Raw genomic sequence first — 72,089 nt, forward strand, 5'->3', positions numbered from 1 at the left:
ATTCAGGCAAAAGACATGAGGAAACACATGTCTCAATGATTTGGGTTCTTTTCTAGATATAAGATGCAAAAAAAAAAATGGGCTCATAAAATTTTCTCCTGAAAATATCTAACTATCTGAAGGCCTGTTCTGCCAGTTTTTCCCAGAGCACAGAGCGCCTCATTCCTGATCTCCACCCTGAATTCCTTTCAGGGTGTGTTGGAGGTCAGCAGCTGCAGTGGCTAATGACCTAATCCTTGTAGAGCTGAATGGCAAGTGACATTCTTTAGCAGTCACTCTCAACAGTGGGGAATAGGAAAGGGTATTCAGTAGGGAAGTGACATGATCAGATTTGCATCTTAAATTGATCCCTCTGGCATCATTGGAAGATCAGGTGGAGAAAGCACTGGCGAAGTGCATGAGCAGGAGCAAGTAGGCAGGCAGGAAATGCTGTCGATATTCCAAGTGAGAATTGATAAGCTCTGATCTGCAGCAGTGGCAGATGGTGAGAAAGAGGCCAAAACAAAAGGTATTTAGGAGCTGAGAAGGTAACATTTGGTTGCCAACTAAATACAGAGTTGGGGGGAGAACTAGGAAGGTGTGGGCTAAGTGAGGTGGAGGACAAGTAAGTCTGAGAAACAGATCCTAATTCCAGCTTTGTGCCTGTTGAGCTTTACTGCCTGAGGCCCATCCAGGTGGAAGACAATTATGTGCATGGGTCTGGAACTCAGAAGACAGGTATGGGCCAGGGTTGAAGTTTAGGAATTCACCTGCTTATTGGCTGTTGAAGCCACAGGACCACGAAGACAGCTAAGGGAGAGTATGCGGAGTTAGAAGAGAGCCTAGGAAAGGGCCCTGAGGAATGCCCAGTTTCCAGGACAGTCACAGCAGAAGACAAACTAGGAGAGCCCACCTCTGCAGAGCTGAGGGCACAGGGCCTTTCACACAGGGGTGGGCCATCAGAATCAAATATCACATAGAAGAAATCTACAATGTCCACTGCATGTGACAGGAGGATGTCATCAGGAGGTGACCTGTACAGAACATATCAGAACACCAGAGGTACAGGCTAGAATTCTGACTGTGGCTGACATGGGAGGCAATTCTCAAATGAAAACACTGTATTGTGTTTAGGATTCAGGGGGGAAAAATCAGAAATTATAAAGGACTCTACCATGGGAGGAAGAGAGCATTTAGAAGTGTTCCCTTTAACCAGGAGTTTACATGGCCTTTTTAAACCTCTTTTCTGTTAAGAAAGAGGACTAGCAAACATCCTGCTGCTTCATTCTACATCAACTGGTTCAACTGAAAGGCCATCATTTCTTGAGGTCCTACTACATAGCACAGGGAATCATATTCAATCTCTTGGGATAGACCATGATGGAAGACAATACAGGAACTCCCAGATTTTTTTTTTTAAGTGAGAAAGTAGATGGAGTTCCCATCGTGGCTCAGCAGAAATGAATCTGACTAGCATCCATAAGGACACAGGTTCGATCCCTGGTCTCGCTCAGTGGATTAAGGATCCGGCATTGCCTTGAGCTGTGGTGTAGGTTGCAGACGTGGCTTGGATCCAGCGTTGCTGTGGCTGTGGTGTAGGCTGATGGCTACAGCTCCGATTAGACCCCTAGCCTGAAAACCTCCATGTGCCACAGGCGCGGCCCTAAAAGGACCAAAAAACGGAAGAAAGAAAAAGAAAGTAGAATCTCTGATTACAGGCCTTTCCATTGAAAAACTAGGCTATAGAGGTAAAAGTGATGTGGAGCAAATTGGGGAAAGCTGGGGAGGGGTGTGTGTGTGTGTGTGTGTTTGTGTGTGTGTGTGTGTGTGTGTGTGTGTGTGTGTGTTTTAACACTGGAAAGACCTGAGCTCTACTATGGGCTCTGAAGAAGATAAGAATGAGAAGAAAGAAGAGAGAGTAAGTAAATGGTGATACAAGATTCCACAGAAAGGAAGGGGACTGTCTTATATAGAAGGGATGCCTTGTTCAAACTAGAGGAAAAGAGAGGAGAATTGTCATGGCCACACAATGTTATAGGTGCAAACAAAGGCCAAGCCACAGGCTGAGCCAGGGAAGCAGGACTACTTCTCGAGGAGAGTGGGGAAGGTTAGGGGTGGAAGAGAGGCAGGAGAGATAAGTGAAAAGATTGACAAGTGCCCACAAGGCTCCCATCAAGGTGGCCATATTTGTTTGCAATGTGTCCCATTTAGTGGAGAAACACTTTTTAATGCCTCCTGTCTAAACTGAATGAAAACAAAGTGAGAAAATAAAAGAGAATAAGGAATGGACAAGATGATATTTACTGTACATTTAGAAGAGAGGAGGGCAATCCCACTCTTGGGCATCTATCCGGACAAAACTCTACTTAAAAGAGACACATGCACCCGCACGTTCACTGCAGCACTATTCACAATAGCCAGGACATGGAAACAACCCAAATGTCCATCAACAGATGATTGGATTCGGAAGATGTGGTCTATATATGCAATGGAACACTACTCAGCCATAAAAAAGAATGACATAATGCCATTTGCAGCAACATGGATGGAACTAGAGAATCTCATACTGAGTGAAATGAGCCAGAAAGACAAAGACAAATACCATATGATATCACTTATAACTGGAATCTAATATCCAGAACAAATGAACATCTCCTCAGAAAAGAAAATCATGGAGTTGGAGAAGAGACTTGTGGCTGCCTGATGGGAGGGGGAGGGAGGGGGAGGGAGGGGGAGGGAGGGGGAGGGAGGGGGAGGGAGTGGGAGGGAGTGGGAGGGATCGGGAGCTTGGGCTTATCAGACACAACTTAGAATAGATTTATAAGGAGATCCTGCTGAGCAGCATTGAGAACTTTGTCTAGATACTCATGTTGCAACAGAACAAAGGGTGGGGGAAAAAAATGTAATTGTAATATATACATGTAAGGATAACCTGCCCCCCTTGCTGTACAGTGGGAAAATAAAAAACAAAAAAATAATAAAATAAAAAAAATAAAAAAAGGAAGGCAATTCAAAAAAAAAAAAAAAGAAGAGAGGAGGCTTATTTACTCATTCAACAAACATTTACTGTATGGCTCTCTAGAGACAGATGCTGGTCTAGACGCTACTAACAGTCATTGAGAGACAAAAAGTCCTACCTCAGAGAGCACACACATTCCCATCCTCTCCATATATGCCAAGGTAATCCTTGCTCAAGTTCCTAAAACATGTTAAGTTGTTTTTTACCAGCTTCCCCTGCTGTACGGAACATGCCACACAATAGCCCTTCTCTTCCAAATAAAGGGCTGCAGCACAGAGAGCAAGTGTGAATCAGCTGCAGTAGAAGACAGTCTGGTTAATATTCATTCAATCAAAGAGGAAGGACACTTCAGAAAGAGAATGCCATTAGTCCGGGATTTGGCCAGGCCCCCGGATTTAAGAGTCTCTGAACGAATCAGTGTTTTCTAATAATCCATCTGACATCTTATGTGCAGAATATGATTTTCTGCTTAAGGCACCAGGCACGAAACTACTTCTGGAGGAATCAGTAGACAGACACTGTAAAACCCATGCAAGGTCCCCCAGGTGTTTGCTGCGGAAGCTGAAAGCGGCAAGGGATGTGGCCATATCCTTTCTGGTCAGGTTTCAGGATAAACATATTCAAAGGACAGAACTGTAACCCGGATTTGACCACCTTGAAAAGAAGCATGGTGTGTGAACAATATCCTTCCCAGACTGAAAGCCACTCAGACATGGATCATCATTCCAGGCACTTGGCGCACTGGTTTATACTAGCAGCCAAGTGCATAATTGCCAGGAATCGGCCAAATCCACAGAGACACCCGTCACTTCTGAATGCTGAAAAATGTTTGTAATATACCGTAATGAATGTAAGCCTGACTCGCTTAATCAGATCTGAGTCCCACGTGGGGATTTCTGCACGGGAGGGAAATGTTTACTGAAATCCTGCTTTTCTCCACTGCCATCTACCATTCCAGGAAGAACAGAACCATTACCTGGTTGGCCTTGCAAGTTTCTTCTACATATTTTAGGTCATTAATATAGATGGTTATAACATACATGTTTCCAACTCATTCTAAATTCATTCAGAACTAAGCAATGAAAATAACGCTCTTTCTCCTTATTTTAGATTCTGTTGAAAATGAACTAAGTTAATACCGAAAGACAGAAATAGGACTCCTCCATTCCTGGCAAATGCCTCAAATTTGTTTCCCTAAAGCCAGTAAGTAAGTAGGGGTAAGGCACTAGTTACAGTCCCCAGTGAGGAGCTGTCTGATTCAAGCCCTTGATGGGCTTGAAGTAATTGGAACAGGTGAACAGCCCAGCTTCAGGAACTGACCAAACTTTCTTCTAACATGACAATGGAAAATCCAGGCAAAAGTTCCAGGTTCTCTTTCTTTTTTTTTTTATGTAGAGCCTTGATTCGTCAAGTTTAGAAATCTGATTTTCCCAAAGATTATTCCAGCCCCAGGTAACTGATTCATAACCAAACTCACTCAGAAACTCTCTGAGCTCAGAAGTCAATGCATTCATTTCCAAGTATAATTTTCATTCCACATGCTACAAATGAGATTGCAGTTCAGGCTGCGTGATTAGTCCAAGGTCACACGGCTAATTGCAGACCTAGAACTTGAACCGAGGTCTTTTGATTTAAAGGCCATTGCCCTTTCTGCCAGAGCACCCGCCTTCCTGGTGGGAAGCCAGCAGGCAAGGGAAATAAGAGGTTCCGAAGAGCAGAGTACACAGATGGGGACAGGCAGGCAACAAGAGATGACAGGCCATGTGGAGAAAGCGGGCCATAGACTGCAGAACCCATCTGACTGAGGGTCAGAAGCCAGGGTCCAGGTCCAGGGCAGGCCAGGGACAAGGCAAATGGCAAGAGATATTTACAGCCCCATTCAGAACTAAGATATGAACAACACAGAAACTGTCTTGGGAAGATAGCAGAAGCCAGATTAAGAAAAGTGCCAGGAGTTCCCGTCGTGGCTCAGTGGTTAACAAACACAAGTAGTATCCATAAGGACGCAGGTTGGATCCCTGGCCTTGCTCAGAGGGTTAAGGATCCCGCACTGCCGGCACTGCCATGGGCTATGGTGTAGGTCGGTATTAACCTCCACCTGAGTCTCAGAGCATCTGACTCCTGCACTTTCTGTCTCCCTGTGAAAAGAAGAAACCATTCAAGACCAGGGCAGAGACGAGCCTGTAGGTGGAGCCAAGTGGCTGCCAGCGGTGGGGTGGAGAGGAAAAGCAGAGGCTGTGAACCAGGCCAGTGACTGCAATGCCACCCCCAGGCTTCAGAGTTCAAAGCCCTTTTCTACATATTCCATTTTCTGACTATTCAAAAATGTGCAGTTGAGTCTGTCGCCCCTCTGGAAAACTTTCCTAAAGATGGGTAAAGGGAGGGTGTCCGTCTAATGTACTACCCCAACCTGGACACTTTTGAAAGTAAAAGGAAGAGCTGTTAATAAATATGCCAGTGCAACAGCCATGAACCAGGATGAATCCAGGCCAGCCCAGACATGCAGTCACTGCAGCTGAAGACCAAGCGTTGGGGACTCAGACACACCTGGGCGGAGGATGAGACAATCTTGGAAGGATTGTTTACCAGAGAGGCCAGAGGACTCCAGGGAAGAAAGTTACCCTAAAGGAAGAGAAAGTCAAAGTACACAACTTGGGTTCAATGATATAAAAACAGTGTAGTTGGGTGGGGAGGAAATATAATTCTCTGTGCTTCCTGGTGTTGGCCACTCCCAATGTCCTGTGACCCGGGTTCAGTGAAACTAAAAAGAGTTGCTTCATTAAAATTTCCCAGGGGACATTAAAGATGCAAGGGTTAGCAAAATCCTGTACCATCAATTCTAGCAGTGACAGAGAAAGTGCAGTCAGCACTGCAGATGGGTGAGATGACAGTGGTCAGCAGTAGACAGAGCACCTTGGGTGGATGTCAGCATGGCTGCTGCTCCAGGTTTGGGCACTGACCGGACAACAAGTTAGTGAGAGCAGGAAAGCCAAAGACAGTAGGTAGCCTTGCTCTTTCATCTCCAAGTGTACGGGAGGCCATCAGAGATCCCACTGAACTCTTATAGGGAGGGGCTACAGTTTCATACTGTAGATAAAGAACTAAAAAATATTATGTCAAAAAGGATGGTTTTTGTAACTTTAATTTTAGCCCCAAGCCAGTGATGCCTGGGAAACTCAAGATATATTTCTATCACTGTGTGAGGTGCTCACTGATGATATCTTAATAGGAGAAGCTTAGAATTTGGGGCCACTCAGTTCTTATTAGTAGTTTCATGGTATTTTATGCCTAATATAGGCATATACCCCCCAAATACACACATCCCATTGATATGGACATTTATAAACTAATGCAGAAAATATGTACACATGGTAATCAGCATATAATACAGAAATATTTTCCAAAAATTCCTAAAAATGGTGGAAATTTTACTACCTCTTAAAAAAATGGTCTCTACTGATTCTCTCCAATACCTAACTAGTGTTAAGTCTTTCAACAACTTGAAATTAGCACCCATCAAATGGCTAAAACAAAAGATAGGCAATACTAAGTGTTGGCTAAAATGTTGACCTAGAATTCTAACACAGTAGATGGGATTAAGATGGCTGAATAGAAGGACTGGAGCTCAACTTCTCTCCCAAAAACAACAAAATTCACAACTAAAGCCTGAGCAATCTTCACCAAAATGGACCGGACACCTTAAAAAAGATATCCTACTCCAGAAGACAAACAGGAGGCCACATCAAGAGGTAGGAGGGGTGATTACATGATATAAGCAACCCCATACCTCCTGGGTGGGAAGCCCCACAGACTGGAAACTAACTGGTTCACAGAGACTCACTTACAGGGGTGAGAGTTCTGAGACCCACATCAAATTCCCACATGTGGCAATCTGGCACTGGGAGAAAGAGCCCCCAGAGCATCTGGCATTGAAGGCCAGTGGGGCTTGTGCGCAAGAGCTCCACGGGACTGAGGGAAACGGAGACCCCATTCTTGAAAGGCACACACAGACTTTCACATGCACTGGGTCCCAGGGCAAAGCAACAGCTCCAGAGGAATCTGGGTCAGACCTGACCGCAGTTCTTGGAGGACCTCCTGGGAAAACAGGGGTGAATGTGGCTTGTTGTCAGGGAAGGACATTGGAAGCAAAGCTCTTGGAAATATTCATCAGAGAGCCTTTCTTTGGAGGTAGCCAATTCTGGGAAAATCTGGCTGAAACCATCAGGGCTGAGAAGCCCCAGGCCAAACAATAATCCAGGTGGGATCACAGCCCCGCCCCTCAGTAAACAGGCTGTCTAAAGACCCCCCAGGCACAAAGTCACCTCTAACCTCACCCAGAGACAAAGCCCCACCCACCAGAGGGATTAGAATCAGCTCTACCTACCAGTTGGCAGGCATAAGTCCCTCCCATCAGGAAGCCTACAGCAAACCCTCATACCAATTTCAGCCACAAGGGGGGCAGACATCAGAAGTAAGAGAGGCAGGAGTTCCCGTGGTGGCGCAGTGGTTAACGAATCTGACTAGGAACCATGAGGTTGCGGGTTAGATCCCTGCCCTTGCTCGGTGGGTTAATGATCCGGCATTGCTGTGAGCTGTGGTGTAGGTTGCAGACGTGGCTCGGATCCCGCGTTGCTGTGGCTCTGGCGTAGGCTGGCAGCCACAGCTCTGATTAGACCCCTAGCCTGGGAACCTCCCATATGCCACAGGAGCGGCCTAAGAAATGGCAAAAAGACAAAAAAAAAAAAAAAGAAAAAAAGAAAAAAAAAGAAGTAAGAGAGGTTACAACGCTATTGTTTGCAAAAAGGTCACCACACCAAAAACCTATAAAAATGAAAAGACAGAGAACTATAAGTCAGATAAAGGGGAAAGAAAAACCCCCAGAAAAACAGCTAAGTGATCAGGAGATTCCTAGCCTCCAGGAAAAAGACTTGAGACTCTTGATGCTGAGGATGATGCAAGACATTGGAAATAAACTGGAGGCAAAGATGGATAATTTACAGGAAACAATGACCAAAGAGATACAAGATATAAAACTTAAACAAGAAGAGATGCAAAATACAATAACTGAAATTAAAAAATTCATTAGAAGCAGCCAACAGCAGAGTACAGGAGGCAGAAGAATGAATAAGCAAGGTGGAGAACAGATTAGTGGAAATCATGGATGCAAAACAGAAAAGAAAAAAAAGATTGAAAACAAATGAAGAGAGTCTCAGAGAACTCTGGGACAACGTGAAACGCACCAACATCCATATTATAGGGGTGCCAGAAGGAGAAAAGAGAGAGAAGGAGACAGAAAAAATATTCCAAGAGATAATAGCCGAAAACTTCCCTAACATGGGAAAGGAATCACTCACTCAAATCCAGGAAACACAACGAGTACCATATAAAATAAACCCAAGGAGGAACACCCCAAGACACATATTAATCAAACTGACCAAAATTAAAGACAAAGAGAAAATCTTGAAAGCAGCTAGGGAAAAGAAACAAGTAACATACAAGGGAACCCCAATAAGGTTATCAAGGCAGATTTTTCAGGAGAAACTCTGCAGGCCAGAAGGGAGTGGCATGATATACTCAACAGGATGAAAGGAAAACACCTCCAACCAAGATTACTTTACCCAGCAAGGCTCTCGTTCAGATTTGAAGGAGAAATCAAAACCTTCACAGATAAGCAAAAACTGAGAGAATTCAACAACACTAAATCAGCCTTATGACAAATACTAAAGGAACTTCTATAGGCAGAAAAGAACAAGAGAAGAAGGAAAGAAAAAAGAGCAGCAAAAATAAATCCAAATCAATTAATAAAATGGCAATAAGAACATACATATCAATAATCACCTTAAGTGTGAATGGTCTAAACGCCCCAACCAAAAGACACAGACTGGCTGAATGGATACAAAAACAAGACCCATATATGTGCTGTCTTCAAGAGACCCACTTCACTTCTAGGGACACATACACATTGAAAGTGAGAGGATGGAAGGAAATATTTCATGCAAACAGGGATCAAAAGAAAGCTGGAGTAGCAATACTCATATCAGACAAAATAGATTTTAAAATGAAGAATATTTTAAGGGACAAAGAAGGACATTACATTAATGATCAAAGGATCAATTCAAGAAGATGATATAACAATTTTAAATATCTACGCACCCAACACAGGTTCACCACAATATATAAGGCAACTGCTAACAACCTTAAAAGGAGAAATCGACAATAACACAATCATAGTGGGGGACTTTAACACCCCACTTATAGCAAAGGACAGATCAACCAGACAGAAAATCAATAAGGAAACACAGGCCCTGAATGAAACTTTAAACCAGATGGACTTAGTAGATATTTATAGGACATTTCATCCAAAAGCAACAGAATACACATTCTTCTCAAGTGCACATGGAACATTCTCTAAGATTGATCATATCCTGGGCTACAAATCCAATCTTGGTAACTTTAAGAAAATTGAGATCATATCAAGCATCTTTTCCAACCACAATGCTATATGACTGGAAATCAACAAGAAAAAAACTGCAAAAAACACAAACACATGGAGACTCAACAACATGCTACTAAACAACCAATGGATCACTGAAGAAATCAAAGAGGAAATTAAAAAATACCTAGCAGCAAATGACAATGAAGATACAACACTCCAAAACCTATGGGATGCAGCAAAAGCCATTCTAAGAGGAAAGTTTATAGCAATACAAGCCCACCTCAGGAAACAAGAAAAAGCTCAAATAAACAAGCTAACTTTACATCTAAAGCAGCTCGAGAGAGAAAAACAGACAAGACCTAAAGTTAGTAGAAGGAAAGAAATCATAAAGATCAGGGCAGAAATCAATGAAATAGAAACAAAGAAAACCATAGAAAAGATCAATGGTTTAAAAGATACTTCTTTGAAAAGATGAACAAAATTGATAAACCCTTACCCAGACTCATCAAGAAAAAAAGAGAGAGGACTCACATCAATAAAATTAGAAATGAAAAAGGAGATGTTGCAACAGATATCACAGAAATACAAAAGATCCTAAGAGACTACTATATGCAACTATACGCCAATAAAATGGAAAACCTAGAAGAAATGGACAAATTCTTAGAAAAGTACAATCTTCCAAGACTAAACCAAGATGAAATAGAAAAGATGAACGGACCCATCGCAAGTACTGAAATTGAAACTGTGATTAAAAAACTTCCAACAAACAAAAGTCCAGGACCAGACGGCTTCACAGGGGAATTTTATCAAACATTTAGAGAAGAGCTAACACCTCTCCTTCTGAAACTATTTCAAAAAATTTCAGAGGAAGGCATACTCCCAAACTCACTCTATGAAGCCACCATCACCCTGATACCAAAACCAGACAAAGATACCACCAAAAAAAAAATTTTTTTCAGGCCAATTTCACTGATGAACATAGATGCAAAAATCCTCAACAAAATACTAGCAAACCCCATCCAGCAATACACTGAAAGGACTGTACATCATGATCAAGTGGGATTTATCCCAGGAATGCAAGGGTTCTTCAATATCCATAAATCCATCAGTGTGATACACCACATTAACAAACTGAAGAATAAAAACCATATGATCCTATCTATAGACACGGAAAAAGCCTTTGACAAAATCCAACACCCATTTCTGATAAAAACCCTTCAGAAAGTGGACATAGAGGGAACTTACCTCAACATAATAAAGGCCATATATGACAAACCCACAGCTAACATCATTCTCAATGGTAAAAAGCTGAAAGAATTACCTCTGAGATCAGGAACAAGACAAGGATGTCTGCTCTCACCACTACTCTTCAACATAGTTCTGGAAGTCCTAGCCACAGCAATCAGAGAAGTAAGAGAAATACAAGGAATCCAAATTGGAAAGGAAGAAGTAAAACTATCCCTATTTGCAGATGACATGATACTATACCTAGAGAATCCTAAAGACTCTACCAGAGAACTGTTAGAGCTCATCCACGAATTTGGCAAAGTCGCAGGATACAAAATTAATGCACAGAAATCGATGGCATTTCTATACACTAACAATGAAAGAGCAGAAAGAGAAATTAAGGAAGCCATCCCATTTACCATCACATCCAAAAGAACAAAATACCTAGGAGTAAACCTACCTAAAGAGACCAAAGACCTGTACTCTGAAAACTATAAGACACTGATGAAAGAAATCAAAGACGACACAAATAGATGGAAAGATATACCATGCTCGTGGATTGGAAGAGTTAATATTATCAAAACGACTATACTACCTAAGGCAATCTACAAATTCAATGCAATCCCTATCAAACTACCAAGGACATTTTTCACAGAACTTGAACAAAATATTTTAAAGTTTGTTTGGAAGCACAAAAGACCCAGAATAGCCAAAGACATCATGAAAATGAAGAACGGAGCTGGAGGAATCAGGCTCCCAGACTTCAGACTATACTGCAGAGCAACAGTCATCAAAACTGCATGGTACTGGCACAAAGACAGACATATAGATCAGTGGAACAGGATAGAAAGCCCAGAATTAAACCCACGCACCTACAGCCAACTCATCTATGACAAAGGAGGCAAGAATATACAATGGAGTAAAGATGGCTTGTTCAATAAGTGGTGCTGGGAAAACTGGACAGCCACATGGAAAAGAATGAAATGAGAACACTCCCTAACACCATACACAAAAATAAACTCCAAATGGATTAAAGACCTAGATATAAGACCAGACACTAGCAAACTCCTAGAGGAAAACATAGGCCAAACACTCTGACATCAATGAGAGCAACATCTTCTCAGATCCACCTCTCAGAGTATTGACAACTAAAACAAAAATAAAAAAATGGGACCTAATTAAACTTAAAATTTCTGCACAGCAAAGGAAACCCTAAACAACACAAAAAGACAACCCACAGAATGGGAGAAAGTCTTTGCAAGTGTATCAACTGACAAGGGATTAATCTCCAAAATTTATAAACACCTTCTGCAGCTCCATACCAAAAAACAAACAAGCCTATCAAAAAATTGGAGTTCCCGTCGTGGCGCAGTGGTTAACGAATCTGACTAGGAACCATGAGGTTGCGGCTTCGGTCCCTGCCCTTGCTCAGTGGGTTAACGATCCAGCGTTGCCTTGAGCTGTGGTGTAGGTTGCAGACGCGGCTCGGATTCCGCGTTGCTGTGGCTCTGGCGTAGGCTGGTGGCTACAGCTCCGATCGACCCCTAGCCTGGGAACCTCCATATGCCACGGAAGCGGCCCAAGAGATAGCAACAACAACAACAAAAAAGACAAAAGACAAAAAAAAAATGGGCAGAAGATCTCAACAGACAGTTCTTCAAAGAAGACATACAGATGGCCAAAAAACATGAAAAGATGTTCAACATCACTTATTATTAGAGAGATGCAAATCAAAACGACTCTGAGGTACAACCTTACACCAGCCAGAATGGCCAGCATCCAAAAGTCTACAAGGAGTTCCCATCGTGGCTCAGTGGTTAAAAAATCTGACTAGGAATCACGAGGTTGTAGGTTAAATCCCTGGCCTTGCCAATTGGGTTAAGGATCCGGCGTTGCCATGAGCTGTGGTGTAGCTCACAGACGCTGCTCGGATCCTGTGTTGCTGTGGCTCTGGTGTAGGCCGGCAGCTACAGCTCTGATTAGACCCCTAGCCTGGGAACCTCCATATGCCTTGGGAGCACCCCTAGAAAAGGCAAAAAGACAAAAAAAAGTGTATAAACAATAAGGGCTGGAGAGAGTGTGAAGAAAAAGGTACCCTATTATGCTGTTGGTGGGATTGTAAATTGGTGCAACCACTGTGGAAAACAGTATGAATATTCCTCAGAAAACCAAAAATAGGACTACCATTTGATCCAGCAATCCTACTCCTAGGCAACTATCCAGAGAAAACCATACTTGCAAAGACACATGTACTCCAATGTTCATTGCAGCACTATTTGCAATAGCCAAGATATGGAAACGACCTGAATGTCCATCAACAGGAGGAGTGGATCAAGAAGATGTGGTACACATACACAATGGACTATTACTCAGCCATTAAAAAAAATGAAATGCCAGCATTTTTAGCAACATGGATGGACCTGGAAATTATCATGCTAAGTGAAGTCAGCCATACAATGAGACACCAACATCAAATGCTTTCACTGACATGTGGAATCGGAAAAAAGGACAGACTGAACCTCTTTGCAGAACAGATGCTGACTCACAGACATTGAAAAACTTATGGTCTCCAAAAGAGACAGTTGTGGGGTGGGGGGGATGCACTGGGGTTGTGGGATAGAAATCCTGTGAAATTGGCTTGGGATGATCATTGTACAACTACAAATGTAATACATTAATTAATTAAAAAAAAAAAGAATTCTAACACAGAGCCTGTGGGAGTGTGAACTGGTATAGCCTCTCTGAAAAACTTTTTGGCTACACTGAGGAATGATGAACACATGCATTTCCACCCCTAATATATACCCAACAGCAATACGTACATATGTTTACCAAAAGACGTGGACAAGGGTGTTGACAGCAGCACAATTCATAATGTCCTAGTGCTGGAAACTACCCAATGTCTATCAACAATAGACTGGATAATAAATTATAGCACATTCATACAATGGAATACCACCATGAGAATGAACAAGTACAACCCCACATAACTATATGAATGAATCTCACAAACATGAAGCTGAGCAACAGAAGCCAGACACAAAAGATTCTGTTTATATACAATTCACAAGCAAGCAACATTAAGCAATAGTTTCAGAAATCAAAATGGAGGTAACCTTGGGGGTGGCTGGTGGACAGGGACACAAAGGAGACTTCTGAGGGCAGGTAATGTTCCATTACTTGATCTAGGCACTGGATACATGAAGAGGAAATTTTATAGAGATTATCCTTTGTCACAGTCACTAAGGCCCACTCATATATAAGAAGAGGAGTATTATACTTCACCTTGTGACAGAGCATGGCAAAATCAGTGCAGAAGTGTTTGTGGTCTGAATAAAATTGTTATATCCATTCCAATTATAAAATACAATAGCATTTTAAAATTTAAATAATAGTTCAAATATATTGTACAATCTGCTCCAGTTATCCAGTGCAAATTAGAACTCAGCATCATTCTGGGTTAAAACAGAAACCGTCAGAAGGTGAAGAAAATAAGAATACCAGCAACCAAAGCACACAAGACAAGGAAGGATGCTCCAGTTTGGGTCATGTGCCTTCCCTGGACCATTAACTATAACTAGAAGAACAGGGTATATGTGTGGGTCAGTCCCGGTCATGCGCTCAATAAGAACACTTGAAATGAGAAAGGGGAAACTCACCCAAGGGAGAAGCAATGGGAAAACAACATATGCCTACTGCAGATGTGTTATGCTGTATCTCATGGTCATCACAAGAGAAATCCTTAAACTTGGCATGTCAAGAATGGGGAGGTGTGTAGTCTCCAAGTTGCAGTCAACTCTAAGATTCCAGTGTTCTCTCCCTAAAACACATGTCAGACTCATTAGTGTTAATATTAAAATATTTTTAAAATAGGCATCTATTTGTAAAACATACATCCAAGTGCAACCTCTGATGGCAATCATTTCATTACTCTTTGAGCATCTCTCAAAATACTCATCTGTCTATGAACATACGTTAACACTTTTCCTTCTGATGGTTTAGATAAATCTTGCACACGGCTTTGACCACACACATTTCTGTTAACAGCCACGGGTCACACAGCAAAAATTAACTGACGATTACAGGTGTGGCAGGCTGAAGTTCAACCCCCACTCTTCCTCTCCAGGGAGAATCTTAGGGTTTAAAGAGAAACCAGGTTACTATGATTCCATTTAACCAGAAAGCTCAGTCAGAGGCCTTGTCAGTTTCTGTGGGCCCTTCCACAATGAAGGGACCAAGCTAAGCACAGGAGAATGTCTTAGCATAATAAGGCCAGGACTCTTTTGCAAGAAGCAGACTTAAAACCGTGTTACTAGAAGAAACATACATTTCTCTCATAGACTATATAACAGTGCTGGGTAAACATTTTCTGTAAAGGACCAGCAATTAATATTTCAGGTTTTGCAGGCCATGCAGTCCCTGCTGCAACCACTCATCTCTACTACTGGGGTGCAAAAGCAGCCCCAGACAATACTTAAATGAGTATGTCTGTGTTCTAATAAAACCTTATTTACAAAAAGAGGCCTGTGGAATTTGGTCCACGGGCCACAGTTTGCCAAACACTGGACCAGACAAAAAGGAAAATCCTACATCACAGAGGTGAGATGCATTCGTCTATGGCTACTTAGAAATCCTGGCCTGGCCCTGCCAGGGGAGAGAACAAAGAGAAGGTGAAATACTCCCAGTTTACTCCAGCCCTCCCTGTTCTACCCATTTCCTAACCTGAGACTGGAAGCTCATCCTCCCTTCTCTGCAGAATCAGCAGGAGCTAGAACCGATTGACACTGTGTCCCCATCCAGCTGAGGCCAGAGGGGGCAGAATTTGCACCACCCTCGAAGGACCTGGGATTTCATTCATTCCAGAGTGGGAGGTATGCGTAGAGAAAATGGAAGGGAGGCCTGATGCTGAAGATTAAAGATGTCTGTGGAGACACCACTGGGAGATGTGGAAAGGAGATGAGAGTTAGGGAATGAGGGATGATCAAACATCCTGAAGCCCATCCAGAAAGTATTTACCTGGAGCCCAGGTCACAGTCTTTCCTTGGACTCTCTCTGAATGTTTCAGGAAAGAGGCTTGTGGAGTTTCTGTTGTGGCTCAGTGGTAATGAACCTGACGGGTATCTATGAGGACACACATTTGATCTCTGGCTTCGCTCAGTGGGTTAAGGATCCAGCATTGCTGTGAGCTGTGGTCTAGGTCAGAGATGTGGCTTGGATCTGGTTTGCTATGGCTGTGGCTATGTGTAGGCCAGAAGCAGTAGCTCTGATTTGACCCCCGGTTGGGGTACTTCCATATGCTGTGGGTATGGCCCTAAAAAGACCAAAAAAAAAAAAAAAAGTCTTGTAAGCCACTCACAAGGTCCTGCTTCATTTGCTAACTCTCTCGGCCTCACTTAATCAGTTTCTCCTATGCTGGCCTCCTTGCTGTTCCTTGTGCACACATTCCTAACACATTACCATCCCAGGGCCTTTGCACCTCCTTACTCTTAGAATGAAAGCCCTTCCTCTAAATATTCAAATGGTTCACACTCTCTCCTTCACCTGGGTACTTCTCAAATGGCATCTCAAATATGTCTTCCTTGACTTTTGGAGCTAGAATAGCATCCTCATCAGGCTCTGCTTGTTTTAATTTTTCTTAATATCATGTAATCACTTTCCGACTGTCTCTCCCAATAGCATGTGAGCCCCAAAAAGGCAGGGACTTTGTTTAGTTCACTCCAGTATTCCCAATACTTTGAATAGGACACATGTGATGTTCAATAAAATACTTAATAAATGAATGAACCAAGTCCAATATGTCCATTATGGCTAATTTTATGTGTCAAGTTGGCTGGGCTATGATGCCCAGATATTTACTCAAAATGCATTCTACATGTTTCTGGAAGGGTGTTTTTGGATGAGATTAGCATTTAAATTGGTGGTGAGGGAAGCAAACTCCACTCTATAATGTAGATAGTCCTCATTCAATCAGTTGAAGGCCTGAACAGAAAAGGCAAGCAGGCATTTTGCAGCAGGTGGCCTTGGGACTATACCTGCAACATCAGCTCGTCCTGGTTCTACAGAAGATTGCCTTTAAACTACAACTACAATTTTTTCCTGAGTCTCCAGCCCCTCTAGTCTCCCTTATCAGCTTTTGACTTGCTGAGCCTCCACAGTTGTAAGAGTCAATTCCTTAAACTAAATCTCTTTAATGTACATATCTTATTGGTTTTTTTCTCTGGAGAACCCTTATACAATCTCTAAGGCAAACTGTGATATCTTCTTTACTAAAGAATTCTTTCCAATAGCTCTCTACCCCCTCGTTTCTACAACATGAGTCAGGGAGTGAAATTTCTACATATTTTTGTCAGACCTGCAGGTAATATCGCTCCAAGTGACCTTCTTCACTGTGGCCAGCAAAATGGGGACTGGAGAATGGGGGAGTGAATAATAAAATACATTTTTTTATGGCTACACCCCAAGTCATATGGAAATTCCTGGCCAGAGGTTGATTTGAGTGGTAGTAGCTGTGACCTATCCACAGTTGTGGAAACGCTGGATCCTTTAACCCACTGCACCTGGCCGGGGTGAACCTGAGCCACTGCAATGGGATTCTTAACCCACTGCAGCAACTCCTCAAACCCTATTTTTTTTTTTTCTTTTGGCTTTTTAAGGCCGCACCTCCGGACTACACCACAGCAACGCTGGATCCGAGCCTCGTCTGGGACCTACACCACAGCTCACTGTAACACCCAATTTTAACCCACTGAGCGAGGCCAGGGATCAAACCCACAGCCTCATGGTTACTAGTCGTATTGGTTTCAGCTGAGCCACTACTGGAACTCTATTTTTTTTTTTTTTTAAGTTTATAGCCACTCTTACTTAGAAACACTGGCACTGAGAGCCATCTAGAAATTATTATCTCCCCTTTATAACATACTGTTTCATTCATATTTAGTGAGCAGGAAGGTTGAATCTACATCCTAACTTGTCTATGTCCTGGAATGGTAAGGAACATAAAATATCAAACATACAAGGTGTTTATAGTCTTGATTTTTAACGGTTCTCATAGCATTTGAAGACTAGATGTGACCATAATTACAAAGTCCACGGAATGTGTGTGGTGTATTTTCACAAGACGCTTCAGCCCAATGCTCCCTACCATGCCCATAAAAATAATAATAATAATAATTTAGGAAAACAAACAAAATTCCCTACCCTGGTACCACTTCGGAATCCTGCCATGAGGAAGCACCGCTTCCCGGAATCCCCACAGTGCTGGGGCCGTCTTTAGAAGATATCGCTCCGCCCTCACCTCCCCGCCCCCTCCACGCTCCCAACCGGCGGGAAGAGGTCGCCCTCCCAACCAATGAACATTCGGCAGGGCCCTCCTCTCGCGCGTCTTTCAAAGACCCCCTAGGAACCAATGAGCGGTTAGAGGCCGAGCCAGGGGAATCCCCGGCCGGAGTAAGAAACAGGGAGAGGGTCTGATTGGTTCCTCGCCCCACCTCACAGAAGGATGTACCAATAAGCTGAGCCGAGGGGCAGGCTCGGCGAGGGGCGGAGGCTGAGACTCTGGTGCCGCCCGAAGAAGGCTGCGGCGGGTCACGACTTGGGGCGGCCAGCGATGAAGCCGGTGAGTGGGGTTGGGGATTGGAAGAATTGAGCTAATGGGATGGGAACGGTCCCGAGGCCAGTTCCTGGTCCCGGGGACAGCCCGGGCCTGGTCGCGGCACGACTCGCGCAGTAACCGTCCAGGGTAGGGGGAATGGCCCTTCCCGAGACTTGCGGAGAACGATGGCAGCGAAAGAACAGGGTCGGTGGCGGTCGAGGGGAAGACGAACATTCGCTGTGCACCTGTTATGGGCTGTGGGCTGTCGCCTGCGGGGTCTCCTAAGTCTCCTGACAGCCCTGCCAGAGAGCGCTGAGCCCCGCTTTACGGAAAAAACGGCATAGAAGCCTTAAGTGTCTCCGTGTATCATTCAGCCTGATATCCCAGCCTCAAAGCATGTGCTGGGCACCCCTGCGGAGCAGTCCTCCCCGCGGACGATGATTCACAACCCCCACTTGTAGGTGTGTCACCACAGTCACCATCCCACGGGGCACGGGGCCACCTGGCACTACGTCCTTTTGCCTAGAGTTCAGAATCTCTGGGCCTGGGGAAGCAGAAACTTCCAACTGTTAAGATTTATAAACCTGGATAGGAAAGCCTGAATTAATGGGCCACACAAATTGAAAATCTGGAATCATCAAAGAAAGAAAAAATAGGCTTAAGAAGCGGAAGGGTACCCATCTGACTCACATCACCTCCCACCAGGGTTGACAACCCCTTGAAGAGCCTCCATTTGAACTAAGTTTATTAATAATAATAATAACACAGGTGGATCCAAAGCAACTCAAATCCGTGGCCTAAATTGGCTCTGTAATGTGATCTTGTAGTAACGAACAAGACCATTATAGAATGTGGCTTCAGAGCTAGAAAAGACATTGGGCAGTTCCACTTGCTAGTCCCCGTGTTTCCATGTGGAGGGAACATCAGCTGTCCTTCACTTCTAGCCTCTTTCTACACTTGTCCCCAGAAGGGGAAGAGTGAGTGATCCGATGCCTAAGTTTGAGAGGAGCTGAACATGAGAAGGGAACCCTTTCTTCCCTTCTCTTTGCAGAGAGTACTTTCTGGGGTGCTCTTACCACAGGAGAGCCCTGGGTTGTCCATCACCACCTGTGACTGGTGAGAGAAGTCCAATGATAGAGTGAAGAAATGACAAGCCGCCTTGAGCTCAGCTTTAAAACCACATCCTCCCTCTGACAATCAGTAATAAAACTGATGTATTGATCTTCATTTGCCTTTCCAGCACCTCATCTCTCCCTTGGTTCCAGCTAGGGAGTAGAAGAAAGGTGTGTTTTTTTGTTTGTTTTTTTTTTATTACTCCTATAAAACAACACATCTTCCATGTAGAAATGCTTCCCACAGGATTGAGTTTCATCTCCTTCGGTCAGCAAACAAAGTGCATCTCACTCTCTCTAGCCCAGTGATTCACAAAGTTAGGGGTAGGTTATTCCACCTAAACTCCCCACCCAGCCCCCCAACCAAACTACTAGGCTGTATGGGGATTAATTTTTGAGAAATGGGGTAGAGAAAACTACTACTTTGGCTTCCTCTCCCTTACTCTGATACCACAGTTCCTGAATATAGTTGGACCTCAGTATCTGGTTCCATGTCATTGTATATACAGGACTTGAGCGTCTGCAGATTTTGGAACCCATGGTGGGGTGACCCTGGAGCCAACCAATCCTACACACACACCATGGACACTAAGGAACTATAGTGTACACAGACCTTTTCTCTTTTTGCCTTAATTGCCTTAACAACTTCTCTATCTGCCTAAAAACTTCCTGCTTATCCATCAAAACCCAACTCATGGATCTCTCCTCTGTTAAGCTTTCTTCAGCTTCCTAAGCAGTCAGCCACAGCCTTCTCTGCTCTAAAGGGCATAGTTTATGCTTGCATTTCAGTACTTCTAACTTTCTTGAATCTTTGTACACATTGTCTCTCCAACTGTACTTATTTTATGGGTCTTCGCATCTCCAGAGCTTGGCTAATGAAGATGTCCCAGAAATGTTTGTCAATGAATGAATAAATCTCCTCACTTTTTAGTTTGGGAAAACTGAGGTCCAGTGGAGACTAAAGCTGCTTATCTAAGTATATACAGTAAGTGGCAGAGCCAAGACCAGAAGACAGGTTTCTTGGTTCTCAATCCAGCAGTCTTTCTACCATATAGGGCTGTAATGATTAATAGATGGTATAAACAGCAATAGTTTATTATTGATATTGCAGATCTCTCTAATATTCCAGGTTGAATAAATTGCCAGTATGTATCAGTGTGCACTTAAGCAATGATCAGCTATACTAAAACTGTATGTAAATATTCTCTACAGTTATTTAACATAATTGATTTCTTTTGAAGCCTAGCGTGATTCAAACAAGTGAGTTTGACTCATCAGATGAAGAGCCTGTTGAAGATGAACAAACTCCAATTCAGATATCATGGTATGTGGACATTTCTGATCCCTGATGAGCTAAAACATCTGATGTGTACATCACAGTCTTTGTAGGATTTAGTCTACATATTGAAAATTATTCCCTTCTGCTGATTATATAATTCTAATCTTTCTTACCTATGATAGAATAAGACTTTTTTTTGGGGGGGGGGGGTGGAGAGGAGTGGTAGGAGCTCCTTCCTTATATTGAGAAAATCATAGTAGAAACAAGGAGTTAAGATTAGAATGATCTCCCATTTAGTACCAAAACCTTATTCTTTTAAGACAAAAGAATAGTGTATCAAACATAGGATGAGTTATCATTTATCATTTACTCAAATCCTACAACTACTTGCCATAATAATTCATCTATCATTAGACCCTATTTAAGATGAAAGCCACATTATCATGGATACAATAACCAAAACCAAATGTTTTCATATAAAATCAACTGCTAAGTCTTGGCAGTGATTTAGGTTACACAAGATTCTTGCCTACCAGCAGTCAGATGCTTTTTCTTATCCCTGAAAGTGTAATAATCTTCTTTAAGGTAATGTCCCTGATATAGGAAGAGAAAAAGTCTTGTCCCTGAAGTTCTTTTGTTCTGCCATCAAATAGCAATTATCTTTCATTTCCCCTTCTAAATCCCCTTTAAACTCAAAATCTCATCTGATTTTCAGTCAGGTGGTATTTATATGATGCTCCCCCACCTCACCCCAACTGTTTTCCTCTAAATTTATCTTCTTTTTCAAAGACAAGGTGAGCCTCTGCCTTCATTGTCACCAAGCACTGCAAACTGGGAATAGGACTTCTTGAAATTATTTCATTTTAACCAAAACCCATTACAACAAAGAATTGGTGGCCTATGGTTTTTATTCTATGAAATTATATCTGTTTAAGGAAATCCTGCAAAGAAATCTTAAAGTAGTAATGTAGAAAGATGAATGCTGGCAATGAGATTGTCAGATGGTCATTTTCTTTTTTTTCTTTCTTTCTTTTTTTTGTCTTTTTAGTGCTGCACCTGCAGCATATGGAAGTTCCCAGGCTGGAACTCAAGTTCATCAAACTGGAACTTCAGCTGCAAGCCTACACCACAGCCACATCAATGCCAGATCCAAGCTGCTCTGAGACCTACATCTCAGCTCATGGCAACGCTGGATCCTTAACCCACTTATCGAGGCCAGGGATCAAACCCACATCCTCATGGATGCTAGTTGAGTTCATTACCACCGTGCCTAGAGGAAAACTCTCTCAGATGGTTATTTTCCAGTTTATGCCTAAGGTTACTGATACAGAGTATCTCAGGTAACATACCACAAGGGTAACTTAAGTACCCTTTATCCTAGCTGTTGACAATCTAGCCATTACTATCTTTAAGGTAAGTTTAAATAAGCATGTTGCTTTTAAGACTTTAATTGTAACAAAGCAAATGATGTCTCTATTTTAAAACTTCCAGTCTTTCTAAGCCTTTTTGTAACCAATACACTGATATGTAAATATGAATTTTTGTTTTGTGACTATTGTAAATCTCTGAAACACACCTTTGTTCAGTGGTTTGTATAAATGTGCATCTGTAATTTTTTTTTTTAATTGAACCAAATTTGACAAAGTTTTATTCTTCTCAGGCTACCCCTGTCACGAGTGAATTGTTCTCAGTTTCTTGGTTTATGTGCTCTTCCAGGTAGGTCACATCATTGATAGGTTAAAAAAATTTTTTTGTCAGCTAATACATCATTCTTTGTATTGAGCAGTAAGAGAATTTCATAGTTTCTCAGCATGGGAATTCACTTCTGGAAACCCTCTTGGTGGGCCATAGATAAAGGAACATAGATCTACTCTTCAACTCTTCCAAACCCACATTCACAGATGTACATTTCTGATTTATCTAAGTAAAACATAACACTAGTATTCAGTGTGAGGCTGAGGACTATATCCAGGTACTTGCTACAGAAGGGGCACAGAATAAAGAATCCTTGGATTAAGAGTTCCTTCTGCTTGGATCTATCAGTCCTGGAATTATATTCCTAAGAATATAAGAAATTGAAATTCACATTCAAAAATGGAATTGAAGCATATAAATGATGTGTAATGACTTTCTACAGTAGCTACACATGCATTTAAACATTCTCATTATTTGTAACCAAACACTGACTCTTTCACTCACTTTGTTACCACTTACAGGTTGTAAATTTAAAGATGTTAGAAGAAATATCCAAAAAGATACAGGTAGGTGTAATATGAGAAAAACCATCTTAATAGGTCTTTTAAAAAAACACTAAAAATCTCTTTATCGAAAAGAACAAACTGTAGTCTCTTCTGAATTTTCCAAATAAATGTTAGGTATTTCTTTCATAAAGTTTCAGACTAGAGACTTATTCTAATATGTGAAGAGCTATTTGTGAAGGGCAAAGAGAACTCATCATTTACTGAACATAGTGTTGCTTTTCACTGATTGCTATAATGCTTTACATAGAAACTTCATTTGAGGTTAGAATGAAGTTGGAGGGAGAAAAGTTTGCAAGTAGAAAACTGATACTGCACTGCCCAGATCTTTGAACATACTGTTCTTTACAGACTTGACTGTGATGCTGGAAATTCAGCCTGAGCTGGGAACCCAGAGGTAGTATTGAAATTGTCCATCTCAGAAAATTCACAGAACCAATATTTAGGTGGAAAGAGGGAGTAGGATCTGATCTCCACATGTCCAAGGATGTTCAAAGCCTCCAGTCTAATAATCCTACAAATATCTTGATAATCTACCCCAATTTGGAATTTATATATTGCATAATACTAACAAATTTAGATTTTCAAAATATTTATTCTGATTGGCCTGGAACATCTCAAGCCCAGTAGTCCTACCAATGTCCTTATAACAAACCAAAAAAAAAAGTATCAATTGTTTGCTTCTGACCACTATAGATTTTATAAATCTTAAAGTTCTTTCCTGGTCATCCTAGAATATCAATTTGCTAATATACTTTCTTTAACTCACCGACCAAGAAAGACTCAAAAAGACTAGTAGATGAGTTGCCCCTTACAGTACTGGTAAAGATTTTCTGCTCCAGAGATATCCACCACGGTAGGAAGTTTCCATTTGGAAAACATTTAAATCATAAGCAAAATATAATTTAAATCATTGGTTCAAGAACCAGTTTGCACATTTTGGAAAGCCTTATTCACTTAGTCTCATCTGTAAAAGATGGCCAGTCTTTTACCAAACCTTTTTTTCCAATGAAATCTTTGATGTAACCCAGTATACAAACTAGATGACAGTGTTTGCTCAACTCTCCCAGCAGCACTTCCCGGGTCCCACTTCACAGTCCTTTCTAGGAAGGTTGAAATCTACTATATAATAGAAATTATTCAGTGTGTACAAAAGGCAAACAGCAAAAATTACCTACTCTCTTTAAAATGGTTAAGTACTACAAATTAAACTCTTTTACAAGTACAAAAGCATAATAATGTTATCTAGAGCAGCCCCGTCCAATAGAAATATACTGGGAGCCGCAAATAGAAGCCATATATGTAACTTGACATTTTCTCAGAGCCATATTAAAAAAGTAAAGACATGTAAAATTAATTTTAATAATAGACTTTAACCCAAGAGAGCCCAAATAGTATCACTTCAACAAATTTTAAGTGTAAAGAGATTATTAGTGAGATAAATTATTATTTGTACTTTGTCTTTGAAATCAGATATGCATTTTACATTTACAATCCATCTCAATTTGGACTAGCCATAGTTCAAGTACAAGTCTAAGGGTTCATGACAAAAGATACTTTGTGCGTAAATAGCTTTGTGCATAAATAAGGACATTTATGTCCTTGGATTTAGGGGGTGGGGAGAGAGAGTGGGGGCTCAGATCAGCCAGAATTACTCATTATGAACCCAATGCTCTGTAGTGAACATTGCCTTAAGGAGGCCCCAGTAAGTAGAATGGCCTGTAATACTGTCTCTGGGTTCATATCGTTTCACTGAAATTAGCCAAGCCACATAATTTTCATACATACAGTTAATGCTTTATTTCCTAGAAACCTAGCCCATAAAATTAAATACATAATGGCATGGTACAGTACAAATGTAAAGGAGAACATGAGTTCTGGCATCATGGCTATGCTGGAGATTTTCTGTACCAGGCTTAGGATAGAACAAAAAACAGCAGAGTCTTGAACACAGCAAACATGGTTGATTTGGTGAGAAGAACGCAGTGGGGAAATGGTGCTATCATTCCTTCTCAGGAATTTATTTTGAATTATTAAATGCTTTAAAATTGGGAGTTCCCGTCATTGCTCAGTGGTTATCGAACCTGACTAGCATCCATAAGGACTAGGATTTGATCCCTGGCCTTCCTCAGTGGGTTTAGGATTCAATGTTGCCATGAGGTCTGGTGTAGGTTACAGACAGAGCATGGATCCCCAGTTGCTGTGGCTGCGGTGTAGACTGGCGGCTACAGCTCCGATTGGACCCCTAGCCTGGGAACTTCCATATGCTGCAGGTGCAGCCCTAAAATAAAATTTTTTAAAATTTATTTAAAATAGTATTTATAGTAAAAACTTTTTCAAAATCAGTAATATAATTGATGACTTAAAATCTGGCAAAAATTTTGACTTATACAGTCAGGTTTCATTCTAATAACCTTTTGGTTCAGATGTTTCTAATTCCTATTTTGTGCTTAGTGACTTGGTTTTTACCCTAGTTTGAAGACAGATCCATGTTGTTTAGAATATCAGTAAGCACCTCAAAGTTAACAGATTATCATGTTATTTACTTAGATTGTTCAGTTTAAGAAACCGAACTCTATATTTTCCTTCCTGACTGTGTTTCAATTTGTAATGTTCTGTCCACACGTATCCTTGTGTATCTTGGTGTATTGGCAGAAGAACTAAAGAGCTGTGGTATACAAGACGTATTTGTTTTCTGCACCAGAGGGGAACTGTCAAAGTATAGAGTTCCGAACCTTTTGGACCTCTACCATCAGTATGGAATTATCACTCATCATCATCCAATCCCAGATGGAGGGGCTCCTGACATAGCCAGCTGCTGTGAAATAATGGAGGAGCTTGAAATCTGCCTTCAGAATAATCGAAAAACCTTAATACAGTACGTTCTCCTTTTCTTAATACATTGCATAAGAAATGTCCCAGTCAAAATTATTTCTCAAGTTAACTGCATTCTTCAGTCATTACCTTGTAGTTTGGTGCAAGGATTAAAAGGAGCTAATACATGAAAAGCACTAGCACAATGCCTTGCACAGAGCAAGCACTCAAATATTTGTCATTATTCCTTTTGAAAAGTAAGGACAAAAAGTGAGATTTGGAAATTTTTAGAATAGGGTAACAGGCTTTTTCTTTGCTTTCATCATAGATCTTATAGTTTTGGGATCCTCTCCCCAAAAAGGTTGGGGGGCATCATTCTTATTATGTTAAACACCTTCTTTATTGCTTGGCCTTTTAATTACTCAGTTGCTTCCAACAGTAAGAAAGTCAATTTCTTAAAAATTAGCAGTAAAGAAATCATCCTTAAGCAATGAGCAATCCTAAAAACAGGACTTGAAAATTGCATTTGATGATACAAATGTGTTATCTGAATCAAAGAGGGACTTTTCATTGTTTGTCAGTAGCCATACCTTAAGCTGCTAGTATGAAAGTGTAAAACAAAAGAAAATGGGAGTTCCTGTTGTGGCGCAGTGGTTAACGAATCTGACTAGGAACCATGAAGTGGCGGGTTCGATCCCTGGCCTTGCTCAGTGGGTTAAGGATCCGGAGTTGCCGTGAGCTGTGGTGTAGGCCGGCGGCTACAGCTCTGCTTAGACCCCTAGCCTGGGAACCTCCATGTGCTGCAGGAGCGGCCCTAGAAAAGGCAAAAAGACGAAAAAAAAAAAAAAGAAAGAAAGAAAATGGATTAAGGGGGGTAAAAAATGAGAGAAGAAAAAGTAGCTTGGAGAGAGGAAAAAGAGAATGACAATCAGCAGTAGACAGTAGCTTCACAGACTCGAAGTGGTGCTGTGGAAAGAAATAGTTATGCTTAAAGTGAGACCCACAGAGCAGAGGAGAGCCAGCTGCCGGCCACAGGGAGAAAACTAGTCCTTTGTGCTTGTTGGGTTTTTGGTTTTTTGTTTGGTTGGTTTTGGGGGGGGTATCCTAATCTGCTTAATCCTCTCTGGAACAAGATAGAACATTAAATAGTGTGGTACTTCAAAAGCTGTAAGGTCTCTAAGACCACAGCTTTGAGCTAGAAAATATACAAACGATACCAAATGATGGAGTGGTCTCAGGGTACTTAGGCCAAGGACAAGCCTAGCCAACTCCTCTCCTCTCAGAGCAGGAGCTCAGGGGCTTCATGCCAAGAACTCATGTTCTGAAAGCAAACCAACCAGTACAAGGGTCTCTGGGAATACTCATCTGTTTGCGACCAAACTAAACTCTGATGTAGAGAATGATAGCCTGCAGAGTAGGGGAGAAAGAACTAGAAGCCATCCTACCTCTGAGAGTTCCCAAACTTTCTCTATAGAAAAACCTCATCTCTCTTCTAGTACTAATTGTGAAGGCAGAATTTTAGAATAAATATAGTTGCCCATGCTAAATTTTCTGAGAAGTCTAAGTCAAATAGCATTGGATAGCTAGATGGAGCTAGTTTTTTAAAAAATTACAATTTTTGGACCCATTTTTCAAACCAGTTCCGAGTTTTTTGTTTTGTTTTGTTCCAAATGAAATCTTTGAAAGCAGCCTCTACTGAAAGATTACTAGAGATCAAATTGGCTCAGTCTAAAGAAGCTTAACAAATTCTGCTTTAGCAAGTTTTAGCTAACCAAATGCCCCGATGTTTGAATATAAACAGGATGGAAGGGTGGATGGGCACTCTTGTATGTGGTGAATGCTTCAGCCTCGCATAAAATAAAGCATCTCATGGCTGGAAATTTTTATTGTCCTAGAGTTTGCAAAGGTGTCCCTACAGTGACTAATGTTTGCTTGGACAAAGATGATTTTCTATCCATTCTACCATCTTTGAGTCCCCACAGTGCTACACAGCTCTGACATTTATCCCTCAGAAACAGGGTCTGGTAAAAAAAAATTTTTTTCCCTGTACTGTTGTCTCCCAGTGCTGTCTCACTGGTTCTTGCTGGACATTTTTGTTCCTTTATGAAATCAGTGCACACTGCTTGCCTATTAAAACCATTTCCTAGGTCTGTTGTAAGAGAGTACCACAAACTGGGTAGCTTAAAAAACAGAAGAGTATTCCCTCCCAGTTCTGGGATATAGAAGTCCAAAAATCAAGGTATCAGTCAGTAGGGCTGTCCTCCCTGAGATTCTGGGTACTGTCCTTCCTCACTTGGCCATCAGTCCTTGGCATCTTTGGCTTATGGCTGCATCAGTCCATCTCTGCCTCTGTCACCATATGATTCTCCCTATGTGTCTGTTTTCTCTGTCATATTGAATTAGGGCCCACTCTAATGACCTCATTTTAACTCAGTTATATCTGCAGAGACCCTATTTCCATCCTGAGTATGAGGGATTAGGGGCACATTTTGGGGGGGACACAGTTCAACCCATAACACCTACTGTGTACCAAACACTGAATACAAAACACACACTCTGAGGCATAGTCCCCACCCTCAAGGAAGCCACAGCTAACGACACTATCACATAAGAGTTAATAGTATTCCAGCAGGTGCATACAAGGCAGTACACAGGGTGGTAGTGGTTTCTGTGGGGGCTCAAAGGCGTTTCAGATAGGAAATTTGAGCTGGGTTTTATTTTTATTTTTTGTCTTTTTGTCTCTTAGGGCCACACCAGCAGCCTATGGAGGTTCCCAGGCTAGGGGTTGAATTGGAGCTGTGGCCGCCAGCCTACTCCAGAGCCACAGCAATGTGGGATCTGAGCCGCATCTGCGACCTACACCACATGAGCTGGGCTTTATTTTATTTTATTTTATTTTGTCTTTTTGTCTTTTCTAGGGCCGCACCTGAGGCATATGGAGATTCCCAGGCTAGGGGTCTAATCGGAGCTGTAGCCACCGGCCTACACCACAGCAACCTGGGATCCGGGATCCGAGCCACGTCTGCGACCTACACCACAATTCACGGCAACGCCAGATCCTGAACCCACTGAGCAAGGCCAGGGATCAAACCCTCAACTTCATGGTTCCTAGTCAGATTCGTTAACCACTGAGCCACAACGGGAACTCCAAGCTGGGTTTTAAAGGATGAGTAGGAATCGATCAAAGAGAGGAAGAAAGATAAAGGTAGCAAGAGATATAAAAAGTGGTATGTCTTTATCTTGCAGAAAGCCACTAAAATGTTATATCTCTCTACTGTTACAGAGTAGATCCCCACCTCTGAAAAAGGCCCACAGCTTGGTCGCTGTGTAGAAAGCAAGTTCATGAATTATCCATGGGTCAGTACCTGTCTGGTCCTCTGTCTCCCACCCTATCACAAGCTCCAAGTACAACACTCTGCAGTAACTGATGTTCATGAGAAGTCATCGGCACTGAATTAGGATCCTCTAAGAAACTTAGAAAATAATGGAGCTCCCATCGTGGCTCAGAGGTTAACGAACCCAACTAGTATCCATGAGGACGCAGGTTTGATACCTTGCCTCGCTCAGTGGGTTAAGGATACGGTGTTGCCGAGAGCTGTGGTGTAGGCCGAAGATGCAGCTCGGATCTGGCGTTGCTGTGGCTGTGGTATAGGCTGGTGGCTACAGCTCCAATTGGACCCCTAGCCTGGGAACTCCATATGCCACAGGTGTGGCCCTAAAAAAGACAAAAAGAGACCAAAAGAAAAAAGAGAATGTGTAATACACTTTTTTAAAGATTTTTGATTAAAGTGAATGGTTTTACTGCTGTAAGGATTAAGCCTTACTTTTCTAGAAAATCCAGTTCTGTAAACTGCTTGTTTCTTCACAGAGCCACACAGTAGCAGCTAACCTTCATTTACTTCTTACTCTGTGCCATGCTGTGCTACAAGCTTTATAAATGTTACTTCATTCAGCCCTCTCTATAATATAGGTACTATTGCTGTTCTCATATTAAAGATGAAAAGATTGAGGCCCAGAGAGGCTAAATAACTCAGGTTCACACATCTAATAAATGACAGATTCAGGATTCAACCCCAGGCAGTGGGGCTCTAGAGCCCTTGTGCTAAACCTCTAGAATACACTGCCCGTGTCTTTTTTTAGATGAATGAAGAGTTATTATTGTCCCATAACCACTAAGGTTTTGTTTAGAAAAAAATAAGATGGCAGTTGGTCAAAGTAGTCTGATTTCTATCAATTTAGTAACATCTTCCACTCCTCAGATATTTAAAGAGGTCAATAAAAAGGCCCTGCCTACATTGTTCCTTAGCGGTGTTCAGAATACCTTCCAACAAATAAATAAGCACTGTTTGCTCTTAATTAAGTCAAAAACATTTCTTAATTTCTGGGAACAAGGCACTGCTAGGCATTAGAGTAGAAACAGAAAGCAGGGAGAGCAAGTCTTTAGTTTGTAATTGTTGGGATGGAATGAAAATGTAGACTTCAAAACTGTCCTTCCCTTTCAGCTGTTACGGAGGACTTGGGAGATCTTGTCTTGGTAAGAAATATATTTCCATTATTCTGTATTTTTTTTTTAACCTCAAAGTAGGAAAACTGGTATTTCTAAGCCATATGCTCACTTTGAGACAAAATGAGACAAAACAATATATATCTGCTAAGACTTAAATGCTTATTTAAGGCCCTAAATTTAGTGTTCCCTAGAAAGCTTGGGTGGGAGTGGGAATTATTGTCAGCAATGTTTTGGAGGATTCTGCAAATCATAATTTACAGGTCTTAGCTCCTGCATTCTTGTGTTTTGTTTTGTTTTCTAGTAGTCTCCCTATGCAGGTATTACGATATTTACAGTGACTTCTAAATAATACCCATGAGCAACATAAGTATGAAAACTGAAGTTATGTATGTTAACTTTAAACTTTTCAAAAAATGTGTTTAAAAAAAAATGAAATGCCACAGTGGAAATAACAGTTATTCCTTTTAGTGTTGGACATTATCAAAATTACAAATTTTGTGTTTCAATAATACTGTCAAAATGAAAAGACCACCCACAGAATGGGAAAAAAAATATCTGCAAACCGTATATCTATAAGGGACTGACTTGGACTCTATAAAGAACTCTTAAAACTCAATAATAAAGACAACCGAATTTAAAAATAGGTAGGGAATTCCCTTTGTGGTGCAGTGGAAACGAATCTGACTAGGAATCATGAGGTGGTAGGTTCAATCCCTGCCCTTGCTCAGTGGGTTAAGGATCCAGCGGTGTCGTGAGCTGTGGTGTAGGTTGCAGACATGGCTTGGATCTGGTGTTGTTGTGGCTGTGGTGTAGCCCAGCAGGTACAGCTCCTATTAGACCCCTAGCCTGGGAACCTCCATATGCCACAGGTACGGCCCTAAAAAGACAAAAGACAAAATAAAATAAAAAATAGGGGAAGGGTCTGAGTAGATATTTCCCCAAGCTAAATATACAAATGACCAATAAGCCCATGGGAAAATGCTCAACATCTCAGTCATCAGAGAAATGCAAATCAAAACCACCTAACACCCATAAGGATGGCTACTATCCAAAAGATGGAAGATAAGCATTGGCAAGGATGTAGAGAAGACGGAGCCTTAATACATTGCTACTGGGAATGAAAAATGGTGCAGCTACTTTGGAAAATAGCCAAATAGTTACTCATAGAGTTACCATATGACCTAGCAATTTCACTCCTAGGTATATACCCAAAATAAAAGAAAACATGTCCACGCAAAACTTGTACAGGAACATTTATGGCCATATTATTCATAATAGCCACAAAAATGGAAACAACCTTAATGTCCATCAACCGACAAATGGATAAACAAAATGTATAGCCATACAATGGAATATCATTCACCCATAAAATAAAGTATCGAAATGTGCCATATGATGTGTATGAATCTTGAACACATTATGCTGGATGAAAGAAGCCAGTCACAAAAGACCACATCTGGGAGTTCCCGTTGTGGCTCAGTGGTTAACGAATCCGACTAGGAACCATGAGGTTGCAGGTTCGATCCCTGGCCTTGCTCAGCGGGTTAAGGATCTGGCATTGCCATGAGCTGTGGTGTAGGTCGCAGATGCGCCTTGGAACCCGCGTTGCTGTGGCTCTGGTGTAGGCTGGTGGCTACAGCTCCTATTAGACCCCTAGCCTGGGAACCTCCATGTGCCGTGGGAGTGGCCCTAGAAAAGGCAAAAAGACAAGGAAAAAAAAAAAAAAGACCACATCTGATTCCATTTGTATGAAATATCTAGAATAGGCAAATCCCAAGACAGAAAGTAGACTAGTGGTTGCTTAGGGTAGGGTTGATGGGTGGGTGGTGGGTGGTAAAGGGATATTAACAAAAGGGTATAGGGTTCTTTTTGAGGTGATGCAAATGTTCTAAAACTGGTGATGGATTGCGCTTACCTGTGACTACAGTAAAGTCCACTCAGTGGTGCACTTTAAATGAATGAATTGTAGAGTGTATGAATTCTAATTAACTCAATAAAACTGTTACAAAAAGAATGAAGCTAGCACTAAATTTTAATTCAACAACAGCTATTTAAAAATCACAATTTGACTGCCAAAAGTGCATACTCAAAGGCCTCAGAGTCTTTTATTTCAAACTCACAGCAAACTCAGTCTTCTGCACCAACAGCAGTCTGAATTAAGTATGAAATGTTCTACCCTATCATTAGAGTATACTGCAATCGTATAACATATATTATACATAATATACAGTCTTCTCTGGTGTTCCATTAGTAGCTGCTTGTCTCCTCCTGTATCTATCTGACACGGTATCACCACAGCAGGCCATCGACAGCCTGAGAGACCTGAGAGGGTCTGGAGCCATACAGACCATAAAGGTAAGCGGCAGTGACTGTTGCAGTGAGGCTATGCTGGGGGGTGGGCAGACAGTTACAAGACATTCTCTATTCATGTATCCCCTGTTTATATTTTGATTAAGTTTACATTTAAACAGAACCTGGATGTCTTTGGAAAAAGTTGTTTTGCAAAATAATGAAAAAATCTGAACTTTCCAGTTTACTCTCTCATGATCCACTGCTGTTCAGTGTTCGTCCATTCAGTTCTGAGAATGGAACCTCTCACCTGGAAAAATGTGGCGGTTACTATAAATTTGGTGGTTTCCTGGGTAGATCTTTTGACCAAAAAGATCCCATGAAGATCCTATTATTATATCACCAAAATATGTTACAAAGAGAGATGAATGACTATAATAGAAAAAATGTACAGCCACACTAATTATCCTTTGCTGTAGATAACCAAAATGACATCTTTCACATTTACTTTCCCTTTAACACCCAAAACACTGCAGTGGCACTGTCCCCAGGATATTATTTATCTGTAGATTGTAAAGCTAACTTGCCTTCCTTTCCCAATTTCCTGGTCTCAGCTTTAGGACTAAGTCAGTGGAGCAGGTTCGGAAAACAGGGAGGCTCCCTTATTATCTGTTAAAATCAAATAATGCTTCAAATTCAAGATGTTCCCACATCTCTCTTTGAAACAAAATACACAAACATATGTATATGTGTATATATATGCATGTTTTACATCTTTAATCCTAGAGAGAATTAAGCCCACACCAATATGGGCTGTCAATTTGTCACCTCAGCCATTCTGTGGCAAATAAGTTCTTTCCATCTCTGTGCTAATGTAAGTCAGCAGTATGCAATCTCAACTTCTCAGCAGCAATGCAAAATGAAATTATTGGCCGAGTAAGAATATCCTCCAGGAAGCTATTAAAACTCCAGATAAATTATGTAAAGATTTAATTTTGCTTATCTGCTAATATTACAGTAAGATACTCATCTACAATGAAAATTGTTCCAAACAGATTATGTCATCACGAAAAGCAGAAAACTAAGTCTTCTGTAAAGTAAGAAGTAGATTTTCTTGAATATACCACTGTTAGCTGCTGCAGACAGTACCCTCCCCTCTGTACTTACTCCCCAGGGGAATACTTAACAAAAAGAATGCCTTCATGTGTTATTTTTATTTGTTCCTGTCCATAAAGGGAGAAAGGATTTTACACATTTATAAAACTTCCTATTTTATGCTATCTAATTTTTAGAGATTTTCGAAGCGAGTTCTTCACACTCTATGTAACTCTATTGAAAGATAAAAGTTCCCCATGATGTAAATGCCTCCTACCCAAAGGGATGTAGGATTGTTTTTAGAGTTTTGTTGTGTTTTTTTTTTTTTGATTACTGGTTCCTACTTCTGATTTGTGACTACTCTAGTAACTAGCTTTCTACAGTGTACTTCAATATATCTTTACTTTTTTCAGCAATATAATTATCTTCATGAGTTCCGGGACAAATTAGCTGCACATCTATCATCAAGAGAGTCACTATCAAGATCTGTATCTAGATAAAAAAAAAAAAATCAAATAGCATATATATATGACCATGTCTGAAATTTGAATTCTGAAACATAATTTGTATTGAAATCAAACTACTAGCATTATCAAATCAAATGTAAATGTATATGTGCAGATATTCCTAAAGCTTTTGACAAGTTTCATTGTGTCTCATCTCTTTTCTAGGAGATAGAAAAAAATTACCATACAATTTTTCTTTTTAGAAATGCACTAGCTACTCTGGTGTATTTTACCTGGAGGTAATGTGAAAAAAGCATATGGAAAAATACATGACTGCCTATTTTTCTTACCACACTTTTATGTCATATTATTACTGGCACCTACTGTGTGGCATAATGACATAGTAATACATATGAAAACTGGTACAAGTAGCCATGCTGAAATTATCTAAATAACTGTTACCCTCTATTCCTTGAAAATTTCTCCCATTGTTTTCTCCACCTCATAGACATACAGAATTGTGAGGGATCCTAGGAATCATCTCGTCACCTCCCTCCCAAATACCAGATCACCCCCAACAGTGTTTATCATTTATCCAGTATTTGCTGGAACATTTTTCAAGATGAGGAATTCATTTGTTCAGCTGCTCTCTTTTTACAGTATTCATTATTTCACCCTAGGAACTACACGGAATTAATCCCTCTTTCACACTTTTATAAAACACTTATCTACAGATTAGGTCTCCAATTCTCTCACTCCTTTTTTCAATACTATTGAACATGTCTTTTTGTCTTTCAATTCCACATTGAGCTGCCCAAAGCAGTCATTTGTAGACAAGAATCATATAGTGAATCAAGGCCATCTGTTGTAAGAGACATCAGTGGTTTCAGGCCCATGGCTTTCTCAGCTCCTGGAGGTCAAAGATGTGGCCAGTGGTCTAAGGCATTTTCACATGAGGCAAAGTAAAGTTCACATCAACCCTTAGTTTTTAATCATATAATTACCACTAAGTTTTACTTTTCCTCTCACTCTTCTTGCTCTGATGAACTACTTTAATCTCATTAGGGGATACTTTAAAACAATTACTACCACTGCATGGGAACTTAGACCAGAGAGCCAGCATGTACCATAATATAAAATCAATATTTTACTTTTTTGTCTTTGTCTTTTCTACGGCTGCACCCGTGGCATATGAAGGTTCCCAGACTAGGGGTCCAACTGGAGCTGTTGCAGCCGGCCTATGCCACAGCCACAGCCACACCAGATCTGAGCCGCATCTGTGACCTACACCACAGCTCACAGCAATGCCTGATCCTTAACCCACTGAGTGAGGCCAGGGATCAAACCCGCAACCTCATGGTTCCTAGTCGGATTCGTTTCTGCCGCAAGCCACGACAGGAACTCCTAAAATCAGTATTTTAATACTTTTATATAAACAGTGCTTCTAGAACTTAAGATTTTACAAGACTATTAAAGAAGATGGGAGAATCACACATCCCTGGGGTTTCTTATCCAAGATAATAAATGCCAAGAGTTATAACAAGAAAGTTATTTTTTAAGTACAGGCTATAATAAGATTGATATTCCTCATGATTTTGGTATTATAACCAAATGCTATTTATTTATTTATTTATTTTTTGTCTTTTTCCTATTTCTTTGGGCCGCTCCTGCGGCATATGGAGGTTCCCAGGCTAGGGGTCTAATCGGAGCTGTAGCCACTGGCCTACGCCAGAGCCACAGCAACGCGGGATCCAAGCCACGTCTGCAACCTACACCACAGCTCACGGCAATGCTAGATCATTAACCCACTGAGCAAGGGCAGGGACCGAACCCGCAACCTTATGGTTCCTAGTCGGATTCGTTAACCACTGTGCCACGATTGGAACTCCCCAAATGCAATTTAAAATCACATTATTCCATTAAACAATCACTGAAATTGACATTATCAAATCTTATATTAGCTTTCTCCCAATATAAATATAGAGCTTGAATAATTAAGACAGTGGAGGAAAAATATTGGCATGGACCAATTAAATCCTTTAATAACCAACTGAATTTCCAAAGTACAGGTATCTCTTAATTTCCACTGAAAGTGCTCATTAAGCCTTCCATATTGAAAACTACTTTAATACTAAATATAAGGAAAAACCTCAATTATCCCATAACAAAGAAATATGGGATATAACTACTCAAATATAATTATCCAATTAAGTTTAATAACATGAAATTCCAACATTCTCGTTAAAGTATTTTCTCTGGTTAACCTGCAGGACAGCCCTCAAAACAACAGAGGAGGGGAGGCAGTGACCAGCTAGAGTCCTGGTCACACATATTGCTGAAAGAGAATCAACACACAGACTCATCCATTATCCATAAATTACACAAGGAAACATTTGAGACAGTTTTTATTAAATATACAAAAGCAAAATAAAGCAAGCAGTCTCTAAGAAGGGAGGACAACATAAGGGCATTGTCTTTGGACGGTGGTACAGCACCATTAAGGTTAACTTAGATTAACAAAACATGAGCACAGCTAACTATATTCTGTGTCTCCCTTAGTAGTTTTAAGGTCTACCTAGTCATCATTATTCAAGAAATTTTTCCTCCCCAGAATACACAAACAGTAACCAAATGTTTATTATACCTAGGAAAAGCAGTGTACTCTAAAAATTAACTTAGTCTTTTCCATGTCTAGGTGTTCTCTTCATCTCCCACCATGTTCATTAGTAAAACTGAAGTAAGGTAAAACCTTCACTCAAATCCCACACAACACCATACGTGGTTAATACTATTTGCCAAAACCAAGCAGAACAAGCAGCAGAGTTGTTTACTCCTGGTAGACATTTAACTTTAAAACTTAATTTTAATCAAAGTAAAACTGTTCTAAGAAAGCTACTGGACATATCCAGAAACGGAACTCCATTTTCTCCCTTGGCACCACCCCGGAATATTAGTTCAGAACCATCTGCTAAGCTGTAACACTAGTGCCAGACTCATCAGCTGCTGGTCTGACCAGACATCAATGCCTGATTTCAGCAAAAGAGCTTAAATTATTTGAGATTAACAATGTTGATAGCTTCCTCAAAGGATGAATATGGATACTTTCATGAACAATGTTGGACAAGGTACTGATATTTTTATCTTTCCCCTTTGAAAGAGCTGTTTTAAAATATTAAGCTGTCAAATCTTCTTACAATTATACTGTACAACTGAAAGATGCACATTTGGAGTGTTACATGATATAAGTAAATTGGATGTATACTTTTGAATACAGGTTATTTTCATGGGCTTGACATATCACACTGCTAGAATGTAACCACGCCTAAGATGAAAGCCCACTCCCCTGCAAGGTATAAGAAATCCACAGAAGCCATTCTTAGTACTGTGGCAATAATAATTCATGAATACTGTTCATAAATATATAATATGGGGGAAAAGAGAAGTGTTATACCAAGGAAAGTGATTTGCTAGTTTCAAAGTGTATCTACATCTCTATTTCTTTCCTATGCAATTATGTGACGAATTTTCAAAATACACACTGTTGATCTGCAGAGCAAAGCAAAGCTCCATGTTTAAAAAATATTTTAAACATTGGAGTTCCCCTCGTGGCGCAGTGGTTAATGAACCCGACTAGGAACCATGAGGTTTCGGGTTCGATCCCTGGCCTTGCTCAGGGGGTTAGGGATCCGGTGTTGCCGTGAGCTGTGGTGTAGGTCTCAGACGCGGCGCTGTGGCTCTGGCATAGGCTGGCGGCTACAGCTTTGATTGGACCCCTAGCCTGGGAAGCTCCATATGCTGTGGGAGCGGCCCTAGAAAAAGGCAAAAAGACAACAACAACAAAAAAAAATTTTAACATTTTAAGTGTCACAATAAATGAGTGGTCCTCAGCTGAAAAATACTGAAAAGGCTTTTAAAAGACATACTGCCACGCATTCTGTTGCTCTGTGTAAGACCATTATCTGGCTATCTGAACTTGACTGGTAGGTTCTGGCCATTCATGGCATAATCCACTTGGCTTCTCAAATGCTTTAGTAGTAAAACCTGATACATGTCAAAAGTAGATTGTCTGGTCATTTCCTATAACCACCTCCTTCCTATGAAAAGTAATTCAAACTTCAAACAAATTGGCAGTTTATGTGCAGCCTGTGACCTAACTCTCCTTTACTCTGGGATAGGGAGTGGGAAGTATCAGTTAAATATTGCGAAAATCATCAGACGTTATTAATAAAATCCAGATTTGGGCATTCAGGAAAGTTTCTACCCCTATACCTCCTTAGCACTACTGGGATATACTGCCATGATACACTATTATTACTTAATAGAAGAGATACTAAATAGACTACACTTGTTATCAAGACTTTAATGTAGGAGAATCTGTAGTACCAACAGCAACAAGGAGTTGCTAATACAGGTATAAACCACATCGTGCTACACTAATGGTTTCAGAGAGTTGGAAAGCTCTTAAAGATCAACCAAAACACAGTATAGCAAAAGTAATTGTAACAAGGGAAAAAACAATTCCTAAATAAACAACTGTGGCTGCCCAGGGTGCAGTCTGGCTAAATTGGAAAGGATTACAGAGCCAGGCTATGTTTCAGATGGGCATACAGGACTAAGAGAAACAGGGCTAGGACCACCTAAACCAGATTAACAGGAGGAACAAATCAAATTCAGAGCAAGGAAAAGAGCCAGCTGCTTACTGTCAAATACAAATATTATGTTTCTGCTTTCTTTTCTAAGTGACTTAATTTCATAAAACACTGGCAAAGGTAAAGATAAGTAGGTATTAGGACAGCATCCGGGTACGCAATCTTCTAATCACTTACATGCCTAGGAACTAACAACCTACCACTGAGGTGGGTGAACCTCACTGTCAGTCACCTCTGAGGAATCAGCTAACAACTACATATCTAATTTCTGAAGCATGAGAAAGGTGCTTCCACAAATTCCAACCAGTACACCTGGCATTATTAATCCTGGAGAATACTGTGGAATACATTATTAAAAGGATGTTTGTTAAAACTCAGAAGACAGCAGGAGCTCATGAAAATACTTTGACAGGAATGAAGAAACAGCTGCCCCACAAAACCTATCTGAAGCCTAGAAGGCTTAGCCAGGTCTCTCATGATCAAAGTACTTGTGAACAAGAAAAGGGGTGCAACACTAGTACAAGTGGGTGGAAAAGAAACTAAATGTTTGCTTATACTCAGATTGTGAGTCCTCAGTGCTAGCAAGGGCTCAATAAACAATATGCTGCATGAACTGATGAACAGTCAGATCCTTCCAGGTCTCCTCCAGACCACAAAATACAGAGGCTTTCAAGCTTCTCTCATGAAATGTTTGACTACCTACCCTCACTCCTCTGGTTCTACCTCCTCCTTCAACAAGTTCACCTCCATTACCCTATCAGTAACAGCCACTCCTCCAAAGGTGGAAAGCATTTTTTCACTAGTAGAGAATAAAACATCTAATTCAAGGGGTACTTGGTGTAAGACTTCCATTAACACATCCATAAACTCCCTTATGTGAAATTTGTATATATAGTAGTTTTCTTTCTTTGATCTTTTAAGAAAATTTGAACTACTTACACTGTTGTCAATTGCCTCAACTTCCTCATTCTAAATCAAGCACAAGAATGCTTATGAAAACATGCAAGCCATCATGTACCTGCCTTAGCAGCAGCAAAAAAAAAAAAAACAAAAACAAATTTTAAGTCATTTAACCTTAAAACCTGCTGTTTCAAGAAGGAAAAAAAATATTTTAAACATTTTAAGTTTCACAATAATTTTTTAAAGTGGTAAGAAAAATGAAGATGCTGTGTCATTAGTGTTTATGAATTTTGTCAAGTGACAAGAGGGTGGGATGTACTTAACCATTTAAAAAAAAAAATCACCCTTCTCAGATCCAAGCATGGTATTTAAAAACAAAAATAAACCCACAATGTAACACTCTATTATCTTTTTAAAAAACTGACAGTGATGTCTTTATTTGGAATAAGCAAGTTTAAGAAATAGCTATTTGTAATCTTTAAAACAATGCACTGAAAATAAGTCTTAATTTCAGAGTTTTATTGTATTGCACTAAAGGAACAGCAGGACGGTTATACAATGTTCTCTCTCATTCAGTTTTGAAAATCTAAAGTACTTGCAAATTCTTAAGAATACCTTTACCACCAGATTAGAACAATTATGTGTAGTTATTACCAATTTCTTAATAAGTAATGTCTCACAAATTAAAACACATTTAAAAAGCTTTAAATGCATTCTTCACAAGTAAGTCAGCATATATTTTTGTATCTTGTTCAATTATGCTTAAGAATTAAAGCAAGTATATTACTCTGGTGGAAATATGGAAATCTCTCATTCATGCAATATAGGAATAATATTTCAAGTCTAAGGGGAAAAAACCCCCACTCATTTTTTTTTAATTTATCCATATATAATCACCTACATGATAGATGCAGAAACCCGAAGTTTCCCACAGGTCAGATATATATTTTCAGTTCATCAGAAGCACCTGATATCTACAGCTAATTTATAATTAAATGGCATTTCAGTAAAACCAAAATGAGCCCTATAAGTTCCTAAAAACAAAAGCTTCCAATGGACTAAAGACAGTCAATAATTAATGCAATCATTCACGGGATTATGGCTGTTCCTTAAGGAGTGCAAGTTCAAACCTGTCCACACCAGAGGTATCATTTTATATTAATTTATACGTAATTCCATTTAAATTCTTTATCCGAGTATAACATATGAAAACAGTCTTTCCACAAGCAAAAAATGTGGAAACATTTAAAAAATAAGGAGTCATTTTTTAAAGTAACTGATCAGATTCCATAGGCTACTCTTGGAAACAGGATCTTGCTGGATAGAATCCCTTCATTTGGTGGCTTTTTGCATGCACTTAACTGGACCAATTCTTCTGAGTGTTGTTCTAAGAGCTCACCAAAACATAAATCATGCTGAAAAGAAGAAAAACGCTATTATTAATTCAAACATTCCTAATTATAAAAAAGTTGAGTCTGCTCTATACAGCAAACTAGTTCACGGTATCACACCATCACAGAAAATGGAAAAATCAATGACAAGTTCACAAAGCGATTTTAATCTGCATTTATGGACTTTTGCCTAAGGTAGGCTGGCTCAGTGCATGTGCTGTAGCTGTCCCCTATTTCCTTTCCAATTTTAGCAAGTAGAACGGCACAGCTGAAAGCTTAATGGGGGATCAGAGCTTAAAGAAGCAATCCAAAACAGCACACTGCTCCAGAGCTGTGTCTAAGAATAGGAGTGAGCATCTCCAAGGGCTTACTTCATGCCAGACCTTCTGGGGTCCTAAGAGGTAGGGTAGGTACCATCATCATCCCACCTTACAGACAGGAATGACCAATGAAAGGAACTTTCCCACTAGAAAAAAAACTCTAGGCAACAGCAGCAAGGTTAAAAAAAGCTAAGGGGACCAATAACCAAAATAAAAAGCAATAACCATGTGATTTAGGCTTAAGGACTGCTGGGCAAGCCTACATGAAAAGCAATGTAGGACAGCCGTGGTTCAAAAGCATGACTGTCCAAATGGAAATATAAAGCAATGAGATGAGCAAACGTGATAGACAATTTAAAACAGAAATGAGGGAGTTCCCATTGTGGCTCAGTGGTAACGAATCCAACTAGCATCCATAAGGATACCGCTTCGATCCCTGGCCTTGCTCAGCAGATTAAGGATCGGGTGCTGCCATGAGCTGTGGTGTAGGTCACAGAGGCAGCTCAGATTCAACCCCTAGCCTGGGAACCTCCATGTGCCACAGGTGCAGCCCTAAAAAAAAAGACAAAAAAAAAACCAGAAATGAATGATGTAGTGCCACCATCTCCTGGTAAACATTTTCCCACAATTCCACATCTCCAATTTTATCATTTATTCAATCATTCGTTTTCTTTCAACACATATGCTTTAAGTGCATCCTATATGCCAGCACTGTTCCAATTATTATAGGAACTTAAAAAATAAAATTAACAGAAGTTAAAAGGACAACATGGAATTTCACTTTTCAGAACTTTTTCCCTATCTTTGTTTCATGTATGAATGTGTGCAGATACACATAAAGGACATTCATTTTTCACAATCATAACCTCTAAAACCATAAAAATACATTTTTCATAAATTTCAGCCTAGGACTTCATCCTTTCCATAATGGAAATTTCTATGATGTAAACAAGAAATAGGAATATAAGCCTACCAGTTAATACTGATCACGTTTTCAAGTAACGGGAAAAAGGAAAGGGAACAGAAACTTAATTACTACAATAATTTCATCTAGTACAATTAATTTTCTTCATATTTTGACAATCAGGTGGAAAAGTCCTCCCTAGTTGAATATATATATAAACAAAAAATGAGAAAAGTATACATAGTTTAAACAACAATTAAACTTCACATTTGCCAGTGTCTATTTCTCATTTTAATAAGCAGCCGTTTTACTCCACCTACAGTACACCTAGAACAGTGGCTCTCAACTGGGGCTGATTTGGCCCCATAGGGGGCATCCAGCAATGTCTATAGAGACATTTCTGGTTATTATGACTGGAGCAGGGGGATGCTACTGGCACCTAGCGGGTAGAGGCCAGGGATGCTGCTAAACATCCTACAGTGCACAGAACAGCTGCTTACAACAAAGATTTATCCTACCCAACGTTTCAACAGTACCAAGGTCAAGAAACTCTGACCTAAAGGAACAATGACATAAGTCTATCACAGTATAAAGGGAAAGAAATCAATAACTACACCATCCTGTACAACAGAACTGTTTCTTTCATTCATCCCATTTGGATCATGCAACCAGCAAAAGGCAGAGCATACAGTTTATGAAGAATGATAAAGAAAAAATTAAATATAATCTCAAGAGAGACATTGAAGCCAAGCAAAAACTTTTTTGCAAATTCACACAGCCATATCCTCTAAATGCCATGACTCTGCCATAGGGAATAAGGATCATCCTTCAGACTCTGAGAGTATGGAAGCAGCATCTCTGACCCAACTTTCTGCCTCTGACTGCACACCAGTTGGCTGCCTTGACAAGTACCAGTTTATTCAATGAGTATGAATTTGCTGGCATGCACGGTACCATTACCAGTTACCACCATTGAAGACAATGAGTTATTCTTCAAGTGAGTTTTAAGGTGTCCGTACTATAAAGCCTGCAAATGTTTTAGGCAGCAGAAAAGTGAAATCATATATTTTTTTTAACTTACCCATATAGGTAGTAAAAAAATGCTAGAAGATAAAAAGCTAATTTGCACCATCCTTCTTTCTGACAATAAGCTAGAATATCTGCATTCATGATGGTTGTAGGGTCATAGAGTCCTGGTCCACTCATCACTGGTCTACTCATATACCTGTAATAAACACAGCCAATTAGCCACTTAGAAAGGAAGCTAAGCTTCAGGATGGAAAAGAACATTCTTCTCACTATCTGTTACAATGAGAGGTGGTCCACATAGGGAAGCATACTTTTGGTTCTATGTGGAGTTCTTTCCTTTTATCACTTTAAAATATAGGAGCCCTAAAGAGAACAGTGCAGTTAAACAAGTCAGATCTGGTCTCCTCTACACTTTCAGAAATCTATGAAAACAGAGTAACTGTAGAAAGGAAATAAGATTTTTTCTTTCAACTTCTTATTTTAACATAAAGATATTCCAAATGTCCACATTTACCACATGGTTTTGTCCTTTTCTGTCCTCTCTAAATATGTGTACATTTTTTTTCTGTGCCATTTCAGACACAGTTACAGTTGTGAAACCACTTCACTCCTAAGTACTTCTTCCACATGTATTTCCTAAAATCAAGGGCAATGAGACTTTGGCATGCCTATCCAAAACAAAAAACTCTATATAGATCAGATATAACTTTTAGAAATTATAATATGAATCTTTTATAAATAACCAAATTTAAAGTCATAATGTAAACATGGAGAAAGTTAGACATGGACTCTACATTTTGATTTACATGAAGTCCAAAGATGGACAAAACTAAGCTGCAAGAGATCACTGGTTCTCCTGGAGGGTACAGGGCTAACACAATGGCATGGCACATAAGGGACTCCTGGGCAGTGATTTCACAAGTGTCAACGCATGTAAAAATCCACTGAGCTGTACACTTCAGACATGCACACATTACTGTAAATTATACCTCATTTTTTTTCTTTTCAAAAATTTTTAATTTAATTTTTTTATATTAGATATACTTCATTTTTTAAAATAATCTTTAAACCTCATAAGCTCCAAAAGAGGTATTAAAATAGCTATTTCTTCGAGTTTCTATGGTGGCTCAGCATTAACAAACCAGACTAGTATCCGAGAGTCCTCAGGTTCAATCCCTGGCCTTGCTCAGTGGGTTAAGGATCCAGTGTTGCCATGAGCTGTGGTGTAGGTCGAAAACATGGCTCACAGCTAGGATCTGGCATGGCTGTGGCTGTGGTGTAGGTCGAAAACATGGCTCACAGCTAGGATCTGGCATGGCTGTGGCTGTGGTGTAGGCCAGCAGCTGCAACTCCAATTTGACCCCTATAGCCTAAGAACTTCCACATGCCACGGGTGCAGCCCCCCAAAAGACAAACCCACAAAAAACCAACTATTTCTTCATCCATGTGGCTTTAAAAATAAACACCAACTAGTTTTCAGTTTTCTTTTAGGTGACTAGCATGTAAGATAACCATATCAACACAGCATAATTAAAATTTAACTAGGAAAAGTATTAGAAGTGTATCTAAAGATTACCTCCAAATATGATATGCCAAGAGGGGCATATTGAGACCCAAGGTAAGCCACTCTGCAGCACAAAGAAACATGACACAGAAGAAAGCATGGATGAGGTACTCTGGAAGGACAAGCTGGAAGAAAAAATAAGCCAGTTATCAAAATGCCTTGTCATTAAGTCAACTGCTAATTAGGAAAGCAGGTGGCAACTAAGTTTCCATAATGAAAAATCACTGTTTTTTTGAATCAGAAGTGAAAGATGCTATTGAGTTTTATTTCCATATCTAACTTTTGACCAAAAGCAGGACTACAGGCAAACTGACCAGAGAATATAGCTTACACTGAAAGAATAAGATAACTTAAAATTTAAAACCCAAATTCTTATGGCAACAGATTAAAATTGTACAAAGTTACCACCCAGATTGTTCAAACACAGTCATTTGCTCATCATTTCGAATACTTTTTCTTTCCATCACTTAAGAATGATAAAAAATACAAAAATGAAGTATCTGTTCACATGCAACATGGTATTTAAAAATCCACAAAAACAAGCTCCCCTTTAGAAGCTTACACATTTTTAGAGTTTTTAACAGAAACCAGGGATGCTACATATACAATATTTAGCAAACCACATCACATTACCACAAAAGTAATTTTTCAATGGAAAGCCAACAGCCAATAATCTCAGCACAGTCAGGGGGGAAAGAACATTAATATGCACAGATGCAAATAAGGCACTTTCTGCAATGTAGGAGGGAAAAGACTGAGATCTGAACCATGAAATTGGAATTCTCCCAGTTCCCAAGCTCCCCCCACTCTACACGACCTCCCTGTTTCTCTCAGCCTCCTTTCTCTCATAAAGTGCTATGGACACAGCAGACCAGAAGAAGCTCAGAACTCAAAAGACACGATACATCTTTTGATAGCAGGTAGTAGTAAGCGAAGAAAAATTAGTTCAAGCAAAATGCTTTTTTATAAAATGCCCAAGAGTTCATGCTTTCCTTTAAATTGTCTTTCTCATCCTAAAGACTTCAGCCTGACTCTGTTAAGTAAAAGTACCAAAACCTTTCATTTCAAGTTTCAGCCAAAGAGCTCCTTATAAATCACAACTGCAAAGCCGCTTTCTCAAATGTGCCTGCATTGTACAAATTAAAATTATATGAATCCTCAACATCATCAGATCTATTCTGAGGGGAAACTATAGCTGCAGAAATAAATAATACAATTATACTACTATTCAAGCCCATTTTCTAATATTCCCAAATTTTCCCATTCAAAGCTGTAAAGCAAAGTTTTAAATTAATACCATTTTAAATAAAATCCCAGTAAAACCAATTAATCTACACCACTAACCAGATATTTTCTACAAATTTAAGCAATATAATAACAAGACAAATTCACATATATATATATATATAAACATGCAAATAACACAAACTGTTAAGCCAGCATTTAATTAAAATCAAAATTAAACATCTGCAGGAAAACAAGAAAGGGATTTCCTTAGGAAAACCCTTGAAACACAAAGACTACAACCAGGTCCATCAAGAAAAATATACATTGTGTAGGAGTTCCACTAGAGCTGCTATTTATAATACTAGTTTAAATTATGAGACTTCTCTTTAAAATATAATAAACCTATTTTAGCTCTCTAAAGCCAACTGATCTAACAATACAAAACAAATCATCCACGTTTTCATCCTTCACTTCCAGACTAAGGTATGGGGGAGAAAATAATTTCAAAAGCATGATCCCTACTGGTCTTAATATTCTTTAATAAGAGTGATCATCAAGATAATCTGCAATTCTACCAGTTCTAATGTGAAACAAATGCCACACTCCCTCCCTTCTCCTCAAAACTTTAGTCCAGAAAATTTTCCTATGCTTTTCCCATAAAGACCAATCTTCTTCAATCATTCTTTAATGATGAAATTTCCCCATAAGTGGCACAAAATGATTCCATTTCATTCTGTTTGTCTGTTTTGGCCCTGCCTACCTCCTCCTATGGAAGTTCCTGAGCCAGGGATGGAACCTATACCACAGCTGTGACCAGTGCCACAGCTGCGGCAACACCGGATCCTTAACCCACTGAGTCACAAGGGAACTTCCTATTATTCCATTTAGGAACCAACATTTAATCAAAAACTAGTATCCAGAATGGCTGCCTCATGCAAATATGGCTGAAATGATAGTACTTAAACATGCAAATCGTAATATTCTCTAGTTAAGGTTCACATCATTAAAAATAATAGTATTTGTCTTCCCCCATACTTTGGCAGAATTGTCAAAACAAATTTTCAATAGGGAAAACTGTCAGATGCACTGCTATTAAGCCAATTATCGGCACCCTAGCCAAAACACATCTTGTGCTGGTCATGAAACTTCCTTCCATCCACTACAGCATTAGGATTCCCAAGCACAAATGAAAATTTCTTTCCATTAAAAAAAAGCCAAAGATCACATGTTGTATGTTCAGATGAAATTAGTTCCTCTGAAATTTACAGCAAACTAGCAATCTCAGCTTAAAAATTAGGCTGTCTGGGTTCAAATTCTGACTCTACCTTGGCTGTGTGACCTTGGGCAAAGTGATTTAACCTCACCAAGCCTCAGTGTACTCTCCTATTCATGAGTATAATATACCCACCTCAGGACTGTCATGAGAACCCGAATGAAAAAAAACAGGTAAAGATGCGTAGCACAGAGCCTGGCACCCAGGAAAGCCCTCATTTGATTTCAGCTATTGTCATCCTCATCATCATTTGGTTATGTGAAGTAATGAAAAGCCAAAGAAGAAGATAGGCATCAAAAGAAGAAATTTCAGCTTAATTTCTTGGTAACAATTAGTTCAAACAGTAAGTTAAGATGTTTTATAATGAACATTATTACTTTCCAGTGAGAAAGCAGATTCATCTCATATGTTGCTTCACAAGAGCAGAATAACAGTAAGATAATACTTTTAATTGTACCCACATCAAGTCTTACTGTAGCAGTTCTTTAAAGACAAGCTAAGAAACTATTCCATCAGGCCTATTTATCAAAGAAACAAGGATAAAGCAGCAAACTAACTTTAAAGAACCTTTCCAAATAAAATCCCTCTAGCATGCTAGTGCTTTATACCTTTATACAACTAAAGTCTGTACATGTTTTCATCCTCACTAAGTAATTTTTAAAGATGAATTATTATATTCTATTTCTTGAAGACATTCCCACTGCTTTCTTACAAACAATTTTTCAGTTTCTGACCAGTTAGGCAAAATCAAACCTACAGGCTAAAGGAGAATCTTCCTAAATGAGTAAACAAAATGAAGTCAAAAACATATAGAAAACTCCTAAGCACCATGGGGCCACATTATAACTAAGTCGAGCAGAACTCAGAATTTAGGGCTGTTTTAGAAACTTGAGTAGATTATACATTAGAAGTAACTATGTAGACATTTGTATACCAATTGTTAATCCACAAAATTCTAACCGTGAATCCAAAGGTCAGCATTATTGCAAGATTCTAGAGCCTAACAACAGAGCTATCCACCTAATAGGCACTAAATAAACATCACTGAAAGAGTAAATAAATCCCAGCATAGACAAAACCAAAGACAAAAGTAAATAAGGTACTAAAGACTCCACCTACAGATTACCTGAAGGTAAATCACAACAAGAATAATCTCACCTATAAAATCATTTTAGATTAGCCAACTTTCAAACACTGCGCCAAATAATTTAATATCAAAGTGCCTATGGCTATAACATTTTTTGAAATGCATGAGCATTTAACAGCTTTCCCTACTTGACTGGGCCAGCAAGCAAACATTTGCATAAAATGTGAAATTTCATGAAATCATAAACCTCAACAGGCATATGAACAAGCACACCGAACAGAACATTTTACAAATACAAATGCCCTTGCCCTCCCCATGAAATGATAGCATTAAAACATTAAACTAAAAAGCAGTACACACCTTTAATGCAATTTTGACTCTTTTAATCTTTTTGACCTTTTCAACTGTCTTTGGCGACAATGTAAAAAGCAGATTGGAAGAATGTTAGTATGACAGCTGACAAGATCACCAGCAGATTAATAATAGTCAGAATAGTCAAGCAGGATAGGAAAAAAAAAATTTTTTTTTTAAATTCTGCCTACTTCAGAAAGTATAACATATCATGCTACTGAGAATATTGGCCATTTTCAAATTATGTTAAGTTAAAAACCAAAAACAGTTTAAAAATCTAGGGGAAAATCCTATATTATAACTTACAGGATTCAGGGTATTACACTGGTCTATAGGATTCTTGTAATCAGTCTTCAGCTCATCAAATGCTATAATCTAAAATAAAAATAAAATAGTTAGGACCTCTCACTTTAATAAAAAGCCACAATAAACCTACCCCATCAAGCAGTAATTGAATAATGTTAATAGGACAAAAGCAGAAGTGTACCAACTTTATATGTACCAATTTATAGTAAACACAATGTGGTAATTAATAAATAACTAGAATCACATTTACAGAACTGAGAACACTTTTATATAAAGTGTTATCACTAAAATGATCTAATATCACTAAGATAAATACTTCAATTTTCAATTTTTTCAATGCCTCTGCTCAAGTTATTTTCTTTGCTTGAGATGATCTTTCCCCCACCCATAACTATTTATGGAAACTCCTCTTTATCCTAAAAAACACTCTTCCTATGTCAACTCCTCCCTGTAGGTTTCCCTCACTTCCTTGGGCAGAAATAACTGCATGCCTGCCTAATCTCACATAGTACATGGCTTCATAATGGCTACCAGGCTGGCACTTATACTGGAGAAGGGGATTTATGTTCAAGTTAGTGTTTCCCCCACTAGACTATGTGCCTTCAAGGTAAAGTGTTTTTAATCATCTGTGCATGTCCCTCCTTTGTCACACTATTCAGTGGGACTCTAGAAAGGAACTCGAATGCTTCAATTTGTTCCATTTGTGCCCAAACACATACATTTCAAAGTCCTGCGTCATCTAGAAATTCAAGAAATGGCCTCAGAACAGGGGAACACTAAGAGATTATTAAAGTTCAAGGCCAAGACCACTACATAGTAGTGCAATTTCTGCACAGGACAAAAGGCCCAGTGGGAGCCCAAAGCCATCATGTGCTCCTGCTGCCTGGCACCCTGACATAGACTCTGCACCCAGGGGCTGTGTGTATTCAAGAGGGAGGACTTTTCTAATTCTTCTGCCTCAAAAGTCACCTATTCTAATTCCCCTTAAAGCATCACATAGGCAAGAGCAGCCCTGTTCAAGGCCACTGCAAAAGTAATCAATCTGACCTACTTTCGAGTCCTCTGCACATTCCTACCACATATAGGTTCTTTCATTTGATCACTAAACTAAAGACTGAAGACAGGTACGCCCAGGTAAGACCAGCTTCTCATGGGGTGATGACTGAAACAGTTATAAATGTAATAAAGGGAGACAAATCTCATTCACTTAAAATGCATGGCACAAGTAAATCAACTATACTTCAGTATATAAGTAAATAAATACTAAAAATAATACCATTAAAAAAATTGGCAAGAATCAAGAATGTTTTTTGGAGTTCCCTTGTGACTCAGTGGATTGAGGACCCAGCACTGTCACTGCTGCAGCTCAGATCACAGCTGTGGCTCAGGTTCAATTCCTGGCCCAGGAACTTCTGCATGCTGCAGGTGTGGCCAAAAATGAAAAAGAAAGAAAGAAAAAAAATGTTTCTTTCCACACTCTAAGAAAAACTGTGGCTTTAACATTTAGGATCACTGAATACAGAACTTCAAAATCAAAATGCACTAAAAATAAAATAGGGGTAACACTTTGTGGTGTTGAGTGTCAATATAAGAAGCCAAAGGCACCAAGTTTATGGGGAAGCTATTTTAGTTGTGATCATTTGCCACTCAAGGGTCAGAGAATTTATCTGCCCTTCATCTGGTGGGTTAGGACTAAAGTTTTTATACATGAGACATTGCTACTCAATATTACCAATAATCAATGAAGTCATATATTTCTAGCTTTTAATATGTTGCTTTACTTCCCTGTTAAAATTCTTAGCTTCATAAAAAGATGAGGTTTTTTTTAATTTCTAGAATTGTATAAAATTCATCAACCTGACCTAATTAGAAATTCTAATGAAAAAGAAGGAAAATAATTAAACATTAAAATGTAACCTCCATGAAAGCAAAGATTATTGCCATGTTTACCGCTATCTATGTCCCGGTGTAGAATAGTGCCTTGGCATACACCTAGTGTTCATCAGTATTTACTGAATGAAAGGAGTGAATAAAGAAAAAAAGGAAAAAAATAGCTCTATGCTTAAAAAAAAAAGTATGTAACTCACCAAAAAGCTAATTATCCCTAACACATGGAGTTCCCTTTGTGGCTCATCAATTAACAAATTCAACCAGGATCCATGAGGGTGCAGGTTCAATCCCTGGCCTTGCTCAGTGGGTTAAGGATCCAGCACTGCTGTGAGCTGTGGTGTAGGTCACAGACACGGCTCAGACCCCGAGTTGTTGTGGCTCTGGCGTAGGCCGGCGGCCACAGCTCTGATTAGACCCCTAGCCAGGGAACCTCCATACGCCGCGAGAGCAGCCCTAGAAAAGGCAAAAAGAAAAAATATATATATAAATGTGCAATTAGAAGATACTAATTTCTAATTAATTATGGACATTACTAGTCAATTAAGTGACATCAGCTGTTGATGCACTGCCAGTGCATTTGAGTAATAACCTTTAAGACAACGGCCATGATTGCAAATACAATTACTTGCCTATTGTATTTGGCAAGATCCAATTTAATAGCATAGTACAAAACTTGTGCTTTAACTTTTTTTTGACTGGACATTTTCTTTGGGTGATTTCAAAGGATCTTTTAATTTACATGTTGCTGAATGGGGTTCTATTTGAGTGCTATAAGCTAGAGTTTTCAAAACTCTTCTGCAAAAATTCTTTGAAAACTAGTGGTTTTCAAATCTTTTGTGACTATATGTCTGGACAAAGATGTTCACAAAATTTTCCACAAAAGTGCAAAAACAATAAAAATAACTAAATCCCTAAAGATAGCAAACTACATAATTCAAGATACATTTAAATTCAATGAAGAACTTTAGGGAATGATTTCTGCATTTTTAAGCTTTCCAACAAATATATTCTCCCAATTCTATATTTCCAAAAAGCATCAATCACACGAATTAGGCCTAAACCATCAGCATAAAAAAAAAAAAAAAAATCCTCCATACCATGACTAACTTAAAGAGGATTTTTTTGTGTTGGTCTTTTTCTTTCTTCTTCTTCTTTGGCTGCCCTCTGTCATATGCAGTTCCCCCAACAAGGGATCAGATGTGGAGCCACAGTTGCGACCTATGCCAAACATGCAGCAATGCCGGATCCTTTAACCCACTGTGCTGGGCTGGGGATTGAACATGCATCCTGGCACTGCAGAGACACCACCAATCCCAATATGCCACAGTGGGAACTCCTTAAAGGGGATTTTTTTTTAAAATTATACTTGAAATTTCCAAATGAGTCTTCTGACAGATACTTAAACTACCTAAGAAAATAAACTGAAGATTACATAGTTAATAGAAAAATTGAAGCTATATCTTTATTTAGAATTTTCCATTTGTTCCCAAAGGATGCATAATCCTCTGAACTGAGAAATCCCTAAGGATAAAAGCTCTCCACTCATCCCTGAAGTAAAAAATTTTAACTCTATAATAGGGCTTAAAATTACCTACTTCACTCAGACACACATTCACTTCAAAGATGAAACTAAATAACCCTTTTTTAAAAATGCAGTTCAGGAGTTCCTGTTGTGGCACAGTGGTTAACGAATCCGACTAGGAACCATGAGGTTGCGGGTTCGGTCCCTGCCCTTGCTCAGTGCGTTAACGATCCGGCGTTGCCGTGAGCTGTGGTGTAGGTTGCAGACGCGGCTCGGATCCCGCGTTGCTGTGGCTCTGGCGTAGGCCGGTGGCTACAGCTCTGATTCAACCCCTAGCCTGGGAACCTCCATATGCCGTGGGAGCGGCCCAAGAAATAGCAACAACAACAACAAAAGACAAAAAAAAATAAAATAAAAATGCAGTTCAGGTTTTCCTTAAGCCAAACACAACCTACTTCAAAATGTAAGCCATTCATGACTCTAAGAATCCCCATCAGCTCAGAAAAAAAGAGTACCCATCAAGTAAGAAGTATTAAATCCTCATCTACAGACGGCAGGGAACCACACATTTCAGTTTCATCAGAGGCTTATTAAGGCAGAGCTAGTTTGCATCCCCAATTATCTTATTGTCTTTATTCCACCAAAGAAGAGCCTAAAATGCTCAAGTTATTAGTTCCTACTGACAAGCATTTTGAGGGAGCAGTTACTTAACAGCCCACATAAGCATTCCCCACCACACAAACAGTGCAGTTTTAAATAATTATAAATGTAATCATACTCTTTAGCAAAAGGGAATGGATTTGAGTGTTTTTTTGCACAAGATGCTGCTGTCATTTAAATCACTCTGCCTAAGTTCCATTAACAAATCCTTGTTATGGGCATGATGAAACCTGACTTAAAATGTTCATGAACGTGAACATGCTCAATCATTCAAATTAAGACCAATATTCCAGAAGGTAGTAGAATATGGAGGGCAGAACAAATGTAAGATACATTTTTTAATGAATGATTTCCAAAAGGTTACTTCTACCTTTGCGTTAGAGAAACAGGATCCCTTAAAAATTTATTGTAGAACTATTTCACAGGGAATTTACTTGTTCCCAGTAAGGTTGCATTTCTGTCCTGCAACATAACGTGAGTTTAAAAAATAAATAAAACAAAAGTCCTAGAGAAGCTTACGGTTTCTGAACGTTTTCAAAATCAAATTAAAACTACCTCTACTAAATCAAGTTACTCCGAATACAGAAGTGACTAGGAAAAAGGTCTTTCGAGAAACTGTCAAAGTATGATTTAGGGGGAAAAGTTCGGTGATGCAGTGAACAAAGTGATCAATTCAACCTCCATCCAAGTTCACCAGGAAACAAGAATCTGGGGGCGGAGAGAGGGGATGTTTTACTGGAAGAGCACCCAAGTGCTGACAAGGAGAGTTCGAAATTTATCTAAAGTGGGTTGTAAGTATCTCACTTGGGCCATACTCCTGTGAATTCCCGAAAACAAAGGCAACCGGCATTAAATAACAATAATTCAGCAAGCTTCATCCCCTCTAAATACGTAGCACGCCTCTCCGCGCTCTTGACATTCTCCCGAGAGATGTGGGAAAGCAGGGATGCCGAGCCGGCCAGCAAAGCACTGTCCCGCAGGGCCCGTAGGGACCGCGGCTGCCCCACCCGGCGGGGAAGGAGTAACGGCGCGCGAGGCCTGCGCTGGGACACAGCGGGCGCAGGCAGCCAGCCAACTACCAGAGGCCTCGGCTCCTCCTGGACCTGGAGCCCCCGGCCCGCGGACGGAGGGCGCGCAGACCCCTGCGCGCGCGGCCTGTACCGCCCCGGCCTGGCCCCATCCCCAGCCGTGCGGACCTCCGGGGGCCGTGGCCGCCCCGACCACCGGCCCGGAGCGAGAAGAGCCTGCGCCGCCACCCCCACCCCCTTCCCCCGGCACTGGCTACTCACGTGCCAAATGGCGAAGAAGATGAGCGCTGCAGTGAGCAGCAGCGCCAGCATGTAACAGAAGGCCGCGAACGTGAACGCCATGGCCGGGGAGGAGCAGGGAGCAGCGCCGGCGCCAGCGGAGAAAGGCGGCGCAGGGCCCTCTGGGTAAAACCATTCACTTCCCGCGGCCACAGCCCTCTCCGCCGCCGCCGCCGCCACCGCCGCGGCGCCCGCCCTCCTAGTGCGCTTGCGCACCAGCTTCGGAGGAAGGCGCCCTCCGATGGCCGGAGTCGGCCTTGCACAGTGTTAGACAGGGTCCACCTAACCCTAACCCTAACCCCAACCCTAAAAGATTAAAATATAGCGAGTTGATTTCTTTGGACTACTTCGCTCGTTTATTCTTTGAACAAGTATTTCTTCACAAGAGTGCCTAGTATTTCCCAGGTACTGTCCTTCTCTGAGATACAAAGATGAGTAAAATAATACTTGCACTGAAAGAAGTTAGCATAGTGCCAGAAATTAATGCATAAATAATGTCATTACAGAATTATAACCCTGTTAACGGAAGTCGGCAGCATGTTATGAAAGGTCTGAAAAGGCTACCCAGCCCACCCTGGAACGTTCAGGGAAAGATCTATGAAGTAGAAATTTCCTAAGCTGAGCAGAAGTTGTCCAGGCAAAGAGACGGTAGGATCAGCTGTCCAAGAAGAAGGTTTAATATGAGCATATGCACAGAGATGAAGAAGAAAAAAGTTCAGGTCTTAGGTGAAACCACCAAGGCAGTGTGGAGTGTTAGACCCCAGGAGTCATCAAAGGTTTAGATCATAGAGGGCTTTACTTAAATGCCTGGTTAAGGAGCTCAGACTTCATATCCCATAAGCCCATGTTTTTCAATCTGTTTTATTCACCATTCGCAATTAGACTTTTTCATTGCAACACAGCAGAACATGACCTACACATTGAATTATAGAGAGATGGGCATCTGGATATCAAGACAAAGAAATAGATATTTAACAATCAAAAATTTCACAAGACAGGAGTTCCCATTGTGGCTCAGTGTGTTAAGAACCTGACTAGTATCCATGAGGATGCAGGCCGGATCCCTGGCAGGATCCATCGTTACCGTGAGCTGATGTCGCTTGGATCCTGCATTGCCGTGACTGTGGTGTGGGCCGACAGCTGCAGCTCCAATTCGACCCCTAACCTGGGAACTTCTGTATGCCTAGGGTGCGACACTAAAAAGATGAAAAAAAAAAGAATTTTTTTTTCACAAAACAATACTAAGGATCCATGAGTACTTGCCCCCCCATCCTTTTTTGCTGTGTTGTTTTTGATGTTCTTTGTGACCCACAAAATTGACTCACCCCACCTGCTAAATGATTGTAGCTGATGGAAGCGGAAATCAGTGAAGATTTTTAAGAAAGAGAGGGGCATGTTTAGCTTTGCATTAAAGATCTCTCACACCAGCAAATTGTGTAGAAAATGGTTTAGAAACAGAGTCTTTCCAGGACTGTCCAACAGAACTTTCTGCAATAGTGGAAATTTTCCTTTTTTTTTTTTTTTTTTTAGTCTTTCTGCTATTTCCTGGGCTGCTCCTGTGGCATATGGAGGTTCCTAGGCTAGGGGTCGAATCGGAGCTGTAGCCCCCGGGCTACGCCAGAGCCACAGCAACGCAGGATCCGAGCCACGTCTGCAACCTACACCACAGCTCACGGCAACGCAGTATCTTTAACCCACTGAGTAAGGCCGGGGATCGAACCTGCAACCTCATGGTTCCTGGTCAGATTCATTAACCACTGAGCCACGACGGGAACTCCAATAGTGGAAATATTTTTTTATCAGCACTGTTCAGTATAGTAGCCAAAAGCCACATGTGGCTATTGAGCTCTTGTAATGTGGTTAGTATGACTGAGGAACTGAACTCAGTAGTATTAGCTGCTGCATTGCAAGTGCAGCTTTTTTTCTGCCTTTTTTTTTTTGGCTACTCTTTTTTTCAATCAATTAAAATTTATAGAGCTACATGTGGCTAGTGGCTACTGGCTTAGATGGCACAGGTCTATACCTTCAAAATTATGGGCAACTTTATACAAATTACAAAAGTATCTCTCCAGATAAACAGAGCTCTGCACCAGGACACAAGAATGCAGATAATACTTCACTGCCTCCTCCCCACTAACCTCCTTGGCCAGTCAGCCCTTGCAGTGTGCATAAATTGCCCAGTGATACAGAATGACCCTGATTAATGAGGTGTGAAATTGGGAGCAAGGAGCCCATAGCAATAACCCAGGCAAAAGTTGCTGTGGCTCTGACTAAAGCTGTGGAAGCTGGAATATATTTGATAATGTTTAGGAGCTAAGCTCTGCAGGACTTGATTGACTGGAAGCAGTGGCTAGAGAAAGGAAGATGTCAAAGAAGATGTACTGAGTACTGTAGGCCGCAGAGTGTGGCAAATACAGCATTGGGCAATGTTTGTCCAGAAGAACTCATAAACTAATGAAGGCAGATGCAGTTTCCTGGTGTCAGGGAAACAAGAGTTTGCAAGGAATTGTCCCAGCCAACCCATTAGATCCAGTCACCTTCTTATAAATGAATCCCATCTATACTTTGGAGAATGATGTTTCATCATCCTGTACCTCTAAGTCCCACGTTTTGGCAACATGTTATTCTCCAGCTTCACTTGTGTGAAAAACTAATGAACAGAAACCTCAATTAAATAGGGTCAGGAGTCTAGAATGTGGAACTCTCACACCCTCTGATGATAACAAAGCCCAACAGGAAGAAGAAAGTCCTTTCCTGGCCAGAACTCAGCCAATGAAAAGCCGCAGGCTCTTTGTTTGCCAGAGTTCTCCCAACTTCCTTTTCTCTTCTGTAAAATTGTTCTTCTGGAGTTCCCCGGTGGCCTAGAGGTTAAGGATCTGGCATCATCATTGCTATGGCTCAGGTAACTGCTGTGGCACCGGTTCAATCCTTGACTGAGGAACTTCTGTGTGCCCCCCCCCAAAAAAACTGTTATTTTTCCCTTGCTTTTGGGGGGGCTTGCACGTGGCTCACCATCATTGCAGATCCCGAATTTCAGTTCTCTGGAGTAAGCCTATTTTTGCTGGAAAAATACCTGGCAGTCTATTTCAGATCAATAATTGAAATGTATCTTTCCCTTGCCTGCTAACACTGTCCAGCATATTATCTCACAAAGTAAAACTGACTCCTAAGGACTAACCTTTAATTCTAGAAGGGACAAGCTACCTGAGAAAGTGGGAAAAACTGCCAAGAGAAATTTTATCTGCACCAGCCCCCATTACTGCTGTTACCTAGACCCCACCTCCACTTCATTCAAGAGTAGCATTTTAAGAGTTCCCGTCATGGCGCAGTGGTTAACGAATCCAACTAGGAGCCATGAGGTTTCAGGTTTGACCCCTGGCCTTGCTCAGTGGGTTGAGGATCTGGCGTTGCTGTGAGCTGTGGTGTAGGTCACAGATGCGGCTCAGATCTGGTGTTGCTGTGGCTGTAGCGTAGGCCAGTGGCTACAGCTCCGATTCAACCCCTGGAAACCTCCATATGCCTCGGGAGCGGCTCAAGAAAAGACCCCCCCAAAAAAAAAAAGAGTAGCATTTTAGGTATCTCAATAAAGCTTTATTCTATATCAGATAGAATGCTGGCTGATTTGCTCAGAAGGTGGGCAGTATGAAGCCCCCTTCACATTTTACTGGAGCACACAGGTAAACTTTAGATCTGCATTGTCTAATACAGGAGCCATTAGTCACTTATGGCTATTTAAATTGACTAAAATTAAACTAAAAAATCAATTTCCCAGCTACATTGATCACATTTCAAGTGCTCAATAGCCTCATGTGGCTTCTAACTACCATGTTGGACAACGTAGACAATGTCCATCATCGTAGACAGTTCTATTGGACAGCACTGCTTCAAGACAATGTTACACAACTGTAATCAGTTATCACATACACCCACTTTAATGAAGGCAAATGGTTGATTAGATCAACCAACCATAGACAAGGACATTGGTGAGGAAAATAATGGGTTTGCTTGACATTTTGGAGGACCATTCTGAGCAATAAGCACAAACAATTCTCAGTATTCTTTAGAAGTTGCATCAACCCTTTCAGTTCATGGGAGTTATTTTGTGGTACATAATGAATTAAGTTCCCACTCCTATTTGTATAGATGGATGGGTCTGGATGATATTGCAACGAAATATTAATCACATGCTCAATCACTCACTCTCTCCCTCTCCCCGTCTCTCCTTCCCTCACTCAAATTTCCTTTGTCCAGGTTGCCTTTCTATCAATTTGCCTTCACTCCTCTCACTGCCCACACGCTCAGCCCAGAAGACTGGGTGAAGATCAGACACCAGAGAGCTAAAAAACAAAGCCCATAAATACAAAGCATGTCATCAAAGAATTGGATCCAAAAAGTTCAGATACACACCTAAGAAAATTTTCCAGCTCCCTAGACTAGATAAAGGAAGCCAGTGCTGAGGAAGAGGGAAGAGGAGGCACTGAGCAGTGAGGAAGTTGCAAGCTTCCATGGGAACCATCCTTGCCAAACTCCAGCAAGCACTTGGCAGTGGAGCTCGGTTTTCCTTTCTGTTGGCATCTGTTGAGAACCACCATTCAACAGCAGGTCGTCTTCACACATCCATCATCTGAGTAGGAGTGAGGCTTGCCGCTCCACATAGCACCAGGTTCAGTCCATCCCAAGGAGAAATTCCTTTTTCTTTGGTCCAGGAGGCTCCTGAACCATGCACCCCTTCTGTGAAGAAGTGAGTAGGATCCTCAAAGAATGGTGGTAACATAAAGGGGAAGCCCCAGCACTTTTGTGAATTTGCTCTCAACAAATTGCAGTCTCTCACCAGTGTGGAAGGAGTGGGGACATGTCATCCAGCCTCCATATATCACATGGAGCCCATGACGTTTTGGTAGGACCTGGGCTCTTGCCTTGAGTAATGAAGCAAGAACCCTGAGCACAGAAAGTTCCCAATTTGTCCGGAAGAGGTTTGCATATCTGGGGGAAAAGCAATTTCACCTGGTGATTGTGGGTGGCACCTGGATCTGGACATGTAACTGAGATGTAAGCCTTGGAAAGAATAGCTGTGGAGCCGGGAAGAATGGGAGGTGGATCAGAAAGCACTGGTTGCCCCTAAAGCTACTCCCACTTCTTCCTTGTTGGCAGAGCTCAGGGTTTGTTCAAAGGTTCGAGGCCCTCGTGCCATGTACTTCAAGGAGGAGCCCTTCCCCAGGCCAGGGTTTTGGGGAAAGGCAGCTAGTGCTCCTCCAGCATGATATCCGACTTCTAGCTGCTCTATATGGGGCAGAGCTGATGGCTGTTTGTGTTCTTTTCTGTTTGCTGCATACATTTTTAAATCATTGGGTTAAGGCTGCATGCAAACAGAGAGCACTGGGCTGCCCAGTATGATCTGGTTTCTCGTATCTGGTGGCTGTGTCACCCACATTGCCCTTTGCCCTAGGAGAGCCTGTTATACAATCATTATGAGAGGAATCAATATACAAAAATGACTCAACAATCTCATGTGTGCAAAATATATCTCTTTATTGTGGTTCTTTTTGTGTGTGTGTGCCTTTTTTTTTTGTCATGAAACCACATGAAAGTAAAATTATTAAATGGTGATAAAAAACAGATTGTAAGTATATAAGGAGTCTCAATACATGCACACACCCATGTAACAAGCACCCTCAAACAAGACAGAGAACTTTGCAAGACATGGAAGCAACATAAATGTCCATCAGTATAGGACTGTGTAAAGAAGATGTGGTACAATGGAATACTACTCAGCCATAAAAAGGAACGAAATAATGACATTTGCAGCAACCTGGATGGAATACTACTCAGCCATAAAAAAGAACGAAATAATGACATTTGCAGCAACCTGGATGGAATACTACTCAGCCATAAAAAAGAACGAAATAATGACATTTGCAGCAACCTGGATGGACCTAGGTTTATCATACTAAGTGAAGGAAGTCAGGAAAATAGGTACCATATGATATCACTTATATATGTAGATTATAAAAAAGTAATGCAAAGAACTTATTTACAAAACAGAAACTTATTTACAAGACTGACTCACAGTTTGAAAACAAACTTATAGTTACCAAAGGGGAAAGGTGGGAGGGAGGATGGAGGGAGTTTGTGATTGGCCCATGCACAATATTGTATATGGAATGGATGGTCAGCAGAGACCTGCTGTATAGCACAGGGAACTCTACTCAATATTCTATAACCTATATGGGAAAAGAATCTGAAAGAGAATGGATGTGTATATACATATAACTGAATCACTTTGATGTATAGTAGAAATTAACACAATATTGTACATCAACTATACTTCAATACGATTTTCAAAAATACAAAAAAAAAAGAGAACTTTGCTATCACCCCACAAAGTTCTCTCATAGTCCACCCCAAAGGCAACAACTGTTCTGCTTTCTAATACCGTAGCTTCATCTGTTCTTCAACTTCATTAAATGGCTTTTTAGGCTCAGTGTAATATTTGGGGATTTTCCTTGAGGTTCTTTCAGACAGTTCATTCATTTTTTAAGTCAACTTTATTAAAGCATGATTTACATAAAATAAAACATTCTTGTTCAGTCAATGAATCACAGACAATGAATTTAGAAAAAATTATTCACTCAGGTAACCACCCATAGTCAGTATGTTCAACATTTACAACACTCTCCAAAATTACCACTACACCCCTTCCCAGTGCCCAGCTCAAGACCACCACTGATCTGTTTTCTGTTGTGATAGATTAGATTTCTTTTCTGGAGTATCTTATCCTTAGGTGATATAGTACATATATATACATTTTTTTTTGGTCTTTTTTTTTAGGGCCACACTCATGGCACATGGAGGTTCCCAGGCTAGGGGTCGAATCAGAGCTGTAGCCGCCAGCCTACTCTATAGCTAAAGAAGTGCCAGATATGAGCCACATCTGCATCCTACACCACAGCTCACAGCAACGCCGGATCCTAACCCACTTAGTGAGGCCAGGAATCAAAACTGCGTCCTTGTGGATGCTAGTCTGATTTGTTTCAACTGAGCCACATGGCAACTCCCGGTATGTATTCTTATATCTGGATTCTTTGAGCATGTTTCTAAGATTTATCCATGTTGATGGATGTCTGTGTGGTCCACTTGGGGGTGTTGTCCTTGTTGGGCACAGCAGCGCCTAGACGATAGGAACCCACAGCTGTGCAAGACCCACAGAGCTCTGATCCCTTTCAGTTTAGCAGACTAGATATTCTCTCTTCTTCCTCTCCTGGACCCCAAAATTCCTCACTCACCACCCCTCTGGGACACCGTAGGGGCAGGAGAGTCTCTTCAGTGCAATTAGGGCTTTCACAAAAGGCAAGGAGAATCAGGAACAAGACAAAGATGTCCGCTCTCACCACTACTCTTCAACATAGTTCTGGAAGTCCTAGCCACAGCAATCAGAGAAGTAAGAGAAATACAAGGAATCCAAATTGGAAAGGAAGAAGTAAAACTATCCCTATTTGCAGATGACATGATACTATACCTAGAGAATCCTAAAGACTCTACCAGAGAACTGTTAGAGCTCATCCACGAATTTGGCAAAGTCGCAGGATACAAAATTAATGCACAGAAATCGATGGCATTTCTATACACTAACAATGAAAGAGCAGAAAGAGAAATTAAGGAAGCCATCCCATTTACCATCACATCCAAAAGAACAAAATACCTAGGAGTAAACCTACCTAAAGAGACAAAAGACCTGTACTCTGAAAACTATAAGACACTGATGAAAGAAATCAAAGACGACACAAATAGATGGAAAGATATACCATGCTCGTGGATTGGAAGAGTTAATATTATCAAAACGACTATACTACCTAAGGCAATCTACAGATTCAATGCAATCCCTATCAAACTACCAAGGACATTTTTCACAGAACTTGAACAAAATATTTTAAAGTTTGTTTGGAAGCACAAAAGACCCAGAATAGCCAAAGACATCATGAAAATGAAGAACGGAGCTGGAGGAATCAGGCTCCCAGACTTCAGACTATACTGCAGAGCAACAGTCATCAAAACTGCATGGTACTGGCACAAAGACAGACATATAGATCAGTGGAACAGGATAGAAAGCCCAGAATTAAACCCACGCACCTACAGCCAACTCATCTATGACAAAGGAGGCAAGAATATACAATGGAGTAAAGATGGCTTGTTCAATAAGTGGTGCTGGGAAAACTGGACAGCCACATGGAAAAGAATGAAATGAGAACACTCCCTAACACCATACACAAAAATAAACTCCAAATGGATTAAAGACCTAGATATAAGACCAGACACTAGCAAACTCCTAGAGGAAAACATAGGCCAAACACTCTCTGACATCAACGAGAGCAACATTTTCTCAGATCCACCTCTCAGAGTATTGACAACTAAAACAAAAATAAACAAATGGGACCTAATTAAACTTAAAAGTTTCTGCACAGCAAAGGAAACCCTAAACAACACAAAAAGACAACCCACAGAATGGGAGAAAGTCTTTGCAAGTGTATCAACTGACAAGGGATTAATCTCCAAAATTTATAAACACCTTCTGCAGCTCCATATCAAAAAAACAAGCCTATCAAAAAATGGGCAGAAGATCTCAACAGACAGTTCTTCAAAGAAGACATACAGATGGCTGAGAAACACATGAAAGGATGTTTAACATTACTCATTATTAAAGAGATGCAAATCAAAACGACTCTGAGGTACCACCTTACACCAGCCAGAATGGCCATCATCCAAAAGTCTACAAACAATAAGTGCTGGAGAGGGTGTGGAGAAAAAGGAACCCTAGTACACTGTTGGTGGGATTGTAAATTGGTGCAACCACTGTGGAAAGCAGTATGGAGATGCCTCAGAAAACTAAAAAAAGAACTCCCATTTGATCCAGCAATCCCACTCCTGGGCATCTACCCAGAGAACACCATGACTTGAAAAGACACATGTACTCCAATGTTCATTGCAGCACCATTTACAATAGCCAAGACATGGAAACAACCTAAATATCCATCGACAGAGGAGTGGATCCAGAAGATGTGGTACATATACACAATGGAATATTACTCAGCCATCCAAAAGAACGAAATACCAGCATTCTTAGCAACATGGGTGGACCTAGAAACTATCATGCTAAGTGAAGTCAGCCATACAATGAGACACCAACATCAAATGCTTTCACTGACATGTGGAATCTGAAAAAAGGACAGACTGAACTTCTTTGCAGAACAGATGCTGACTCAGACATGGAAAAACTTATGGTCTCCGGAGGAGACAGTTTGGGGGGTGGGGGGATGTGCTTGAGCTGTGGGATGGAAATCCTGTGAAATCAAATTGTTATGAACATTATACAACTACGGATGTGATAAATTCATTTGAGTAATAAAAAAATAAACAAATTAAAAAAAAAAGGCAAGGAGAGTAGTTAACCTGAAATGGCTTCTTCTTCCTCTCCTGTCTGCAAAAATCCCCAAGGCATGGAAGCCTAAACAGTCTATCCGCTTGCATAGTGTAGGGGGAGAAGGATATACAAGAAAAACACCAATAATTATTTCAAGAAATTATTTAGTCACCTCCTTTTCAGCACCAGGGAGTCTTTGACCTAGGGATTGAATCTGAGCCACGGCAGGCAACACTGGATCCTTTAACCCACTGCACCTGGCCGGGGATCCAACCCTCACCTCCACAGAGACCCAAGCAGCTGCAGTTGGATTCTTAACCCACTGTGCCACAGCAGGAACTCAGTGCTTGACCTTCTTAATGATGGCTTTGCACATGTGATTTCTTGAGGTTTGTCATCCAACGCCCTCTGAGTTTCCTTCTTTCTAGGTGACAAAATGCTCTGAAATTTCCTGAACTGATTATTCTACCATTTGGATCTATTCAGGCTCACTGGGGTGGCAAGGAACAGAGTCATGCCCAGGTTGCAGGGGTTTAGGGAAGTTTATCGTCAGGATAGACTGGGAAGCAGAGGAGCCAGGTACAGAGGAGGCAACTGCCTGGGCGCCACTCTGCCCACCCAGGATAATATCCCCGAGCAGATTACACAGACCCTGTGTCTCCTGGTGTTTAAATGTGAGATATACAAAGACACTCAGCAATAGAGCACCAGGCCACAAATGGAGGGATACTAGAGAGAAGGCTGTCAAAAGAACCCAGTGGAATCCCAGCGTAAATTGAAACCATAAATAACACAAGTATGAGCAGATCGAAACCATACCTAAGCAGAAGGAAAGTAGCCACTTTCCCCACAGAAACCTACTCCTCTTCCTGAACAAGAATGGGAAGTTATTCAGACTCAATAACAGCCAAAAATCAATGCGTTCACAGTTTGGCTGCTATTATATCTATGGTTCATGTCATCCTAAGCCAACCTCATTAGACCTTGAAGCATCACAGAAGCTAGTGCCAGGAGTTTAGTAACTCCAATGGCTCAGAAAATGTGAAAAAAAAAAAAGAGAGAGAGAGAGAGAGAGAGCAAACTTGCAGCTATAACACAGCTAGTCGTGGTGTGTGGAGGTGGTTTTCGGCTAGAGTGGAGCACCCTTCTCAGGGATTCTGCATGTGGTAATTAGCCTGGATAACGAGTGCATGGGTGTCCACTTTATCATTTGCTACTCTTTGAATTTAACACTCTTTGGGGGCTAATTTTTATTTTATTTTATTTTATTTTTTGCCTTTTTCTAGGGCCATTCCCACGGCATATGGAGGTTCCCAGGCTATGGGTCAAATCAGAGCTGTAGCCGCCGGCCTACACCATAGCCACAGCAATACCAGATCCGAGCCACCTCTGCGACCTACACCACAGTTCACGGCAATGCTGGATCCTTAACCCACTGAGCGAGGCCAGGGATCAAACCCGAAACCTCATGCTTCCTAGTGGGAGTCGTTAACTACTGTGCCACGACAGGAACTCCTGGGGTTAATTTTTAAATTTTACCTATTGGAGATCTTTATATGCTTTTGCTATTTGAAGCATTTTGCAATTTTTTTTTAGGTAACAAGTTTATAACTTTAAAAGAATTCATTTTCCTCCAGTTCTATTGGACAGGCTCTACTTGTTTCTAGGAGAGTGCCCCAGGCTAGAAGACCAATAATGAGATTCCACCTCTCACATCTAATGTTATGAGGACTCTCAGCTTCAGAAGCTGGGTCACATCCAGGCCAGGGCAAGGCAGGGCAGGTTCCGGCCCAGACACACACCATACTGCAATGCACTGGACTGTTTGCAGTGGTGTAGGCAGGACTGAGGGAAACAGGGGAGTGTGCAGTACACCAAGGTCAGAAAGAGCCAGGAGCTACTACCACCCTCAGGCCAAAAGGGTGGGATGGGAACTGAATCTGAACTCTTAAGGAGAGTGGCTTTAAAGCAGGAAGGGCTAAAATAATCTAGAAGTAAAGGGAAGTTGAACTGGTTTGGAGTAAGCCAAATTAGTGAGATTAAGAGACCAACAGAGCAGATGGCCAAGTGGGTCAACAGCAGCAACAGTGGGACTAGACACAGAAGTGCTTTATTACCCTAATGGCAGAGGATCAGCAAAGTTCTCCATCTGAAGTGGAAAACCAGAAAATTTGGTCTTGAAGTTCCTTTCGTGGCTCAGTGATTAACAAACCTGACTAGTATCCATGAGGATAGGGGTTTGATCCCTGGCCTCGCTCAGTGGGTTAAGGATCCGGTGTTGTTGTAAGCCATGGTGTAGGTCACATGTGAGGCTCGGATCCCACGTTGCTGTGGCCGTAGCATAGGCTAGTGGCTTCAGCTCTGATTGGACCTCCTAGCCTGGGAACCTCCATATGCTGCAGGTGCGGCACTAAAAACAAAAACAAAAACAAAAAAGAAAATTCAGCCTTGCAGCTGGAGCTAGGTGCTCCCAGCTCCTGGGCCACATTCCAATCTCAACGAGGCTCTCCTGTCCATCCCTGCATCGGTCTCTTCTGACTGTGAGCAGTTGTGTGTCATCTTGCAATTAATCTCATGACTAGAGAGGAATTAAAACGAATACCCAGAAGCTTCAACAAGTAATGTGTCCCACCAATATGAAAAAAAAATACTACTTCACTGAGAAAAAGTGTCTTTGCTGGCAACTATGATTATACATGGCAACTATGATTATACATGGAGCGTATAAATTAAACCTGTACCTAATTTGTACCAAATAAATAATGAGAAATAATTTTCCTCAAACTGAAGAATATGAATCTCCAGATTCAAAGAGTCCATCAAATATCTAGCACAATGAATGAAGCCAGATCCACACCAAGTCTCATCATTTCACAAAGATATTTCACAGTACCAGAAATAAGGAGATCCCAAAACCTTCCTGAAAGGAAGAGTTCCCTTTGTGACTTGGCAGTTAACGAACCTGACTAAGATCCATAAGGATGGGGTTCGATCCCTGGCCTCGTTCAGCAGGTTAAGGATCCAGCGTTGCCATGAGTTGTGGTGTAGCTTGCAGACGAGGTTCAGATCCCACATTTCGGTGGTGCAGGATGGCAGCTGTAGCTCCGATTTGACCCCTAGCCTGGGAACCTCCATATGGTGCAGGTTTGGCCCTAAAAAGACAAAATAAATAAATAGCTTCCTGAAAGGAGGAAAAAAAGTTAATTTATGACAGAATTGCAGCCCAACTGGCATCAGACTTAAGAGCATACTGAAGGCAGAAGGTGGAGGAGCAATGACCTTACAGTTCTGAGAGAAAATGCTTTCCACCCTAGAATTTAATACCCAGAAAAAGAGATGACACTCTAAGTTCAGATAATTTGAGGGGAATTTGAAAAGGAGAGCCGGAAGGGATGCTGCAGTTCTCAAAGCTCAGCTGTTCCCAGCACCAGGCCCAAGGAGGGAGGGGAGGTGGTGGTTATTGGGGTTCAGAAAAAGCAGGGCATGTAGAGAGAGCTATGCTGAGGGCAGGAATGACTTTTGGTGCAGGGCCATCGCCTGTGGAGGAAGCCCTAATGGAGTGATTGAGGGAATAAATACCCCCTCCTAACTCTATCCTCCTTACAGATTGGCTAGACTCAAGAGACCTGAAGGCAAGGAGCCAGTTGAGGATGGGGAAGGGCTGAGAGTGGTTCTGGAGAAGCACACCAAGTCGAGCCACACATCAACCGTGCCTATGGAGGAACAACCTTTTCAGAAACACCCAACTCTCTTCCCATGTGCCATGAGCCTCAGCATCATGAGCCAACAAGAAAAGGAATACATGGGATCCAGCCAAGTGCTCCAACTAAGGAGGAAGAGGGAAAAACTTCAAGATGACAGCTGGCTTGGTGCCTAGGGAGCACCCAGTCTGTGTACAGATTATAGGGGAAGGATGGCAGGTGGGAAAGCAGGGCTCCAAGCAGACAAAGGGAACTGAAAGATTTTCCTACGTGCTGAGGCATTTGGAAGAACTGCTTTAGGCATTTTATGTATGTATGTATGTATGTATGTATTTATTTATGTATGTATGTCTTTTTAGGTATGTATGTATGTATATATGTCTTTTTAGGGCCAGCGTATGGAGGTTCCCAGGCTAAGGGTCTAATTGGATCTGTTGCCGCTGGCCTACACCACAGCCACAGCAACGCCAGATCTGAGCTGCGTCTGTGACCTACACCACAGCTCACGACAATGCCAGAACCTTAACCCAATGAGCGAAGCCTGGGATTGAATGCGCAATTTCATGGCTCTTAGCCAGATTCGTTTCCACTGAGCCACAATGGGAACTCCCAGGCATTTTATTAATCTTTTGGGAAAAAATAGCAATGAATTGGGGAAAAATAGCAATGAATACATTAAAAACTAAAAATGGGGGGAAGTGATCGTTATTAAGCCAGTAAAACCAACATTGCATAAAGAGTAATCACGAAGAAACCCCCAAAGCCATCCCCAAATCAAAATATGACCCCTAGGAAAGAATCACCATTTGAATCCTTGCCCCACTCTTGGAACCATGGCCAGCTGGTGTTAAACAGAGAATCAAGGACATCTGGAAGAAAGCAACCTCCTTAACCAGCAGTGCCAGATGCACAAAGAAAGAAACCCATACCTATAGAAAGAGTCAGCTCGCCATGGGCAGGCACATTGCTGATGGCTTTCCTGTCTCCTTCCTCCCCAGCCCTGTACCAGGGGGACAAGTGAGAGTGGCAGAGCCTGCACCATTCTATGTGTCCCAGCTGGCATTTTCTTTCCTTCTGCTCTGGAGGTTGCACTTGGCCTCTCCATCTAATAATGATAGGGATGGAGGAGGCACAGGTAGTTGTAGCAGTCCTAATAAAGGATCATAGATATCGAGAGGGAAACCTATCGGATGTTGGGAGAGCACTGTAAATTAATAAATTACCCCCCAAAAGTCATCAGAACAAGGCAGGTTTACTGGCAAGTGGAGGTGTGAGAAATGCCTCAGGTCATTGGGTGGGGATGGGATGAGGCCTGCATTCAGATTCAGACCAAGGGCAGGAGTTTGAAGACTGCCCTTCTGCTGATTTGAATACACGGATACCAAGGAGGAGATACTACTTCCAGAAAGGAAGAGACGCTCTTTTCCGACCCCAACTCAGATGATAAAACTGTAGCTCACCAGATTCCTAGGGCAGAGCTTCCATGACTGTCTGCTTGTTCCTCACAAGCGTCCTATCTTAATAAATCTATTTCTTGCCTATCACTTTGTCTTTCGCTGAATTCCTTCTGCACCAAGACATGAAGAATCTGAACCTCAGTGAGTCCACAGGGTGAGTGATTCTAATTTAAAACCATGGGTTCAAGTCCCAATCTGTGTTCTGGCTAGGTACAGGCCATTAGTGCTATTAGTTTCAACAGCATTCTTCAAAGTTCAGCTCCCACTGCTAACTGCTTTAAGAGAATTAGATCGTCTTCCCAGTATCAGTAATTGAACCATAAAATATCCCTCTATAAAGTAAAAAGAGGCGATTTATAGTTTAATTCCTGACAATTGGAAAGCAGTTGGTTCAGCTCAGTGTTTGGTACCAGTTAGGCAACATCTTAGAGGCTGGTGTCCCTTGGGTTCAACCAAAGAGAATAGAGATCATGTGTGTACTTAGGATGGAAGAGGGGGTTGGGGGGACAAATCATGGCTGGCTAAAAGCTTGCCACTTCAGCAAGGAGCAATGCCTTGGATGTTTCCACCTAACACTGATGTGTGGCATATTGGGATCAGCTGTCCATTACAGCCAAGGAATGAGCCAAAATGTCAGGCCTTATTCCAGGGCAACAGAATCTATACTTGTGTGGGTAATAGTGACTAGGAGTGACACACACACATAGGCTTCCCCCTGCTTTGCCTGGGCACTACAAGGTGACTTTTAGATGCAACTGAGACATTCTACTTTTTCTTTCCCGTAATTCAAAAGGAGGGTTACCTTCAGCTGAGAGCTTTCACGTGGCCTATGGGCAGGTCTCAAGCAAAGGATAAGAGAACGGTGTGAAAACTCCCTGATGCTCAGCTGTAAGATCTTTAATTGTCTTCCCAACATAGCTAAAAATACACGACAAGGATAGAGAGTCCACTCAGGGTGCACCCTCATGCAAATGGGAGTGGATCCTCACTGTGAAGTAAGTGATTAGAAATGTTTTATGCTGCCGAAAACTGAAAAGGACAAAAAGACAATGAAGTTGAAAAAATTTAGAAGCTGGCTGTTTGAGTAACTAAATGGCCAAATTTGAGAAATAAGGTATTTCCTCCTTCTGGCCAATTCTCCGTATGAGATTCTTGAGTATAGGAAGGTGTAAACAACTCCTTCCATGACCATAAACAATTTTTTTTCTGTGTGTATCTTTTTGTTTTTTTAGGGCCACAGCCACGACATATGGAGGTTCCCAGGATAGAGGTTGAATCGGAGCTACAGCTGCCAGCCTACGCCACAGCCACAGCCACGCAGGATCCGAGCTGCGTCTGCAACCTACACCACACTCATAGCAATACTTAACCCACTGAGTGAGGCCAGGAATCGAACCTGCGTCCTCATGTGTGCTAGTCAAGTTCGTTAACTGCTGAGCCATGATGGGAATGCCACAACCTAAACAAATTGTGATTCTACTCCATAGTCAATCACAAGAAGTATATGGTGAAGTCTAAACACTATTTAAGGAGTTCCCATCGTGGCACAGTGGTTAACGAATCCGACTAGGAACCATGAGGTTGCGGGTTCGGTCCCTGCCCTTGCTCAGTGCGTTAACGATCCGGCGTTGCCGTGAACTGTGGTGTAGGTTGCAGACGCGGCTCGGATCCCACGTTGCTGTGACTCTGGTGTAGGCCGGTGGCTGCAGTTCCGATTGGACCCCTAGCCTGGGAACCTCCATATGCTGCGGGAGCGGCCCAAGAAATAGCAACAACAACAACAAAAAAAGACAAAAAAATTAAAAAAATTTAAAAAAAATTAAAAAAAATAAACACTATTTAAGTATCAGTGATTTGTATTCATTCAATAGATACAGATGACACACAAACCATGGACAACAGCCTACAATAAAGGCAAAATGGATCTTTAATGGATGTTTAATTATTAGTGATCAACTATATTCAATAAAAGATCTTTCAATTTAATTTGATTTCTTAGCCCTTCTAATTTAGTTTTCCATTTGAATGCAAGGATTCATCTTTTGAAATAATGCCTTCTGCCCCTACAAACAAATCATTTTAGCATCGGACCTACTTTAAAAAATTTTTATAATCTCATTACATTTTCCCTCCCCCCATCCTACTTTTACCAAGTGATACACTTATTTTGCCTCTCGGTTTTTCCAGATAAACAACTGAATCTCTATGATTCACACAAATACAACTGAGCCAGGCAGGTAATGGTAACTCCAAAAGGGATGAGTTCCCGTTGTGGCTCAGTGGCTAACGAATCCAACCAGGAACCATGAGGTTTTGGGTTCGATCCCTGGCCTCGCTCAGTGGGTTAAGGATCCGGCATTGCCGTGAGCTGTGGTGGAGGTCACAGACATGGCTCAGATCCTGCGTTGCTATGGTTCTGGTGTAGGCTGGTCCCAAGTTGCTGTGGCTCTGGCTTAGGCCGGTGGCTACAGCTCCGATTCGACCCCTAGCCTGGGAACCTCCATATGCTATGGGAGCGGCCCAAGAAACAGCAAAAAAAAAAAAAAAAAAGGCAAAAAAGACAAAAGGGAGAGCAGGTGAGTAAAAAATGAAAATCTAGAAGTCCTTTCATGTTAACATTTTATTTAAACCAGTACAAGCACCATGCTTAACAGAAGACTGTCCAAAATAAACATGCAATATGAACTTGCACAGACTGAAACCACAGCTTCAGAAGTTGTGCCAGCTGTTGATTTTGTTAAACGATGACAGGAAACTGTTAAAATTCACAAGACTAAACCAGAAATGTTTCAGGCCTCCTGAATGAGATTACATTGGACCGTCTATATCAGTGGGAACTACCCTGGCATGTTAATGATCTCAAACAATATTCAAGTAATTGCATGTGTATGAACTATATTCCAAAAAGCAAGAAAACAGTTTCTATCACAACCTTAATGTAGCTGTTTTAAATATCAGAGGAAGATGATCACTGATTTGAAATGTCAGATGGCATAATAGGAAATTTCTCAAGAATATTCACCTGGGACCATTGGTGTTAAGCGGCCTAAAAGATTTACATTCTTCCAGAAATACAAAATAAGA

General features: G+C 41.0%; 3 protein-coding genes across 8 annotated transcripts in view; 1 reads left to right on the forward strand and 2 right to left on the reverse strand.

Annotated features, from left to right (window-relative positions):
• Positions 1-18,172: 18,172 nt before the first annotated feature.
• Positions 18,173-34,249, forward strand: CDKN3 (cyclin dependent kinase inhibitor 3). Of its 5 annotated transcripts, none has more exons than XM_047767369.1 (8): positions 18,176-18,276; positions 20,606-20,688; positions 22,304-22,359; positions 22,860-22,904; positions 25,557-25,779; positions 30,218-30,249; positions 32,453-32,577; positions 34,020-34,249. In XM_047767369.1, exons 1-8 carry the CDS (start codon positions 18,268-18,270, stop codon positions 34,104-34,106), a joined length of 660 nt encoding a protein of 219 aa, XP_047623325.1. In that variant the 5' UTR covers positions 18,176-18,267; the 3' UTR covers positions 34,107-34,249. The 5 variants fall into 5 exon arrangements, with proteins under 5 accessions (XP_047623329.1, XP_047623328.1, XP_047623325.1 ...); XM_047767371.1 differs by having other exon boundaries at positions 32,477-32,577; XM_047767370.1 differs by having other exon boundaries at positions 18,178-18,276; positions 32,474-32,577.
• Positions 34,250-36,440: 2,191 nt separating this feature from the next.
• Positions 36,441-54,585, reverse strand: CNIH1 (cornichon family AMPA receptor auxiliary protein 1). Its single transcript, XM_047767374.1, has 5 exons — positions 54,415-54,585; positions 49,054-49,122; positions 44,822-44,934; positions 43,298-43,441; positions 36,441-41,016 (listed from the first exon to the last, which is right to left on the reverse strand). The coding sequence occupies exons 1-5, from the start codon at positions 54,493-54,495 to the stop codon at positions 40,989-40,991; spliced, it is 435 nt and encodes a 144-aa protein (XP_047623330.1). The 5' UTR covers positions 54,496-54,585; the 3' UTR covers positions 36,441-40,988.
• A 17,025-nt stretch (positions 54,586-71,610) lies between these two features.
• GMFB (glia maturation factor beta) overlaps positions 71,611-72,089 on the reverse strand; it is a 15,854-nt gene continuing 15,375 nt past the window's right edge. For both annotated transcript variants that reach the window (XM_047767376.1, XM_047767375.1), the window contains exon 7: positions 71,611-72,089. This exon is cut by the window's right edge and continues 3,258 nt beyond it. The gene's annotated coding sequence lies outside the window, so the exon portion shown is untranslated.

This window comes from Phacochoerus africanus, chromosome 2 (genome assembly GCF_016906955.1).
Source record: "Phacochoerus africanus isolate WHEZ1 chromosome 2, ROS_Pafr_v1, whole genome shotgun sequence".
Lineage (NCBI taxonomy): Eukaryota > Metazoa > Chordata > Mammalia > Artiodactyla > Suidae > Phacochoerus > Phacochoerus africanus.

What these genes read in the sequence shown, in the direction of transcription:
- CNIH1 (XM_047767374.1), bottom strand. Translation starts at nt 54,495, where the DNA reads ATGGCGTTCACGTTCGCGGCCTTCTGTTACATGCTGGCGCTGCTGCTC. An exon ending in AGTGTAATACCCTGAATCCT is followed by an intron (nt 44,935 to 49,053) that starts GTAAGTTATAAT and finishes TTTTTCTTCCAG; the next exon opens with CTTGTCCTTCCAGAGTACCT. An exon ending in TTGGCATATCATATTTGGAG is followed by an intron (nt 43,442 to 44,821) that starts GTAATCTTTAGA and finishes TGTTTATTACAG; the next exon opens with GTATATGAGTAGACCAGTGA.
- CDKN3 (XM_047767369.1), top strand. An exon ending in TGGTTTATGTGCTCTTCCAG is followed by an intron (nt 22,360 to 22,859) that starts GTAGGTCACATC and finishes TACCACTTACAG; the next exon opens with GTTGTAAATTTAAAGATGTT. An exon ending in AAATATCCAAAAAGATACAG is followed by an intron (nt 22,905 to 25,556) that starts GTAGGTGTAATA and finishes GTGTATTGGCAG; the next exon opens with AAGAACTAAAGAGCTGTGGT.